Source organism: Akebia trifoliata, chromosome 5 (genome assembly GCF_017979445.1).
Source record: "Akebia trifoliata isolate Shusen 1 chromosome 5, ASM1797944v1, whole genome shotgun sequence".
Lineage (NCBI taxonomy): Eukaryota > Viridiplantae > Streptophyta > Magnoliopsida > Ranunculales > Lardizabalaceae > Akebia > Akebia trifoliata.
The window spans coordinates 24,058,915-24,131,003 of NC_141379.1; the positions used below are offsets into that span (position 1 = coordinate 24,058,915).

General features: G+C 32.5%; 4 protein-coding genes across 4 annotated transcripts; all 4 read left to right on the top strand.

Moving 5' to 3' along the window:
* The first annotated feature begins 17,710 nt into the window (after positions 1-17,710).
* On the top strand, positions 17,711-18,838 carry LOC147401707 (protein FAR1-RELATED SEQUENCE 9-like). Its single transcript, XM_086444434.1, has 2 exons — positions 17,711-18,545; positions 18,771-18,838. Exons 1-2 carry the CDS (start codon positions 17,711-17,713, stop codon positions 18,836-18,838), a joined length of 903 nt encoding a protein of 300 aa, XP_086300560.1.
* Positions 18,839-20,864: 2,026 nt separating this feature from the next.
* LOC147401708 (26S proteasome regulatory subunit 7-like) lies at positions 20,865-24,370 on the top strand. The gene is made up of 5 exons (XM_086443076.1): positions 20,865-21,501; positions 21,950-22,166; positions 22,336-22,519; positions 22,846-23,021; positions 23,953-24,370. Exons 1-5 carry the CDS (start codon positions 21,283-21,285, stop codon positions 24,108-24,110), a joined length of 954 nt encoding a protein of 317 aa, XP_086299202.1. The 5' UTR covers positions 20,865-21,282; the 3' UTR covers positions 24,111-24,370.
* A 13,246-nt stretch (positions 24,371-37,616) lies between these two features.
* LOC147401709 (WAT1-related protein At1g44800-like) lies at positions 37,617-42,447 on the top strand. The gene is given in 8 exon segments (XM_086444435.1): positions 37,617-37,828; positions 37,932-37,987; positions 39,739-39,862; positions 40,741-40,981; positions 41,350-41,508; positions 42,004-42,155; positions 42,254-42,302; positions 42,304-42,447. Coding segments are annotated over 8 exon segments (1,137 nt in total).
* Positions 42,448-55,895: 13,448 nt separating this feature from the next.
* On the top strand, positions 55,896-62,790 carry LOC147401710 (WAT1-related protein At4g08300-like). The gene is made up of 7 exons (XM_086443077.1): positions 55,896-56,151; positions 56,451-56,513; positions 58,284-58,400; positions 60,360-60,597; positions 61,269-61,427; positions 62,030-62,181; positions 62,369-62,790. The coding sequence occupies exons 1-7, from the start codon at positions 55,940-55,942 to the stop codon at positions 62,583-62,585; spliced, it is 1,158 nt and encodes a 385-aa protein (XP_086299203.1). The 5' UTR covers positions 55,896-55,939; the 3' UTR covers positions 62,586-62,790.
* Positions 62,791-72,089: the final 9,299 nt, after the last annotated feature.

Genomic DNA, 72,089 nt, shown 5'->3' on the forward strand with positions numbered 1-72,089 from the left:
ATACGGGGGTTTCAAAACTTTGACATTAGATTTCGCCTGTTTCGGGGTTAAACCATCTTTCGCCGCAGAAGGGAGAAATGACGACGGTATCGAGATCTTCAAAACCACATGGTCAGATTCAAAAATCAGTCGCTTCGAAATCCAATTTATCTCAATTTTTGCATCGATCACCTCAATTTTCGTGCAAGTATTTCAATTCCGTCGCCTAGAGATTGTAAGAAACTCTCAATTTCTATTAGTAATCGTAGATTATGACAATTACATTTAGGAATTTATTAAAAATTTGTGGTGAGTTTCAAAAAATATAGAATTCAATTAATTATTTCAAATTCACGCTAGAACTTACATGTTTTATATGTTTAACTGTATTTTATAACAAAATATACGTGGGTAGGATATCTCACTAGGTTATTTCCGTCGGTTAGGTCCTGTGCACTGCTCGGACCCCGTTTTGATCTAAAATTTGTACTTTTTTAATATTATTGATAAAATGAATTTTATAGTTGAAAAATATGATTTAATATTCAATGAACTCATATTGAGTTGATGAATATCAGAAAATAGATATTTTATTTGAGAGATTGAAAATTGTAAAAATCGAAAAAAGGGAAAAATGGTATGAAACGGTAAAATGTCAGAGTCACACCCGAGGGGTGATGTCTATATTTTACATTGTTGTGTTGTGTGTAGGTTGGTGAACGGATATCTAGGGATAATGTTACTGATTGCATGTTTATTTACTTTCTGTTAACGCGAGGCACTGTTTACTTTTTCGTTCTGTTATTTATTTTAGGCTGGGTGGCCACAGTTGCATGGTAGGAAACTGGATATCTATTCTCAATCTTGTAATGTTAATTTTTTATTTATTTTCAAAGAAAATTTCTGATTCGTTTTCAAAGAAAAGAAAATAATATATATGTAACTATTTTGTGAGCTGCTAAAGAGTCTGTGAATGCTTGAAGGGATAGTGCGTCATATCATCCGGAGTGGTGTACTATCCTAGGATGTACGGTAGGGACCACCAAGCTCATACGTGGTATGGGACGCGTATGAGAGTAAAGTCACAATAGGAATCCATGTTATTCCTCTCTTTCTTTACCATTAAACTTGTAATGTAAATATGGTTGTATACGAATGGTTTGTATATTTGGGAATCACACGCACGCCTGATAGGCATAGACGAAGATGATTAGTCAGTGATCACTAATAATCTATAATAGTCGAACGTTCTGACACAGCGAAAAGAGACCCATTGCTTACAGTTACGTCAAACGGCCAGCCTGAGCCGGATAAATGGTCAACCAAACGTGGTAAGTGCAACGACCGGCCACAAAATCAGGAACTAAAAGTCAGAGAAGAATTGTAATATCATGTCCCGATTGGGAGCGATCCAGTCGTGAATCCCAACTCTCTAATTCCAATACTCCACTATAGTTTATTATGTATCTGTTGCCTTACTTTGATGTATAAAATGAAATGTATGTTTAATGTTTCTATTTAGTCAATTAAATTTGTATATAAAGAAAATGCTATAGTGAGTATTGTTGGTTGATGTAATGTCAATTTTAAAATGTTTAGTTTGCTAATTCCTGGTTATATGTACTAGTTAATCGTAGTTTCTTCAATAAAATTTTGTATATTTTAAAATGATTCAGTATGTTTATTCGTCATGTTAGGAGGGGTTATTAGCAGAAATTATTTGTTTCTTTGCTGGGTAACCATTGTTACTCACTCGTTCCTTCCTATTTTTTTTTAGCTTTAGAGCCTACAGTTGGCGAGGCGGGCGTAGAATCAACGAGTGGGGACCATCTGGTGGGTCAGATAGATGACCAAAGTCCATTACCTGGTGAGTATTGGGATTATTACCCCTAGTGGTGTCGATTCGTCCAAGAGTAATATAGATTTTGATTTTGAGCGTTAGGAATTTTGTTAGAATGAGGAATTTTTGTATAATCGTGTATATAAACTTCTTCTTCCGCACTCTGATTTTTATACATTATTAGATGTATATAGGCTTCCGTTAGTATTCTATTTTATATGTTTATATCCATGATTGTATGTCGTTTATCAGGTGCAGGTTGAACGCCTTGGAATGCTAAATATAAACAGAGGAGACCATGCCGAAATTTCGAAGTGCTACCTAGTACCTCGAGATCTGACATGGGGATTTGTGTTAGCGTTTGGCGGGATGTCACAAGGAGGTTACCTCATCTTAGAGATTAAAAATGGATCCAATGACGAATAAAAAACAGGAAAACTCACACGAGGACGTTCTCCGCTAGCTCTGAGGGAACTAATTGTCACAATCAACCAGGTAATTTTATTTATTTATTTTTAGGTCTGTTTAGCAATGCAATTTTTTTGGAAAAAAGTAGAGACCGTTGTTTATCGGGTGAGGTTGGTGCTTAAAACCTTTTAACCCTGTAACGTGATCCCCGGACCCGTTCTTTTTGTAGATCAATGTTTTTATCTATTTAGAGTCAATATTTGGTTCCTAGACTATAATAATTATGTGGCGACTCTAAAAAAAAAAATGGATCTGCAACCCACGGATCAAGGGCGCTTTCAAATACACCCACAAAATATTTGTGTGCATGAGTACTCAAATACTAAACTCAAAATATAATAATAGAAAGAAATAATATAACACTGACAATATATGAGAAAGATCTTATTAACAATCAAATTCTACCCCTTTCACTTAAAAATAAAGCAAAAGACCCTAAAACCTAAAATGCAATTGCTCTAATATAAATAGTTCCACTCGATTCGAAGTGGACTTTGATCGTCCATATGTCCTACAAGTTGAAACACATTTAGAGATTCCTCAAGGTAGTCTTCAACTGAGGGTGGATCTACAATTGAAATAATAGGGTAAGTAATGGGAAAGTTACCCAACAGGTAAACATTAATCTCAAATTAAAAGTATCATAGGAATGAAATAATCAATCATTCTAAGGGGTTTGAAACATATACAGGGTTTTTTTTTTTTAATGTAAACAGAAGTAAAAATATATAAAATATGCTAAAAAAGTAAATTTATCATTCGAAACACATTTAAAATAATCCAATTTAAATCTTCATAACGTTTCTAACATAACCAAATACAAAAAGTCATAGTGTAGTTGATAAAAGTGTTGAGAATCACGATTGGATACCTCTTATTTTGAATCTGATTTGTTCCAACCTTCATCGATATAGAATCCCATCATTACTTCCTAATTTTGTGGCCGATCACTACACTTACCACAATTGGATGACCATTTATTTGGCTCAGGTTGGTTGTTGACTGTGACCATAAGATATAAGAACTTTCATGAACTGATAATATATTCAACTAGTCTAAACTATTAATGATCATTGATTGAACATCTTCATTTAAGCCTATCAAGCAAACATATGATTCTCACAAGACATATATATATATATCATTTTTCTTTGAAAAAAAATAAGAAATTAATATTACAGAATTGAGAATAGATATCCAGTTTCCTACCATACAATTGTGGCTCATCGGCCTAAAATAAATAATAATACAGAAAAATAAACTAACGCCTCGTGTTAACATAAAGTAAATAAAAATGCATACTACCACGTGATAACAAAAATTAAATTAACCCTGGATATTTGTTCATCAACCCACACATATCATCACAATGTAAAATACAGTTATCACCCCTCGTGTGTAATTGTGACATTTTATTGTTTCATCCCCTTTTCTACTTTTTTCAATTTTCGTAGTTTTCAATCTTTCGAACACAACATTCATTTTTCGATATTCATCAACTCAATATGAGTTCATTGAATATTAAATCATTTTTAAAATTTTAAAATTCATTTTTCTCAATTAAATTGAAAAATTATAAAACTTGGATCAAAATGGGGTCCGAACAGTACACATGACTCAACTGGCGGAACTAACCTGGTGAAATGTCCTACCCACGTATACTTTATTATAAAATACAATTCGATTACACCTAATATGTTCCACCTAACCACACGCGTAACAATGTCAATGATTTTGTCTTCGTAGATCTCTGTGGAGTAGGCAGTTGATAGACTGGGATTTGTAGGCTCTGAACCTACCTTGTTGATTCCTTTGGCCTTGTTGGCATCATTGGAGCTCCAACTGCTCTATAACTCGGCGATTGGAGAACTTTACAACTTGATAGTGGAGGAGTTCTATATTGTGGATACACTGATCTGGGGAAGATTAGCCTCGAATACATCGGCCTCTTGGCCGAATCTGATCTGGGAAGAAAATAAATCTAAGGTCAACTCATTTGCCCATTGGAGGTCTGAAACTCTATCTCTTCTCGTTTTATCCCTTAAGCTTGATTTATCGTATCTCTATAATTGGTAGTATCAATCATCGATTTCTTGGCCCTCAGGTAGGGTTATAGTCTTCTAAAAAATCTACGGGCCTTCTACAAATCTGTCAGGATAAGCTCGGGCGCATATCGTGACAACCTAGTGTACATCATATCTTAGTCTCTGTAATTGATAAATTATCCTGCACTAATCTCAAAAACTCATAGTATTTTATTGCTCGAGCAATCTGGGATATAAATCTATCGAGAAATATCCTCTCGAAGTTTACCCACTCAAACGATCAATCTCCCAATACATTCATCTCAAAATGTTACTAATGATTAGCATCCTCGTCCAACTAGAATGTAATCACCTTCACCCACTGATCTCTTGGGCACTACATGATAATCAAAATCTTTCAGGTCTTCAAAACCCATTCATTGACCTCAACCGGATTGGAAAAGTTCCCAAATCTCGATAGACGTAATCGTTGGAAATTCTACAACCATATTCTTAGATTTACTTGTCCCTTGGGTTGGGGAATTCTTTCATTCTTCAAAGGCACAACCTATGGAAGTGGTCCCTGATGTGGAATAATATTTGTCTTCTGTGAAGAAGTCCAACGCTTCCTCATTTCTTGGATTTAATGGTATGCCTTGCAATCGTGGTAAGTCTTGTACCATTTCTCATTTCTAACTACTAGTCTTGTCTGTTCGGGGTGGCACGAGTACATTATTTTCTTTATTGAAATCTGGTGGCCTTATTGTTCTCTGAATTGGCTTGTCTACATCTTTTTGAGCCACATATCCTTAATCGGTTGACGTCGACTCGAACATTACTCTCGTTTATGTCTCGATTTACTATAATCATAACATACCACAACTCTTTCTTATGATTGATTTAGTAGTATATATTGTTGTTTCTTATAAAATTATTCCATCCATTGAGTTGATATGTCTATAATCTCACTCCTCATGTATGGTTATTTTTTCCTATGAATTTACTAGTTTCATAATTGTTTATCTATTATTAGATACTAATTGCTTTCCTTCTATTTAGTTTCAAGGTAGTGGTGGTTGTATTATTCATATTTCTTCTCTGGACTTGACATGAGACTCATTCACCTATCTCATAAATAACATTAGTTGTAATACGGGGCAGATGTCTGATCCTGAACCTATCTTGTCTCTGTTGCGTTTTGGCCTCTACATTGTCCACTCTTCTCGTTTGTGTTTATCCGTAACAAGACACTTATCAGAATAAGGCCAAAACCGCTCTTACGTAACTATGAATTACTATCATAGCTTAGAACTTAGTAATGGACTCCATTTCCAATACTAAAGAACAAACTTAGAATCCTATCTTAGGCTTACAAGGCTCTATAAACTTCTAGACACGGAAGAACTCGTAATTCTAATACAGAACTACTAATGAGCTCGGATATCGAATTCCTAGTGACACTCTATGATTATCATTCTAATATCTGTGGTATCAGCCAACTACTATAAACATAGCAGATCTGTATCCCATACGGATCTAATGCTATGCTCTGATACCATCTGTGGCGCCCCGCCAAACGATAACACAAATCCCCATGTCAGATCTCGAGGTACTAGGTAGCACCTCGACATTCCGGCATAGTCTCCTCTGTTTATGTTAGCATTCCAAGGTGTTCAACCTGCACCTGATAAACGACATACAATCCTGCATATAATAAATAAAATATAATACTAGCGGAAGCCTATACACGTCTAATAATATACGATAGATCAGAGTGTGGAAGTACAAAAATTATATATAGGATTATACAGGAATTCCTCACTCTAACAAAATTCCTATCACTCGGAACAAAATCTATATTACTCTCAGACAAATCGATACCACTAGGGGGTAATAACCCAAAAACTCACCAAGTGACAAACTCTGGCTGTCTATCTGACCCACCAGATGATTCTCACTCGTGCTCTATACCTGTCTCGCCAAATTTCGGATCTGAAACTAAAAAATGGAGAAGGAAAGGGTGAGTAACAATGGTTACCCAGTAAGGAATAACACAATTTCTGCAATAACCTCTTCTAACATGAACGAATAAACATATTAAATCATTTTAAAATATACAAAATTTTATAGAAGAAACTACGATTAACTGGTACATATAGCTAGGGATGAACAACTAAACATTTTAAAACTCACATTACATCGATCAGCAGTACTCACTATAACATTCTCTTTTTATATAAATCTAATTGATCAAATGGAAACAATAAACATGGATTTCATTTTATATATTAAAATAACTAACAGATACATAATACACAATGGTGGAGTATTAGAATTAGAGAGTTGGGATTCACGACTGGATCGCTCCCAGTCGGGACATGATGTTACAATTCTTCTCTGGCTTTTAGTTCCTGATTTTGTGGTCGGTCGCTGCACTTACCACGTTTGGTTGACCATTTATCCGGCTCAGGCTGACCGTTTGACGTGACCGTAAGCAATGGGTCTCTTTTCGATGTGTCAGAATGTTTGATTACTATAGATTGTTAGTGATCACTGACTAATCATCTTCGTCTATGCCTATCAGGCGTGTATGTGATTCCCAAATATACAAACCATTCGTATAGGACCACCTTTACATTACAAGTTCACTGGTAAAGATAGAGATGAATAAACCCGGATTCCAGTTGTGACTCCACTCTCATACGCGTCCCATACCACGTATGAGCTTGGTGGTCCTTACCGTACATCCTAAGATAGTACACCACTCCGGATGATATGACGCACTATCCCTTCAGGCATTCACAAACTCTTTAACAGCTCACAAAATAGCTACATACATATATTATTTTTATTTGAAAATAAAAGAGAAATTAACAATACAAGGTTGAGAATGGATATCCAGTTTCCTACCATGCAAGTGTGGTCACCCGGCCTAACATAAACGGAAATGTAAACAGCGCCTCGCGCTAATAGAAATTTAAATAAACATGCAACCAACAATATTATCCCTAGATATCTATTCACCAACCTACACACAATATAACAACGTAAAATGCAAACATCACCCCTCGGGTGTGACTCTGACATTTTACCGTTTCATACCTTTTTTCCATTTTTTTTCGATTTTTACAGTTTTCAATCTCTTTAATAAAATATCCATTTTCTGATATTCATCAACTCAATATGAGTTCATTGAATATTAAATCACATTTTCCAACTGAAGAATTTATTTTTATCAATAATATAAAAAAATACAAATTATTTTTCAAAACGGGGTCTGAGCAGTGCACAAGACCCAATTTATGGAAATAACCCGTTAAAATATCCTACCCACGCATAATTTGTTAAAAATACAATTAAACATATCAAACATGCAATTTCTGACGTGAATTTTTGAAATAACAAAAGAATTCTATATTTCGGAAATACATCCAAAATTTTCCAATAAAATCCTAAATGCAATTTTCACAATCAACGATTACTAATTGAAATTGAGAGTTCCTTACAATGTCTAGGCAAAAGGATCGAAGTGTGTGCGTGGAAATCGAGGTGATTGGCACTGGAATCGAAACGGACCGAACTTCGAATTGGCCGATTTTTGAATCTGGCCTGGTGATTTTGAAGATCTCGATGTGCTCGTCCTTTCTCCCTTCTGCGGCGGAGGACGATTTGATCCCGAAACGGATGAAATCCGAGGTCAAAGTTACGAAATCTCCGTATATACGTACGGCTGATTTTTGACGATACGGGGTGAAAAAGACGAGAAAACGGAAGGAATTTAGGTGGGTTGTGTAGAGAATAAGGCTGTGAACGTTTCTCCCTTCTGCGTCGAAAGACGATTTGACTTAGAAACGGACGAAATCCGAGGTCAAAGTTTCAAAATTTTCGTATCCAAATACGACTGATTTTTGACGATATTGGATGAAAAAGAAATTAAAATGGAAAGAGGTTGGGTGGGTTTTGTAGAGAACGTAGCTGCGGATATTTCTCCCTTCTATGTCGGTCGTCAACGGCGAGCCGTTTGCACGAGATCTGAAGTGGAAGTTTGAAGAAAAAAACGAATTTTTCATTATATATGTCGCGGCTGTTTGGACGAGTTGGGGAAGATGAGAGAAAAAAAAAATTAAAAATATTATTTATATAAAATGTGGGACGAATTCGGTATTTTGTCAATTGTTTTGATCGACGATAACTTGACCGTCCAGACTCCAAAACTGACAAATGAATACTCTATTTCACCTAATTTTTCATTCCGGATCTAATGGTATGGTCAATTTCTATAATTTATGTCTCTATTAAAAGTTTACATTTTTGGCCTGAGGTGATCCCTAAACTTGATGTTGTTTTCGTTTTTGACGATAATTCGACTTCCTGATCTCCAAAAATGATAAATAAATAGTCCATCTTTAATAATTTTTCGTTACGAATCCAATGGTGTAATCGAATCTTAATAATTCTTACTCTAGCAAAAATTTACTATTTTAGCCTGGTCCGACTCGGTAATCGAGGATTTTGTAACTTTTATATTCAGACTCGCATTTGAGCGTGCTTACAGGCTAAACTATGTTTTTCGATCATTTTGAATCTAATGGTGAGGTCAGATTCCATTAAAAATGATCAGAAATATCCTAAAGTTTTACCCCTAAGTCCCACTTTCAAGATTTTCTTAAAATTCCACTATTTATTTTCCTCGAGATACGAATTGAAAATTCAGGATTTTACAGATACTTTGATGGATGATACATTAAAAATTTATGTTTTAGGCATTTGTTTCGTTTGATGAATGAATAATTCTTATTTGAATATATTTTTGGAGTTCAAGTTGAATTGGCATAGATATGAGTTGAGTTAAGTATTTATTTATTTATTTATTGTCATGCTCCAAATCTGAACATGAATCCCAAGGATTCTTCTGTTAGAATCTTGAGGTGTAATTAACAAACCCAACCATGATAACATAATAAATAGACAATAATTTGTTCAATAGATAAAACACAACGGAAACTTAATATAACCAACTAATTAATGAAGAGAGGGAGTTAACTAGTAATAATAACCAAGATCCATCATTAAATCTTATGACACAAACGACATAATAAATAAAATGGCACACAGTGCCCTGACATAAGTTCTTTACACAACACAAAGAGTAGCCTAAACTCTAATATATCTCAAACTGAAGGGGGTTGTTATTCATCAACACACTTTTCCCCAATGACATCTTCATAATACTCTTCTTTATATAAAGATTCATTTATAAATGAATAATTTAAAATGATGAATGGTAGGGTCAGTAACGTGGAGTTACTTACCTGAAAATCAACAGTTCTAACAATTAATCATCATGCAATGTATAATCATGTCAAACCTTTAAATAATATAGGTTTTATCGTAACATAGATATGAATAATAACTAAATAAAAGCAGTAAAACATTTGTAGTAGTCATCATTCTATCATTTCTATCATACCTTCAAAGTAAAACATCTATCTATCATCTCAAAATAAAAAAAATACATAGTGTAGTTGATAAGAGAGTTGAAGAATATGCCAAAATAATTGTCTCAACTATGACAAATCCATATCTCAAACTTAACCTTTAATATAAAATCACATCGTTTATATATGATTTTATGATCGGTTTAGCATATCATGATTGGGTGACCATTTATTCGATTCAGACCGACTGTTGACTAAGAATGCAATACCGAGTTCAATTAATGTTGAAGTCGACCATTTGATAACTACAGACTCTTAGTGATCACCAACTAGCCCATGAGCGAATTCTCCGCATTTAAGTTTATTAAGAAGCAATACATGTGAATCTCGATTCTCTCTACACTATACAAAGATCATCTTTACACACAAATGTTCCCAAGAAGATGAGAAAATTTCAGATCTCACAAGCTATACTACGCTAAGGTGTCTCATACTACCAAAAAGTATATGATATCAAGTGTTATCCTAGATTGACCTGTCATTTCTGGAAATATAACAACGCGTCACTCTTTATAGATTTTCTACGATCATTTTTCTAGTAAAAAAATAATTTTATTTTATTACTGTGGCGCCTCGCCAAACACTAACATAAATCCCAAGGTCAAATCTCAAGGTACTAGGTGGCACCTCGAAATTTCGACAGGACTCCCTCTGTTTATATTAACGTTCTACGGAACTTGAAAACCTGATAATCCAATATACAACAAAATCTTGTATATAAAGATCTAAATGTGAAAATAATAGCGGAAGACTAAATATATCTAACACATGAGCATATTAGAGTGTGGAAGTTTAAGAAATATATAGGATTACACAAATGCTTTCATTCTAACATGAACCTAATCACTCAACCCAAAAACTATGTACATCTCCTGGGACGAACAGACTCCTAGTAGATGTAGTCAATAGTCATCGGGTAATGGACTTTGATCGTCGGTATGACCCACTAGATGATCCTCGTTTGAAGGTTCTATGACTACCTCTCCGATTGCAGGCTTTGAAACAAAAAAAATGGAGGTAAAATGTGAGTAATAATGGTTACCCAGTAAGTCTACAATCAATTTCTACTAATAATCTCTCCTAAACATGATCGAGTAAGCATACTGAACATTTTAATACATGCAAAGCGTTACAAAATAGAATACGATCAACTAGTACATATAGCCAGGGATGAGCAACTAAACAGTTTAAAAGTTCACATAATATCAATTATCAATATTCATTGTACATTTTCATTTTTATACAAATATAATTAAAAACATTGAAATGACAGACATGCTTTTCAGTTTATATTTCAAGATAAAAAAACATATACATATTACATAATAGTGGAGTAATAGAATTAGAGAGTTGGGATTAAAGAGGACATTTATTTAAATATTTTTAATGAAATAAAGGGTTGAAATACACCTACAAGTGATAGGGAGTTCAAGGTACAAATATGGTGCAGTTTCTAAAAAAAATTCAAGCACGGTGGAACTGTAGCCAAGGTATGGTGGAACCATAAAAAACTTTTAGATTTTGTGAATCTACGATTTTTCATCAATGTTTTTAGGTTTTTTCGCTCATTCTTCGATCCTACTAACCTACCCATGAATCACATATTTAAATCACGATAAAATACATCAACCATGAATATTCTAGCATGAATTTGGAATAAATTTAACGACATTCTACGAATTCGAAATAGACAATAATTTTTGATAAAAACCTAAGTTCACATTTTTAAAATCTATGACTACTAATAAAAATTGAGAGTTCCTTACTAAGTTGTGATTGTTGGACACGATGAGCTAGCTTGAAAATCAAGGATCGGTGGTGCGGAACTTCAAAATTGGATGAACTTGGATGCCAACAATCAGGTTGGTCACGAAACCTTCGATGAAAGTGTCCTTCCTATTTCAACGACGACGGACTACTCTTATTCAAATTGGATGGGATTTCAAATAGATAGAATCGAACCCATATGCTATTTTTGGTGAGAGACCAGGAGAAAGAGATGAAAATGAAGGTGAAATAGGGTAAGAATGTGGAGCTCGTTGATGTCGATAACTTCTCCTTATTCGTCGACGATCAACACAGACCTGATTGCGAGGGATCTCGCCAAGAATGGGTCGAAACCCTTGGGTTGAAAAATGGGTTGGTTCTTTGTAAGTTAGAGAGAAGAAAATGAAATAAAATAAGGGCTAAGTTTTTTTATAACAAAAGCTGGAGGGTATTTTGGTATTTTTCACTCATTTCCATTTTCGACGGTAACTTAACTATTCGGACTCGAAAAATAACAAATGAGTATTCCATTTTGAATGATTTTTCATTGCGGACCTAATGGTGACATCGAATTTTTTTGATTCTCTCTCTAATGAAATTTTACTATTTTAAGTCCCACTCAACACAAAATTCAAGGATTTTATAACTTTTTATCCTAACTCGAATTCGAACGTACTTACAAACTAAAGTATATATTTCGACCTTTTTGAATCTAATGAAAAAATTAGTTTTTCTTAAAAATGAACATAGCAATATCCGAGTATTTTAGTCTAAGTCCCTTTTTCAGAATTCTTATCAAAATATCACGATTTAGTTTTTTCAAGATACGAGTTAAAAACTTAGGATATTATAATTACATAAATAGTTTATTTTAAAAAAAAATATAAAACAACGGTAGTGTCTTACAATCGTTTTCTTTTAATACATCCATCCATCAATCTATTCATCATATATCTGGGATATTTATTCATCTATTTGTCATATCTCTAGAGTCACTATTCCATTCAATCTAGAGAGAACATAAGTTCTCACTATCCATCCTTCAATCATCATCTATTTTCCTAAGCATTTATCAAAGTATATTTTCTAGAAAATATTTGAGATTTAATATATATCAACCTATTCCACACGGTGGTTTTGGTCAAGAAGAAAAATTTGAAAATCGGATAAAACATATCTTATCTAAGCATTGACATTATATATATATATATATATATATAATATTATAATTTAACCTAATTTTCAAGAGAAGCTCAAGAGTTGGTGATCTTGACACTAAGTGAACACATGGCATAAAATAATTTTGACATATGGCTCAAGAGTTGACACATGGCAAAGGAATTGACATGTGGCATATGGTGTATTTAACACATGACATAAGTTTGATATGTGGAATATGGGTTGACACATGGTATATGATGTATTTGACACATGGCATGAGGGTTGACACGTAAACGAACGTATTTGGTACATAAACGAACGTGTTTGACACATAACGAATGGTTTGCTTGGCATGTAAGCGAATATGTTTAGCACATAATGAACGATATATTTGGCATGAAAACGAATGTGTTTGGTGTGTGTAAAACGAATGTTGAGTTGACTCAAGCGGACAAGATGATTACATAGTGAATGTGTTTGACATGTAAGCGAATATGTCTAACTCATTTTTTTCACTGAAAACTCCAAAAATAACTCATTTTTTCATAAAATTTTCATAGTTTTCACTCTAAAATTTAATAAAAATATATTTTTTCAAATAAGGTGAAAATAACCTAATTAATTATATTTTGAGACATATAAATTGAATTAAAATATAAAAAATACATGAATTTCTTAATTATAAATTTAAGAATCTCAACATATAATTTTGGTAATCAATTTTCTTATAGAAAGTAGCAATTAAAAGGTAGAAAGGTAATTTTCGTACTTGATTTGTTTCTTTAAAATGAAATTTCTCTAAGAACAGCTTTCAAAAGTGTTCCTTGCTTGAAACTCTAACTTTGTTCTTCGTTCCCAACGAAATCTCTTTAGCTCAAATTGAAGATCTCAACAAGAGAAATTTTTTCTCTTCTTTGCAAAACATTGATTCTCATTTGAGGATGGTCGAATCGTTAATTGAAGGTTTAAGATTTTGGGTGACTTACATTGAAAAAGAAAGAAGAAGAAGAAAGAGAAATCTAATTCTCTCTCTTAAGTTTAGTATTTATATAATACGTGGGATGTAATAGTAATTAATGTAATTTTTTATTTTTGTTAATAACTTTACGCTTAAGACTCTATTTTTCGAAAATTTATAATCTACTTTGACTAATTTTTAGGTACACATCTAATGGTGTACTTAGAATTTTTTAAAATATCCTTTATAAAAAATTTATATTTTAATTAACCACTTATGCACGTTTATCGAGGCACTTACTAAGTTTTCTTAATCCTTATATCTAAATATTTGCATGAAATCATATTTAAATATTTATTACAAATTCCTAGAAATACACATAACATGATAATCAACCATCTCGAGTTACAAAATATATTTTAAGACTATTTTTTATTACTTATTTGCTTGATATCTATGTTTTTTCATACTATATTTGGTTGTGATTGTGATTTTATTTATTCATTTATTATTTTTACTTTCAAATATTTTATATTAGTTAACATAATTTTCCCTTTTATGTTGTTGTAGATTGATAATTTTTCTTCGATGATGATGGATTCAACATTGAACAAATAACATTTTGATTAGGGTTCTTGGTATTAATTTTAAGAATGTTTTTGATCTTCAATCACCCCTTACAAGGTAAGTGTTAAAATTAACTTTCTTACTTCATTTTCTAATTCTTTTTCATGATTTTTAATGTTTTACCAGTAAAGCTTTGCTTATGTTGAAATTTTAATTTTACTTTGAAAATTTGAAATCAATAAGTAGGAGAAGTGAACAGAATCAAGGTTGATTTAGATTGGTTCGATTTTGATTTTAGATTTGTAGAACCGATCATGTTCAAAACCGAATCATGTGCACCCCTAGTAATACTCACAAATCACGCATATCAGGTAAATCGAGAAAATCCTTATGGATGATCAACGAGAGGGTTTGAAAATTAATGTAATGTGAAATTTATTCTATAATAATTATAGATGAAAGTTAAATTGTAGTTATACAATATTTTTACTTTTATCTAAACTAGTGGGTCTTGCACGTATGATGTACGTGCGGGCCATATGATCCATATCATATTTTGAGTCATAATATTAGTAATATCTTCTAATAAATCTTAAATGAGTTATATTATAATCTATCAAATCATACAAATGATAAGAAGAAATACTTGTATAACTTATTTAACGAGAGATAATCATTAAGTAAAAAATTAAAATTGTAATTATAAATGAATCTATCCAATGTCAACTGATATATATATATATGGGAAATGTTCAGCGCAAAACATTTTGACAAACATTTTGGCAAACATTTTGGCACCGTCCGATTTAACGCAAATGAACGGATCAGATTCAATCTCTTCGATTTAACGTATAACTTATCCGTTTTCAATTAATTACAGCGCCATCCTTATACTTTCCATTAATTAGTATTACCTCCCTCTCTCATTAAACTAAAAAAAACAGAGAGTGAGACTCTCCATTCTCTCTCTCTCTCGAATGGACTCTCTCTCTCTCTCTCTCTCTCTCTATCTCACTCACTCTCTCACTCTCGTTCGAGCTCTCTCATTCTTGCAAACCCTCGCTCGAGCTCTCTTTCGCGAACTCTCTCGGTTTGATCTCGCTCTCGTTCTCACTCTCTCATCATCGCTCGCACGAACGACGAAGACTCCATCTCCCTCGCACAGGTACTCTCTCTCTCTCTCTTGGATTAATTTGAGTTTCGATTTAAGCTTTATCTCCTTGGATTAATTTGAGTTTCGATTTGATGAAGACAAAAAATCCAAAATTATTTAGGACTTTTTTTATCTTCACTTTGGTAAATTAACAATAGACTGTGAACCTGATTGAATAACAATTTTTGTATTAATTTGAGTTTCTATTCTTTGATTTGAGAATATTTCAACTGTGAAATATTTCACATAAAAAATTCTGATTAGTTGTTGTGTTTCTTGATTTTAATCGAGTGAGCAAGTGAAATTTGTTAGGTTCTCTATTGGTCCCAAGTAACCAATCAATAAGATCACAAACCCACAAACATAAATTTGAATTTAGTTTATCTACCAGACTCATAACTAAAACATATGAGAAATTCATGACATACTGATATGGAATAGCAGACGTTCACAAAAATAGTAACTATATGAAATTGGCACCCACCATGCCTAATTCCATGTTTACCATCCACACAAATCACATTAACTGTTTTCAACTTATTGAGGATATAAAAATCCCAATCGACAAGGATGAAAGGTGTTGATTGGGATGTTTGAATTGGGATGTTTGAAAGGAATTGAAATGGAGGACTTGGGAGATGGGGTTGGTGGTGATTATATATATATTTGCAGTGTTGGATGGAAGTTTAGAATCAAAGGTAAAGGGAGTGGTGGTTGTGATTTTTTAATTATAATCAGCATCAAATAATGAAATCCACTCAAATATCTTTGAGAACAAGGATTTTGAGCGATTTCTAATGGATTTTAGATATTTAATAGTCTGTCCTATGGCCTGTCTAATTGACTGATAAATATTTGGTATCATGAATTTCATTATGACAAAGAGTAATTATCACTAAGAAGAATCTACCTTTAATGCATTGATTGTGATTTAATGTATCAGTGAAAATATTTTATGGATACAATTGACGTTGACAAGTGTGGGGAAGCGACTATTGGTGAAACCATGGGATCTTCATCGAGAAATCAAGTAGATAGTGGAGAACGTGTTGATTGCGAAAGTCCTACAAAAAATGTTGAAAAGTTGAATGTTCCATATGTGGGGATGATCTTCGATTCAATTGAAGAAGTCAAGAAGTATTATGAAGATTACGGGCATCAAGAAGGATTTTCCATTCGTGTTCAAACAACTTCTAAGTGTCGATGAGGTTCAAATGAGATAACTGGAATGACATATGTTTGCACACATCAAGGAAAATATAAGGCGAAAGAAAAAGATGTTGAAGAAACAATTGTGAATGGAAGTGCTAATAAGATAAACAGAATAGGTTCTTCAATTGTTAAATGTGGTTGTAAGACAATGATGCGTGTTACACACGATAACAAATGGACCGTAAAATGAAAAGTGTCTGTTTTCGACGATTGCCATAATCACAAGGTAGTCACACCATCGAAGAGAATGAGGATGAGATCAAACTATTGTATGCTTACAGTAGCTAAGGATCTAGTGGAAACATTCAGAAGAGAAAATATTCAAATCACTAAAGTGCCAACCATTCTTGACGGAGATCTAATTGATTTTGATGGTAGGGACTGTTACAATCACTTGAGGAATGTTAGGCATAGGGAGTTGGAGGTAGGGGATGTACAGTCAGTATTGAATTATTTCTTAACAAAACAGGTTGAAAATCCACAATTCTTTTATGCAATACAATGCGATGATGAGATGAGGGCAACAAATTTCTTTTGGGTGGATGCAAGGTCTAGATTATCGTATGAATATTTTGGTGATGTGGTGACATTCGACACGACTTATCGGACAAACAAATATGATATGCCGTTCGCTCCATTTACTGGAGTAAACCACCACTTTCAGTCTATACAATTTGGGTGTGCTCTTCTACAAGATGAGACAGAGACAACTTTCTTATGATTATTTGAGACTTGGCTCAAGGCTATGGGAGGACGTCATCCAATATCGATGATCACCGATCAGGATTTGGCAATGAGGAATGCGATTGCTAAAGTTTTTCCCAAGACACGTCATCGCCTTTGCATTTGGCACATTATGAAAAAGTTTCCTGAGAAGTTGGCTTATAAATACTTTGAATCTTCTGATTTCAAAAGTAAATTGGAGAGGTGCATTTGGTCGACATACACGGGGAAGAGTTTGAAAAGAATTGGAAGAATTTGATTGTAGAGCATGGATTGGAAAGAAATGAATGGCTTGAACAATTATTTGATTTGCGGGAGTCTTGGGTGCCTGTGTATAATCGGGGTTGTTTTTTTGCTAGCATGAATACTACTGGCCGTAGTGAGAGCATTAATGCATTCTTTGATGGGTTCGTTACATGGAAGACAAATCTAAGAGAATTTGTAGTCAAGTATGAGGAAGCATTGAAAAAACTTGTTACAAATGAGACCGATGAAGATTTTAAATCAGAACACAAGTTTCGATGTGTGAAGAATGATGAGTTACTTCTCAAACATGCTGCGACAGTGTATACTAAAAATATATTTGAGAAACTCAGGGAAGAATGGCTCCAAGTGAATCGACTTAAAGTTGAAAAAATAGGAATCGATGATAGATTTCATACGTATCGAATAACAACTAAGTTTGGTAAGTCCGAGGAGTTTGTGTTGAAGTTAAATTTGGATACTTACGAGGGTGCATGTGAATGTAAGAAATTTGAGTTTGTTGGAATAATATGTCGGCATTTTATAAAGGTGTTTTTTCGTTTAGACATTGATAGTTTACCGTCAAACTTCATTCTTGGAAGATGGAGGAAATGGGCAAACAAATTTAGGGTGATGGATGCAGCAGTAATGATCGATGGGAAAGAACCGCCAATTGCATTGAGATTTGGTAATATGTGTCAACAAGCTACTACATTAGCTAGTTTTGCATCAACTTCAATGAAGAGATACGAAATCTTCACGAATACCTTAAATGAACTATCCAAAAAACTTTCTGAAATTCAATGTGATGAAATGTTAGAACATGAAGTTGTAGTTGATGCATCCCCAGCTGTAGTTGAAGCTTTACAGTTGTTACTTTTGGACCCAAATGTCTCGCAAACAAAGGGTAGGAAGAAAGATGAGAAGGGCAAAGGAAAGGTTGAATGTACAGGTAGATTAAAAAGTAGTATCGAATTGAGCCAACAAAAGAAGAAACGAAAGTGTGCATCATGTAAAGCATTTGGACACGACAAACGAATATATCCTATAAATCCATATAAAAAACATACAAGTTTTACAACCCAGGGTAAGCGAAATTATCTTTGTAAGAAAAAATATCACTTTTAAACATTTATTTTTGTTGTACATTCTTATTTATAATTTTCCTTTTTACTAGGTAATGATGATATTCAAGAATTGGGTCAGGACATGGAAAACGATCATGAGGCATCTCCATTGAGTTAGACACTTGAACAGGTACTTCATCTCTTAGTACATATACATTCTCTTGTCAACTGTTCTATTTGTTTTTTATATAATCTTATAATTGGCTACTGATTAATCTTATATATGACAAACATTGGTAGCACCTCTGAGAAACCATGTTAGTCATAATTCATAAGAGTTACTATGCAAGCATATAGAGAACATTGGATAGAGATCAAGGATAGAAAAGTAGCTTGTACTTAAAAGGTTGCTGCAGTACTTATCAAGAAAAAGGAAAAGAAAAGTATCTCTGTAATAGTTAGAACTATTAGCATATTTTGGATGAAGCAAATTACACAAAGTGGGACCCCTAGTTTGTGTATTCTTTTACAGTTTCTTATATTGTTGTTGGATAACCTTGCAAATTTAATTTGTTAAAAAACCTGAAAATCAGCATCTATTCCTTTTCGCAATTCTTGGGTTTGGCAACTTGTTTTGTCTGAACAATGTTGTTCAGCTCTTCAAAGTCTCAATGATCATCTCATCCAAACTTCAACCGTTTAGCCATTCCTCTGGTGTATCACATTAGGTAACTTTTGTAGGGTTAAGTAGGCATCCGGTAAGATGGTTCTCACATTATGAATGAATGAGCTAAACTCCCAAACAAATGTTGATGTTATCAAAGGTGTTGGCAGAATAGTATGCTGGAATATTGCAATGCTAGGTGTTGTGTACTTTATGTTGGTAGGAGAAGTGGTTTTATTAAATCAATAAATAAAGCCTTTTCCCAAATTTCTTGGTCAACAGTATTATAACCTGAAACCTTGTTGCAAGTGATTCCATGGCCATTGTAGCACATAATGAAGATGCCAACATTGCTCTGGTCGGACACACGTAATGCTCTAATTCATTCTGGCCCTAGATTTACAAACGTAAATAAATGAGTTGCGTTGCTAGTGTGACACTGGACTCTCTATGTGGCCGAATTGGATGAGTTTGAATGAATTGGCTTGGTACAATACAACTCACTAGCACAAATCTGAGTATAATATCTCTATTTATGGAGTTTAGAGCTATCTCATCAAGGCAACACTGTCGAGTGGCTTATCCTTCACAGCTTACACATATGCAGGTGAACTTCCAAGCTGTGCATTTGGATTCAATAGTAATGGCCTGGTAACATCTTTCTGTCTCTCTTTTTTACTTTTTCTTTCTTCTAGCTTACTCATTCCTGCCTGCATTTGTTTTCATTGTCTCTTGTCAGCATATGTTGCATCTCCTGCATTGGGTCGATTGAAATCCTCTTAGGTTGTTCTTGGCATGATTAAATTCAGCCTTTACGTTCAAATTTCTGCTATTGTTACCTTGAACTTTATGAATAGTACATTGTAGGTACTGATATCACTTCATCCATAGAGATTATTTGGTGTCCAAGCTGTTCCGAATTTGAATTAAAACCATACTTTAATAATTATTACAGATAATGATTCCATGATTCTCATTGTGCTGGGCTTCTTAGTTTTGTTGCATGAATCATATCCTTCCCAACAAGGATGAGATTAGTATTTTGGACTCAAGCTGACTCTCGAGAAGACATGTGTCACCCTATGAATTGTTTAAAATTACCTTAACTCCAAATTTCATAAATATCCATCCAATTAAACTATTGAGGGAACATTTAAAAAAATAAAATAAAAATACATTCTTATTATCTCCCACCCATTATGATGTCCACTCATTTTTTTTCTCTTCTTTGAAACGTCATTGTTATGCCTTTGTCAAAATCAATTGGATTGCTTTCTTGGTGGTCTTGCTTAAAAATTTCTCAAGACAATTTTTTCAAAATTTTATCTTTCATTGTCTTTTAGTGCTTGGCTTAATGGGGTGATAAGAAATGTGGGGGCTGCTTTGAATCCCGGGTAAAGCGGGTGGTCATGGGTCACATGGACTCCCGCAGATTTCGCTGCTGTGCAGCAGCTTTCTCAGCATCATTTAACTCTTCTTCTGTTTCTATCTCAATTTTTGTAATACCTGTCTCACATTATTTCTAGTCTTTTCTTTGCTCAACTAGTTCTCCATCTTGGGCTTTCTTGTTTCCTTTTTTCTCTCTGGAACTGTTATTTAAATGAATATAAACATATGTAACAAATCGGAATGCCTCCTTGACAACAGCTTAATGGGCTTGGTAAAATTGACTGCCTCTTCCTCCCCACCCCCCACTCCCTACCCGTCAAGATCTTCTTTCCCTCCAGTAATTTAATTGTGGCCGCACAGTTATGATTGATTTAGGTAGATGCTTGTAAAGTATCAGATATGGATCGTTATATTTGGTAGTGGCTATAAATACTGTGGGCATTTCTCTGTATGTATCTTTAGTATCAATACTACTATTGATCATATATTTTCTGAATTGTGATAATTATTTCAATAAGTCAAATTTGAGATAAGTAACATATGGAACAAGCTTTCTGAATCCTGTGCATATGGTTTGTTTGAAGATAAATTCTTCTTCTTCAGTGGTGTGCTCTGTTGTTTCATCATTTTGCTGGTGTTGCAGGGTTGATCGAAATAAATATCAGATCCAGATTCCCTTGCCTCCCAAAATTGATCCAAGTGTAACCATGATGACAGTAGAGGAAAAGCCTGATGTTACATACAATGATGTTAGTGGATGTAAGGAGCAGATTGAAAAGATGCGAGAGGTGAATACAATGTTTTTTTAATATTTCATAATGATATGCTACTATTGTGGGCTCTTTTGGTATAATTTTCCATTGCTAATTGTTCATATCAGACATTCCTCCCTTGATCCAAAAATATTGGATTTGCTTACTTTGACCTCTGACTTCAACAAGCTTAATATGAAATGACCAGATTGCACTGCTGTATGCACACTAGGCTGGATAGATGGTTTGAATTGTGAACTAAAGATATAGATATTTTTGTTTTTTCTTGTTAGACTCTATCAAAGAGAGAAGTCAATTAGTTATTTTCTTCCCTTTTTTTTTTTTTTTTTTTTTCTAATTTTGATTCATGGAGCACCAGTATTTAAATGGTGGGCAATTACAGATATAACTCGAGTTCATAATTTTTACGTATGGTACTCTCTATTACTCAGTCATTCAAATTTCTATAATTTTCTTTCTTCAGGTTGTTGAGCTGCCCATGCTTCATCCAGAGAAATTTGTGAAGCTTGGAATTGATCCTCCCAAGGGTGTTCTCTGTTATGGTCCACCTGGAACTGGTAAAACTCTTCTGGCTAGAGTTGTAGCCAACAGAACTGATGCTTGTTTCATTCATGTTATTGGAAGCGAGCTGGTTCAGAAATATGTTGGTGAGGGGGCTCGAATGGTTCGAGAGCTTTTTCAGGTTATAAACCTTTGCATGCTTCACAAATTTGCTCAACTTGATTTGTTTACAGTTCTCTCAATTAGATTAGATAGTCCACCAAACAAATGTACTTATCAATTTTCCAACCTTATCTGTCCCTTGATCATTATCCTATCATCATTTAAAAGAATGTTTTGATTTTTTTTAAATGGCTCGCTCAAAAAAGGCTTGCATAGTCTTTTTTGATGAAGTAGATGCAATAGGAGGTGCACGTTTTGATGATGGTGTTGGTGGAGATAATGAGGTTCAGCGTACGATGCTCGAAATTGTTAATCAGCTTGATGGGTTTGATGCAAGAGGAAACATCAAAGTTCTTATGGCGACAAACAGGTTAGTTTGTTGTCTATGTTTCTACTGCTGATGGCTATGATCTGAAATTCAATATGGTACGTGTCCTTGGGGCTATTGACCTAATTTTTAAAAGTGTCTTATGAATACCCAATACCCAAGTCTTATGGTATGGTGATATGTGCCTCTCTGATTGCAACAATAAGTTTCAGATTTGAATAATCATTAAGGCTCAAATGCATTCCCAGGTCAAATGTCCAATAGAATTTCAGATAATTTGAAATTTTCTTTTATTTATTATTATTTCTTTGGTTATGTGAACTTCTCATCGCACTAATCCACACTTTTATTTTTACCATCCTTTTCAGACCCGATACACTGGACCCAGCTTTATTACGCCCTGGTCGTCTAGATCGTAAGTTTGAGTTTGGGCTACCTGATTTGGAGAGCAGGACACAGAAATTCAAGATCCACACACGAACGATGAACTGTGAAAGAGATATTCGGTTTGAGCTTCTTGCTCGACTTTGCCCAAACTCCACTGGTTAGTTTTTCAGTGACATTTCCTGCAATTTGTCATTACTAATATTATTGGTAACGTAAAATACATCTGTAGGCTACATTGATTTCTTGAGGAATCCTTTTGGTGTTGGTCTTAGTTTAAAAATAGATACAACGATCTTAGTGACATATATGACCATCTTTTGTGAAATGAGCACATGTGCCAAAGCTTGATTATAAATAAACTGTTGCTTACCTTTAACTTTCTAATCTTTGACATAGATGTGGGATATTCCTTTCTTTTTAAGTTGTGGAATAGAATAAACTGGATAAAGCATAATTGATCATACATCTATAGTGCACTGAAAAACCTTCGAGGCATACTTATATTATGATTTTACACTACTCTTCAAACACTGGTGAACAGTTGAGGTATATTTAAAATGAATTTCTTGGAATCTTTTTTTTCTTCTTTGTTTTGTTTGTAGAAAGAGAAGTCATGATGGATGATGGTCCAATTAGATGTGTGAAAGGAGAATTCCTCCCTCGTTAACCACTTTTTCCCTTTCTAATACTAGGATTTGTTTTTCTTTCATTAATGATTTTTTTTCCTAGCTAAAGTTCTCTGATCCTATGTTTTCCCAAAATCGTTTAGAACACTCTTGGGTTAGGAGGGTCCCTAGTCGTTCGAGTTGTCTTAACCACTAACCTGATCAATCTGAAAATGATGTGGACAAAACTCAGGGGACCGACCCCATGTGGATCCCAAGCCACCTTTGGTTTTTAACTATGGTCACCAATCCTGATTGGACTTGGGCAAGCTGACTAGGGATTGATTGGCCTATCTCAGGACACCATGAATCATGGAGATTTTTTTATTTTTCTTTCATATTTTTGTGTAGTGTTAGTATGCTTCTTTTCTCACATGGTTGGGTTGCCTAGTTTTGTACTAACGGATTAAAATTCATGTTCAGGAGCGGATATAAGGAGTGTGTGCACGGAGGCTGGGATGTATGCCATTCGGGCACGAAGGAAGACGGTGACAGAGAAGGATTTCCTTGATGCAGTAAACAAAGTCATCAAGGGCTACCAGAAGTTCAGTGCAACTCCAAAGTACATGGTCTACAATTGAGCTTCAGTCCTTTCTTTCGAAGACAGACTATGTTGTACTCTAATTTGGGTTCTCTGCATCATCGTCATGCATGCGCAATGCGGCTTTCTTAATTCTTAATTGTTGAAACTTGTTGAAAAATACCCCCATTGAAAACTTATTTATGATTACTTTTCTCATGTGCTTGATTTCTATTGTCTTTCTAATTTGAGCAATTGATGATTTTTGTAACAGAGATTTTGCAGTCTCATGTTTTAGAATAAGTATATATTGTTTTTACATTTGCTGCAAACTTCACAAGTTCAAATATTGATCATCTGGTGGTGTACAATGAAACTCTCTTTTAACCATCTGGTTGAGAACTTAAAATTGCCACACTTCCCCAAAACTTCATACAATATTTAGATGATGCATATAAAATCTGTTGGTTTCATGGAATCTCACCAACTCTTGGGATCATGGATGGGTAGCAATTTGGAGTGAATTAAATTTTTTGGCTGTGAGAATACTGTCGCCATGCTTTTGAACAGACAGAAAGATAAGAAATCCATAAAAATAAAAATAAAAAGTGACCAGAATAGTTCCTATCAGATTTGGATTCATTTTCAGAAATTGGTTTAGAAGTACATGTGTAAATTATAAAATGTAACATTTTATAGACACTTGTGTATGTAGGAGAGTGCTTTGTGGGATGTTAGTGTTCTCCACAACTTTTGTTTAGTGTAAAAGAAATGGTGTTTTGATCATTGTATGGTATATGTATATGGTTCGGAATCTCCAAAAAAAGGGTTTTCTTATCTACCATTCATAGAAAAATAAAGCATCATTCTATCTTTCACAATTGAATTAACATATGTATAGGCCATAGTAACAACAAACGGCGATTTTTTGAAAAAAATGTGTTTTGCATCTCCGACAATTAAAAAAAGGTGACTTTTTCATTTATGCAAAAAAATTGCCATTTTATTCTTGATTTTTTTCACATGAAAAAACAAATTAAACACTTATATTTCCAATGTGGGTTTGATACATAATAAAATTTGGAGATTCCCAAATGTAAAAAAATGGGATTTGATGATAATAACTTGAATTTATGAATTTCATTATATATATAGGGGACGGTTCATCAGCCCTAAAGTTTGCTAAGTTTGGTGCCAAACATTTTTCAAAATATGGGTTAGAAGCTTTGGAATGAACTGATTTTTAATGAGGATGATCTCTATGATGAGGAAATCATCATCACCAAAAATCAGCATATTCCAAAACTTCTAACCCCATCAAAAGTGATTTACAAAAATTGGACGGTCCACGATTCTTTAACTTGTAAACTAGGGTTAGAAGTTTCAAAATGAGCTGATTTTTTGTGAGGATGATCTCTTCACCGTAGAGATCATCCTCACAAAAAATCAGCCTATTTCAAAACTTATAACCCCATCAAAAGTGATTTACAAAAAATGTTTGGCACAAAACTTGGCAAACTTTCCAATGCTATCTTTTCTTAATTATTTCTATCATTATATATGCATATTTCATGGTATCCTCCCCACTAGATCCACCTAAATCACAAACAATCAAAATAATTTAGATCCCCTTAAGGAACAAATTTAAATAAAAAACAAATGAGAAATAAAAACAACTCAAGAACAGATAAATAAACAAAGAAATAAGGGGTCTTTGAAACTTCTCCATTAATAATCCAACTCAAGAATAGAGGAATAAACAAAGAAAAAAAATTTATCTTCCTTCTCCATGCAGACTTGGCCACTGAACTCCACCTTCCCCCATGCAAACTAACATACTCAGTAAGCAATTTATCTTCCTTCTCCATGCAGACTTGGCCACTGAACTCCACCTTCCCCCATGCAAACTAACATACTCAGTAAGCAATTTATCTTCCTTCTCCATCCTTGTTCTGGACCTCCCAAACCTGACAACCCAACCATTATAACACTTAAAAGAGTTACTAAGAATGTTTACTAATTGTGTGACATAAGTGCATAATCCCTGATCTTTATATATATGTAATATTATCAACCCCCATCGAATCACTTTGATGTTCCTATCAAATACCTCACACTCCATCTTTACATATATGTCGTGGAAGTGTGTAGGAACCATTATATGGAGGAAAAAAGAGAAGCAGGAAAAATAATCCAACTCACCAATATGTGCAAATCAGACCAATAAAAAAATATTAAGTCAAAATCAGAAAACAAACATCAAAGAAACAAAGGGCAGTAAATAGGAATCCAATTTCAGTTAGAAAATTTCAAAAAATTGAAGTAAAAGAGACAAAGAACATGACAGACAACAACAAACATGGCATACCCACACAAACACATGTAATATCTTATTAATGAAGTATACATGAATCTCCTAGACCATAAAAATATGCCCGATGTTGCACTAAAGAACAGCAAATACCGATATATCCGATGATCATAAACCTGAAAATTAGTAACTCCACTTCAGTAAACGATGATAAAACAACAACGCAAGAAAAATAGTTATTGTCATGGACCGTGTGACTGTTGAAGGTAATGGCAAGGACAAGTACGTTAAGGGATCAAAAGTTATTGGAAACACCAAAAACCTTCATAGCACTGGAAAAAGACTTGAATATGAACTTAAGGAAGAAATATTTGGTAAATGGATAAACATATAAATGGGATGACCTTAAAGGAAGAAATATTAGGTACCAAATCAACTCGAAAAATAGGAATTTTTTCGATTTCGATTCAATTCGTTAGAAAAATATGATTTTTTTAGCTACCCAATTTTAAATAGACTTCAAATAGGATTTTTCTAGCTACCCAAATCAAAAATCAGAATTTTCTGAAATAGGTATCTAGATTTGAAACAAATGCATCTGTATTAATAAAAATCATAACATGATCATAATCATAAAATAAATAACCCAAAAATATTAAATCGAAAAAAAAAAACCTAAATAATTCCAGATTTTTTGTCTTGAATTTCTCATGTGTTTTAGTTATGAGTCTGGTAGATAAACTAAATTCAAATTTATGTTTGTGGGTTTGTGATCTTATTGGTTGGTTACTTGGGACCAGTAGAGAACCTAACAAATTTCACTTGCTCACTCGATTAAAATCAAGAAACACAACAACTAATCAAAATTTTTTATGTGAAATATTTCACAGTTGAAATATTCTCAAATCAAAGAATAGAAACTCAAATTAATACAAAAATTGTTATTCAATCAGGTTCACAGTCTATTGTTAATTTACCAAAGTGAAGATAAAAAAAAGCCCTAAATAATTTCGGATTTTTCGTCTTCATCAAATCGAAACTCAAATTAATCCAAGGAGATAAAGCTTAAATCGAAAATCAAATTAATCCAAGAGAGAGAGAGAGAGAGAGTACCTGTGCGAGGGAGATGGAGTCTTCGTCGTTCGTGCGAGCGATGATGAGAGAGTGAGAACGAGAGCGAGATCAAACCGAGAGAGTTCGCGAAAGAGAGCTCGAGCAAGGGTTTGCAAGAATGAGAGAGCTCGAACGAGAGTGAGAGAGTGAGTGAGATAGAGAGAGAGTGTGAGAGAGAAAGAGAGAGGGTTTGAGAGAGAGTCCATTCGAGAGAGAGAGAATGGAGAGTCTCACTCTTGTTTTTTTAGTTTAATGAGAGAGGGAGGTAACACTAATTAATGGAAAGTATAAGGATGGCACTGTAATTAATTGAAAACGGATAAGTTATACGTTAAATCGAAGAGATTGAATCTGATCCGTTCATTTGCGTTAAATCGGACGGTGCCAAAATGTTTTGCATTGAACATTTCCCTATATATATATATACAAAGTGATATTGTAAAATTTTCATTTCTACTTCAATGAATATCAAAATATTCTATAAATAAGCACTTTAGCACATATCTATTATATTATCAACACCGAACAAAAGTAGCGTATATTACAACACATAACAGTTTAAACTAAATCTCAAACCTCATAACATAGGTGAAGAAGGCACCACAGATGCAAACAAATCATACTTAGTATTAGTAGCATCTACACGATTTGAGTTTGCTAGAGATTTATCTTATTTCAGAAAAGACTTGCATTTTAGTGTTGTCCTCCTAGTGCAAAATTTCAAAAGAGGTAGTAGAGATCATTAATAATTAACTCTTGAAATCATTATATCTTCTGTAATTCCTTAATGGAAGCGACAAGATATCATTTGTTATAAATCTATTATTATGAGTGAAAAATTCACTTTTGCAATTTTGACATATTGAAATTTTTTTTACAAGTGAAAAATAAATTACTTTTTGAATCATTGCTTCTAATGTTTTCAAAGGAGCATGTTTATAAGCATTCAATACTTCGCGAAGACTATTCCCATTCTCCAAATAAATGTGTTCTGAATGATGATTATTTGAATTATTTTCATGTTTTGTCAAATTGATAAGGCATGATAACCTACAATTGACAAAAGAAAATCACATATGTACTCAATTCTTCTTAGTTGCTTAATATCATAATGTATCAAAATAATAATTAACGCTACTCACTTGGTACCCTTTGCAGAAAATACAAAAATACAAGATCTCACAATCTTTAATCGTTCCGTAAATACCTCTTCTCTAAGATAAATTCTAATAAATAAGTATAAATCCAAATTGTAATCTAATCCATCCATGCAAAGAGAGAGAAATAGAAGGGTTGCATGCAATAAACATTATTTTGTTGAAAAATATAATTGATAGGCAATCCCTCAAGCATATCAGTATGAAGAAGCTCCTTGAGAGTGGATGAAAACTTGGTGAAACAATCTTTTTGAATTTTTTTATTTCTACATTATTCTTTTAAGGATTTCTCTGTAAGCTTTTATCTTTTGCATTTTTTTCGTTCTTGCAAACATTTCAGATAATATAAAACCACTACTTGATATGACTATCGATGACATCTTCAATGGTTATGACTTTGATTTTAAGGCAAAAAGGATAATTTATATTTTGTAAGTTCACTCCATTAATATATTTTATACTCCATTAACATCATCAATCACAAGGAAACATGAAAAAAACACAAGCAATAACACTATACTAAACATAAATATAATTATATAATTTATAATAATAAAATTATAAGTAAGAATTAAAGTTAAAGATATTGAAACTACATTAAAAATATGATGAATTATAAGCTAACAAGTAATAGACAATTATATTTTCCCCTTAGTAACATTTATAGTTCAAAACTATAGTAATAGAAATTAAATACAAATGGTCATATTGCTATGACATATATAATCTATTTACAAATTCAAAAGATGCAAAATAAATGAGAATATAATCATTGTCAACAAATAGATAAAAGAGTGACATATTTAGAAATAATAAATCAATAATGGTGCGTTATAGTAACCAAATCAAACAAGGTGATGGTCTAAAAGATAATGTCGTATTATCTCCCTATTGAAATAATAAAATAATCATTTATCAAGATTCTTAATTATCACGTAGGTATATAATTGATTTACGTGATTTTTATTTTGGTACTGTTGAACTTTATGTCAAAAAAATAAATTTTGAATATACAAATATCTAAAATATTGTCGAATTTTAAAAGTCTTCTTCTTGAAAATAAAAATCACATATAAAAATTATAAGTTAAAATCTATATTTAATAGTAGTATTAGTAATAATAATAATAATAAATTTTAAAAATGAGAATTGTAATTGACATATTTATTATCTTTAATTTTCGAAGATAATCAACATTACATTGAATTTTTTTTATATACTATATTTCATTATGAAATAGTGTCATTTAAAATTTATCAGTATCATCAGTAATATGTATACGTAACATATACTTTTTAATACAATATAATTAAAAGTATAAATTATTATAATATAAATAATTAGTTGAGTATATTATTATTAAGTATTTAAAATTTACTTGTATATGATATTAACATTTATTTTATTGCATTTATAGTAAATATATTTTTTAGTAATTTAAATAATTTTTTTTTATTGCAAATCATGCATATAATATTTAATAGGTCTTGAGTGTTGTTCAAATCCATAATTTTTATCTTAACTTTTAACAAAGACTAAAATTAAATAAAAAAATAAATTAATAAAAAATAAAGTAATAAATAAAGGGTCAGGATCCCTTAGCTCCGAAGAATGACCCATGAAAAAAATAAATGATCCCAACCTTTTAAATGCAAAATTCAATGCTTAAGATTTATCCTTGGGATAAGTATTCCTGAGATTTATGTTATCAAGATACTCGTAAATCTCAGCCATTGTATTCTGCATTTAAAGGATTAGTCTCATATATATTTTTCATTAGTCATTCTTAGGAGTCAAGAGATCCCAACCCATAAATAAAATAAATAAACAATTAAGCTATGGTAGTATTATTTTACTTACATGTTTAACATTTTCTGAAAGTAAAATAAGTTCTTTGAATGTTACTCGTTCATTTTTTATAATTTGATGACATTTCAACAATTCAAATTTTGTTTCTCCGTCGTTGAAAAAGATTTTTTAAATCTATTTTGATTGAATAATTAAAATATTAAAAAAATGATAAGATATTTAATAATAAAATTAAAAAATTAAAAATTTTAAAAATATTTATACCATTATCTGAATTTGAGGACTTCTTTAATTGAAGTATTGATCTATAATATTGAACTTATAGTAGAGGAAAGAGAAAATTCTCTATAGAATAAAAAAGATGATGAGAGATAATATCAATTAAATATAATGATAAAAATAAAAAATTAATTAATAAATAATTCTAATTAAATATATTAAAATACGTACCTTTAAATTATTATGAGATGACTTTTAATAATTTGATTGAAATTTTCATCAAAACGTTTTGTTAAATTCTTCTATAATGTCAAATGTATTATGGATAACGAACTTAGTAAAAAAAATTAAATAAATTTTTAATAATAAATTAATTTAAGATAAATAAGTAATTAAATTTTGTGGAGAAGATATCCAATCCTTTTTTTAATAGCACTAACTAAGGTATCCACTACAATTATGATAGCTATTATATCTACAATATATAAAAAATTAATATATATATATATAATAATTTTTTTAATTTATAATAATAATAAATAAATAAATATAAAATTAATATTCTTAATTATATAATCAATTTATTACTGATAAGTAGTTGATCTAATGATGCATAATTTGACAATGAGTGTAAGATTACAAGTACTAATTGTTATATCTTCAATTTTGTTTAATCGACTTCTCTTGTCTAGTATAATTTCATACTTTATACTTATTATATTATACTTTAAAACAACTTCTTTGATTATTTCATTAGAAATGTAATAAATGGAATTACATTATAGATTTGCTTCAAAGAATTTAATTGATTCGTAGAATAGAATAATTTGTATTTAATAATCCAATCAAATCTAAGAAAAAAATATTAATATATAATTTTTAATAAAAAATAAATATATACATTAATCAATGAAAATTAATTTTATAATTAATGCCAAATTCTTTTATAGTATTATAAGAATATTCTTTCTATTTATGTGTCAGATGACTCTTTAAAATGAAATTTGTAAAATTATGATTCAAAGAAAAAACATATTGATAATTTGGTTAAATCTCTTCATATTGTTTAGTAAATTATTCCCTGTAAATAACAAATATAGTCAATAAATATTATAAAAATTAAAATTCATAAAAGTAAAATAACATGATTAAACTATGGTTACGAAGTTGATAAATATATTAATAAATTTTGTTGTATTGAGATCTTTAATTTGATTAACCAAAATTTAATCGAAATCGAATTAAAAAATATTAATGATAGAATTTCAAAATAATAGGTTTAAGGAATATAAACCTAATACTCTTGAGATCATTCCAACAATAACAAATACAAATCCTAACTAGTGAGATATGATAAAATTTTAACTTAATCTTTATCTTCTTCAAGAAGATGAAGTTAGATTTTCTTTTAATCCAACGGGATGAAAAATTTCAATCAAACAATTGATATTAGATTAGATTTTTTATTAAAACAATGGTCTTTTGATTATTTAAATGGTACATGGGTAGTTTAGATATTCAAGCCATAGACCATCAATAGAATAAATGTTGGTAACAGTTTGATCGGGTCAACGAAGGTCTAGGGGGAGTAGACCACGTCTTGTATTTCGAGCGAGGGGAGGGGGTAGCCCTAATTTTGCCTATTTCTTAGGGAGTATTATTAAAATACCCTAAAATATATCCCAAGCACTATTATTTATTAGTCAAGTAGATCAACATTTAAAAAAAAAAATAGCAAACTTTAGTCCTATTTAAATACAATTGGTCTTATTTGCGGGTTGAACTGGACTGGGCTTTGATTTCTACTATGCAAATATGAAAGAGAGAGGAATTAGTCATGGTATTGGATACTTAATGATACATTTGTTAATAATAGGAATACTTTTCATTTACTTCAAAAGTTTTCATTCAGTGTGCACTTAATTGCCGAATTTTGAAGATGCTAGAAGCCAAAAGTATTTAACAGTTAAGGGAATACATACCCAATCCTGGTTTATTCTGATTTCTACGAAAAAAAAATGGTTGAAATGAAACTTATCAAGAATTTAGAGGAAAATGTTCTATTTTAGGTTAATGACTATAATACTAAAATAATTCTAGGAATGACTACTTTATCTTATTTAAAGGGTATTATGATTATTCAAGTTCAATTTAAGAATGTAGAAAATAACTTCTCACCAAATGATATACAACTTCTATAAGCACTTCTCCAAAAAACACTTTCTTACAATAATCACAAAAAAAAAAAAAAAGGTCAGAAGAAATTTTTTTATAGAATTAATTCCACAGAATTTCTATTGAAAATATAACTATCCTAGATGAACCCTTATTGTTTTGAGATATTATTTCAAGATATTATGTTTTTAATTTTTCTACACTTGATTTTTTAATTTAAATCAACAGATTTTCTTAAGATTTATTGTAATTCATTATGTGTGCTACACATATATAGGAAAAAAATATAAAAAAAAACTTATAAAGTTTACATGTTAGTTCAATGTAAGAAATAAAAAAAAGAAAATAGATTTTTATTTGAAAAATGATTAACAAGTTATAAAATCTTTTGGACTTAATGCATCATAATGATTATCTTTGTTATTTGATGTATGTAAAAAATAAAATAAAAGGAGACTTAATAAATATTTATTGTAAGATAGAAACAAAATGAAGTAAATTATTAATAAAAATGGATTTGAAATTTATAAAATCTTTTAGAATTAATGTAGTATATTAGTTACATTTGTTGTATGATGTGTAGAAAATAAATTGAAAACTGAAACTTATTGAAAGTTACATGTTTGATTCAACGTAGGGGTTTAATTGGGCTCATTTTCCCATTTATCTAGCCCAACCCAATGAACACAAATAAATATAAATATAAAATATATTTGACAACTTATAAGATTGCTTAGAATTAATTATATGTGTTATACCTTGCGATTGAGGAAAAAAAAAAGAAACTTATTAGAGAAAAATAATAAAAAGGAAACCTTTCAAAGATTACATGTTTGGTTCAATGTATGTGAAAGTGCCTTCGATCTGTGGGGTGTGCGGATCCGCTTTTGATTTTTTGAGATTTGGGAGTCGCCACCTAGTTATTACATCTAGGAACCTAATCATGACTCCAAAAAAATAAATAATACTAATCTACGAAAAAGAAACTATGAGTCTGGGGATCACGTTACGGGGTTAGAAGGTGTTTGGTACCAATCCCGTCTGGCAAATGTCGGTCTCTATTATTTTTCAAAAAAGATTATATTGCTAAAAAACCTAAAATCAATAAAAAAAAAGAAGTATACCTAGATGATCGCAACAATTTATTCCCTCAGAACTGGCGGAGAGACTCATCATATGAGATTCCTTGCTTTGTTTCCGGCATTGGATCTGTTTCTGATTTTCAAGTTGAGGTGTCTAGATTTGAATATTTTATGTATTTTTTTGAAGGATTTTTGAATATTTTTTAAAGATTTTTGAGTAAAAACTGGGGTTTGGATGATAAGTAAGAAGTTAGGACTTCAAAATTAAGGTTTGGAGAAGGCTATGGAGATTTTTTGACCTATTTTTTTTAAATTTTTTCTTGACCTGCGAGATTGGGATGTGAAGGCTCCTATTTATAGATTTTTTGAAAGAGTTGGTGTTTAATTAGGTTTCTTTAGATAAGATGAATTAGGGTTTTGACTTAAGTCTTATTTGATTGACTAGGTTTCTTTAGATTAAGGTTTTAATTAGGGTTTTGACTTAAGTCTTATTTGATTGACTATGTTTATTTATATTAAGATTTTAATTCTTACGTATAATGAAAGAATATATTTTTGATTTTTGGAGAACCCCCCTTAATTATATTTTAATTCTTTAGGCCCCCAGATGGAGGGTCTTTTAATGAATATCAGGGGGCTTCACTAAAAGAAGTGGGCAACTATCAACAATTTTACCTGAGAGCTTGATTGATTGGTTTAAATTTTTTTAATTTTAATTAGGATTTCACTTTACATTAATTAATATTTTAATTATTAATTTCAAAATTTTAAATTGTTAAAATAAAAAAATTATCGTTTTTCCCCCGAAGAAGACTTTTGCATTGAAAAGTCATTTTTTGATGTTTTAGAATTAATTTTTCTTAAAGAATCCGATGGGATTATCGGTTTGTGTCACTCATGAATTTTTTGACATGAAATGATTGTGAACCCTTTGAGGGGCATTTTCATAATTTTGTCAAATTTGGTGAAAGTTGGCGAAATGATTTATTAGGTTTCAATTTATTATTTTATGTATTTAAAAAGATTTTTCTAAGCGTACTGTGGGTTCTAAGGATATTTTGATATTAAGGGTATTTTGGTAATTTAGGTCATTTTTTAGTGATTTTTATCGTAAAGTTTCTTTTTATCTGAAAAATGATTATTTTGTACATTGTGAGTCATATTTTCCTAACATAACGTGATTTTTAGAGTTTTGTTTGTTTGAGATACCTCATCTGAATTTCTGAAACATATCTAGTAGCAAACAAAAAACATTGGAATATTTATCCATCATTGAGAACCGTCGCAATCGGATTGACGAGTTGATTAATCAGGCGAGTGCGAAAATGGGGTGTCTACAGTATGATAAAAATAAAAAATAAATTATAAATATAAAAAGAGTTGACAAGTTGTTATATCTTTTGCAATTAATAAATTATATTTATTTTCTTAAAATTTCAAGAAGAAACTTTTCTATATAAATCCCTCCTAGGTTTGTAGCATCCATCATTGTATTCTTGGGGCCTTTGCTTGATGTGAGTCTTTTTATTTAGGAGACTTGTCAATTGTGGTAGTTCTCAAGCGGATTGTTCCCTTTCTCTTAAATGACAAGTGTCACTACCCTCTTTGGCCCACATTATGGGTTTGGCGGAGTGATGTCATGACTGTCAAAAGATTCATATATTTGGATTCGTTGATGGATTCATGATCATTGTTCTTATGATTTGAAGAATAGTCGTCAACTTTATTCTCCTTTAATCTGTAAATTTTGCAAATCAACCATTTTTTTCCATTTATGAAAATGTTTCATTTATAGAAGGAAAGTGGTAAGACACACTATATCTTCTACAGTAGGAAAGATATTCCACTAAGAGATTATATTTTTTAGAACTTCCTTAAGTGGGTGCATGATATGGCACACGTTTGTGAATGTGAAGGTGGGACATATTTGAATATGAAATTAGAGATGGTTTGTTACAAGGATTCTTTGGTTCTTCGCATGAATTGAGTATGTGGTTGAGAATCCATGTCATGATCTCATAGATATAAAGCTAATTAGATAGAATTCTCCAGTAGTAAAAAGATCTGACTTAATGAGATAGAAGTACTCTCTCTCTCTCTCTCTCTCTCTCTCTCTCTCTCTCTCTCCACTTATTATACATGACTAGCCATATTAAGTTAAGTGAATTCTATAAAAAACAATTGTTTCTTTACACCCCCCACCAACTTACCTTTTTTCTTTTCTTTTCCTTCTGGTGGCTGCAGGATAAATGCTGAGTGATTAAACAAATTCAAAAACCACCCCCACCACCAGACCCTTAGCCCTTGTTTGGCATTCATTAACTCAATTGTCTAATTAGGTGTTTGGTGTTAGTGTTCAGAAATTATTTTTCGGATAAATTTTTTTTTTCTGAACATTTTGATAGTTATATTAAAACTAATTTGACCTTCGAGTCATTGATTTAATATCTACGAAACAATATTGGCAGTATTTTATGTTTCAGCCAAAAAAGTAACTTTATTCTCATTTGAAAAATCGAAATCTTCTCTTTATGTTCCGTCAAATTCACACAAATATATAAGTAGAAAATTGGTTGGATAGTTTTTATTATTTGATAGTTCCTTTTCGACTTCTGCGTTTGGTCATAAATAAAATTGAAAAACTAAATTACTACTAACTAAGCAAAAAATTTAAAACCTGAGGGACTTTTAGAATTCAAAAGCATGGGAAGGAGTCTCCAAACACGCTCCCAAAAGCTACGTTAATGTTTGAGTCCAATAAGAGCATACAACTATTCTCACCTCCAACACGAGTGATTGTTTGCTCATAGCCCAACACTGATTTGACATGTGGCGCTGATGACTTAAGTAATAAGAGAGAAATTTATCTCTCCTACTCGCACATCCACTGTCTAGAAATCTTAATTTTTAAAATTTGAATCTTAAAAAAAATTGTACAATTCACATGGATTATCATATTGGCAATTGAACACAGCCTTCTAGATTTCATGAAAAAACTCATGGAAAAAAATGAAAAAAAAAAAAAAAACAACATTAAAATACAATGGTGAAAAATAACTTATTTTTAAACCTTTTTCTTTTTCTTTTTGAAAATCATAGAATTTCATCCTCTACAACACTGATGCATTGGATCATGTTTCTGAATGCCCCAAGGTGCTCTTATTAGGAAATTTGTATTTTCTTATTATGGTCTCAAGAGAGAAAAATTCTTCTATTATTGCTTATGTCATCAGCACCACATGTCAAAACCGTGTTGGGTGGTGAGCAAACAATCACTCCATCCACCACATGCATGCAACATCGAAAAGCTCTAAACCCACATGCATGCAACATCAAGGAAACACCACATGCATGCAACATCAAAAAGCTCTAAACCTTAATGTTAACTTGTTAAACAACTCAAACCTTCTCTTCCCACTTGACAAAAATAAAGAGCTTAACACACACTCTCTCTCTTCCCAACAACCTGTTTCTTTTATCTTTAAGTCTATCATCAAAAAAAGGATTCTTGTTGCATGGCAAATGGGTGTTTTTTTGTTTTATGGATAAAGGGATCTCTATGAAGTGATAGGTGCCATACAGAGATGTAGATGTGCTGTTTTCAAATCGCATTCTCTTTATTTTTCTTTTCTTGTGTATAAGAAGACCACCTCCTATTTTAGTTGTGTTTGTAGGGTGGTGTGCAAGAGAGAGAAGGGAAGATGGGAGACCGAGGGCTATGGAGGATTTTGGGTATTAGCTTCAAGAAGTTGAAGCCTTTCTTGGCTATGGTCTCCCTACAACTAGGTTATGCTGGGGTGTCTATCATCTCTATGCTTTGTTTGCAGCGTGGGTTGAGTCATTATGTATTAGTGGTGTATCGCAACGCAGCCGCGATGGTTGCCGTTGCCCCTTTCGCTTGGATTTTCGAGAGGTCTTTTCCCCGTTATCTCTATTTATTCTAAGTCTCTTTAATTATTTCAGATTTCCCAATATGAAATATTCACAAATTCTCTTTTCTGTGTTTTATTTTTTAGGAAAGTTAGGCCAAAGATGACAATCTCCACCTTCTTGAAGATAATGGTACTAGGTTTGATAGATTAATGCTCTTAACCATATACTTGATATTTGTTGGGATATATATGATGATACTTGTAGGACTAATATAGACTCATTGGCAATTTTTCCTCGAAGTCATGTCAAAAGAATTTTGGGTCGACCAAATGAATCTTAATCCTCCCTTATATTCTAACTTAAGTTGCATTCTCAATCTGTTAATTGATTAGTGTATCCATATTTATTCTCACTACTTAAATCTACGTTATTTTCTTGAGTGGTAATTTTTTGACTCGAAAATTTTCACTCGATATGTATGTGGCTGATGTGGCAAGGGCACCAAACCATAGATCTTTTTCTTTGAGATATCCAAGGAAAACGATCAATGATTCTTTACTCTTGCCATGTTAGCTGAGTACAAACTGAGTGAAAATTTTCTAGTCAAAAAGTCATTAGCATATTTTTTTTCTCCAACTCACTAATGTATAACCTTGAGCTTTCACATTACTTATTTGGGTTGTGTTAATTAAATACCATACCAAGGTAATATATACACACACGAAGAATTAAAAACAGTTAAAAGCAATATATCAGAAGTTGTCAGATCCTGTTGAATTTTGTTGGACTGATTTATATTTATTAAAAATTTATATCTATCTTTTTCGTCCCTATCTTACCTTCATTTATTCTCACAAAAAGATAACATATACGAGGGAAAAACAAGAGCCGTATAACTCACTAGCCAAATTGATTTTATAACAAAATTCCGTTGGACCGCTGCTTGGTCCAATTTTAAGTTCAAGGATGCATAGAAAGCCAAGAGAGTTAATGTTGGGTATATTAACCAACACCTTGTCCAAATGAGTTGTTTGTGATGGCAACGTTAAATTTGTAACCAAACCTGACTGACTCTTTTTCATTGATGCAATTGCAATTGTTTTCCAGGACTACTCGAAGATTATGATCACCCTGGGTTGATGAGCCACATACATGTAGTAGTATGGGTGATTGGGCCATCACATTACATCTATATCTATATATGAGTAGTGTTTGGCTGACAACTTTTGTTCTATGTGGCTTAAAAGTTTTTGATTGAGCTGATTTTATGTGAAAATGATGTCTATGGTGAGGAGATCATCGTCACAAAAAATCAACCCAATCTGAAATTTGTAACCAAATTAAAAATGGTTTACAAATTAACGGTAAAAAATCAACAGTTTATAATTGTAAAGCACTTTTGATAGGTTTAGAAGTTTCAGATTGAGCTGATTTTTTGTGTTGACGATCTCCTCATGATAGAGATCATCCTCACAAAATATCAGCTCAATCCAAAAATTTTAAGTCATATAGGACAAACATTGTCTCCCAATGTTGTTTGCCGAATGTTATCCTAGATATATAATCCTAACGCCTAAGACCTCATAAGAACGCTAGTATTCTCTATCACATTTTTTCTAATAATACTCATATTCATTTTTTCTTTTAGTTAAAAAAATAGGGATATTTTACATTTTATATAATAAGTACTTGTTTGCATTGATTGCCAAAATATTTATTACAAATAAGATATTATATCTAAAGATTAAATTCTCTTAAAATTTATCATGTAAAAGATAAACGTTTATTATGTAAAAAGAGTAATATAATCTTGCCTTTTTCATTAAAAAATAAAATAATCAAGTAAGGGATTATTGAAAAAAATGTGATGGAGAATGCTACCAATCCCACAAGGTCTTGGACATTAGAATTCCTCACATATATATTTAAAGTTACATCTATTTCTTTTTGTTATCAGGCCAATGATAGATCTGAACTTATACTATGTGGGGATGAGGTACACATCAGTAACCTTTGCTGCAACCATGTATAATGCCGCCCCTGCCATTACCTTCATCATGGCAATTATTTTTGGGTAAATCTTCTCCATTATACTCTCACACACACACACTCTCTCTCTACTCTCATGACTCGTGAAGAATGACTCATGAGAAAAAACATGATCTTGACCATATAAGTACAAAATCCAACAATCAAGATTTATACATATATCCATAACACACATGTCAAAGATACTTATCCCCATGATAAATCTCAATTGTTCGATTTTGTATTTAACTAGATGGGATCATGTGTTTTTTCCATGAGTCACTAGATTTTGACCCATATATATAGAGAGAGATTATCCTCACAAAAATATATAGTTCATTCATAAACTTCTAACCCAATCAAATTTAGTTTATAAGATAACAATAAAAATTTACGGTCATGATTTTTCAACATGTAAATATCACTTTAAATGGAGTTAGAAGTTTCAGAATGGTCTGATTTTCAATTTATATTCCAAAAATTTGAAGCCCCGTAAAGCAAATGGTTGTGTACAAGTTTGCAAAATAAGGTAATTGTCTCATGATCCTTACCCTAAATATATGTGGGGGTGAGAGGTGGGGGGTGGAGGGGTAAGCACAACATCTAATGGTTGGGATTTTATGCATACCCACTCCATTAACACATCTTTTTTATGTTTTATTTTTCTAAGCAAGTGAATTAGATAAATGAAAGGGTATGGTACAATGAAGTAATAACACATATCTTGATTATACTTATCTCGAGGATAATTCTCTAGGGGGTTGTCAATGCGAAACCCATTGGCCTAAACTTTAATGGGATACCCAAGCTAGGTTAGTTCAACATTTTCTATACCAAGTCCGGCTTGACCCATTGACATATCTCTCGATTTCTTTGGTTTTACATGGAATCAAACGGTGTCTAATATGATGATTGATTCATCAGGTTAGAGAGAGTAAATATTAAGAAGCTACATACCCAAGCTAAGATTGTGGGAACCATCGTGACTGTTGGTGGAGCGATGATCATGACATTGTACAAAGGCCCCATCATAGACATGGTGTGGTCAAGAGGACGAGGTCACCATAGAACCACCAGCAGCGGTGCAGCTGATCAACACTGGTTTGCAGGGACACTAATTCTTATAGCCGGTTGTTGTTGCTGGTCAGCTTTCTTCATATTGCAAGTAAGTAGTATTACAAGAGTAATTTAGATATACTCCTCCAGGTTCTAGTGAATATTTGAGATACCCCCTTGACTTTTTAAAACTCATGACATATCCCCCTTTAACAGCGGTCCACTTTTGATAGGCCAATTTGAAAATAACCAAAATACCCTTACCTTCAACCTCTTGCCCAAAACCTTTATTCTTTCTCCATGAGTCCATTGTTTTCCATCTCTTCAATCTCGATGGTTAAAACATTCATTAATTTATTTGGTAAGCATTCGCTTTTTTTTTTTTTTTTCACTAAAAGGCGACAATGCATCATATCTCTAATACTCCTAAGTTCACATAATTAATGAAGGAAGCTTATACGATGGTTTCAACCACAGTCATTCACGCTAAAGACATACCCGGCTGAGCTCTCTCTAACGTCGTTGATATGCTTCATGGGAATGGTGGAAGGCTTTGCCGTTGCACTTGTGATGGAACACAATTTCAACGAATGGGCCTTGGGTTGGGATTCCAGGCTTCCATCTCCTATTTATTCGGTAAGTGAAAATTTTCCTCTAGGCGAGTCGGTGTCAGCTAACTTAGTTGGTAAAGTCTATTGGTGGTCATCATATAATAAACTTATATTCAAAACCCGACCTCACCAGAGTTACTGATCTCAATAAAAACTGGCTTACATGGTGGCTACACTAAAATTTTAAAGGTCATAGACCCTACATACCCCAAACTTTGAGGCTGTAGATTTAAATCCAGCTTACCTATCGAGTGGTTGAATTGACGCCTACTGTTGATAATTTTTTTTATTACATTTAATGGCTTTCTTAAGGATTGGTTTCTATAGGGAAACAGTTGGGAATATCTTCCCATCTAAGCTGGGGTTGTTCCTCTCTCTTTGGAGAATTACACTCAAATGTTACCAATAACTCTATTTGAGTAGAGATTTTACCCCAAGCAAAATGCCTCCCAACACTCAAGCATGGGCTTTTCATGATTTAAATGCTATTCAAAACACATTTACCCTTGTTTGGATGTAGGGAGTAATTGGCTCTGGATTCGCTTACTATGTTCAAGGAGTGGTTCTAAAGGAAAGAGGCCCCGTGTTCGTGGCTGCGTTCAACCCTCTTTTCATGATCTTCGTTGCAGTTTTGGGATCCTTGGTTCTTGCTGAGAAAATTCACCTAGGAAGGTATGTGTGACATCACTCTCAAAATGTGTCTCCCTTCACTAGTGTGTCAATGTGGCCAATCCCGAGTTGATTTGCCTCGTTTCTTGCATGTAATTCAGTTTTATTGGAGCGATCATCATCGTTATCAGCCTTTATTCTATTGTGTGGGGGTAAAAGCAAGGATCACTTGATCTCGTCACAAGTTACTAGTGATCAGAAAGGTGCGATCCATGACTTGCCAATTGCAATTGCCGATGGAACTAAAAACAATGTTTTGATTGGCATTGAGGATGATAGCAATCCCATCGGTTGAATAATGATTCCCATGTCACAGAAGTAGAAAGTAGTTTTGTTTAAGGGTTTTAAACCTTTATGTAAAGATTTCCTAGGGCCTAACAAAAAAAAAATGTAAAGATTTTCTATGGAAGTTTTATGATCCGAATATGTAGGTTTGAATGGCAATGTGTGTTGTGTCATTACGTAGATCGAAGCATTCTAAGAATCAAATCTATTGGATTTGGGACCCACATAATAAGTGTAATTTCTTATGATCATTCATTTCCTTAGAGTGGAAGGACAGATAATCAACACCAATATACTAATATGGTGAATCTGCTTTATGCATGCAATATTGTCTCAAAAGCTTACCGACAGATATGTCGATTTTGACAGTACCATGCATTTCTCCAGCCTTCCTGAGATAAGCCGTGGCTGCAGCCCTGAGAATATCTCCACACATTTAGAATAAGGAACAGTACTAGAATAGAGGAGGATGATTGTGTAAAAGAGAGAAATACAAGAGTGTTACTTCTAGAACTAAGGTTGAGTAAATCCTCATAGGCACAATCACGTTTAACACATGCAAGATAGAAAATTTTCTAACTCGTGCTTCATCAAACATGTACACATAAGGGCTCAGACCCATAGCTCAGTTGGTTTGACACATTGCAAAGCAACTTCGAGGCCATGGGTTCAAGTCCAGCTTACCCATAAAAAAAACATGTACACATATAGGATTTTTTAAAGGTCAAAATTTTGGTCCCTCCAGCAAGTGGAACAAGGGTGGAAGTCTAGAGAAGTTCATCCAAACGTTATAAAAAGGCATCATGAGAACCATATGAACATGCATTGATATTTTAGGAAATGATCAATTAAAGCATTAAAACAATCATTTCGACCACAAAAGACAAGCATAAAAATAAACGCACAACTCATTGTACACAATAATAAACAATCATTGGGAATACGATAAGCAAGGCCAACAACAAAATAGTGCAGGGTAGCACTCATGGATGGAAGTCTCTAGTAGGTTCACATCTGTTTGGAAAGCCCAACTTACTTCTGCAAGGCAGTTAAGCATACCACCTCCTGTCATGAAATGGTCAAAAATCATTCCATAAGAAGATTTGATGCATATGTGGTTTATATTGTAAAATTTTAAAGAAAAATTCAAAATAAACATAAAAGTTGGAAGCTGAGAAAGTTATTTCTTGATTTTGTCAAGAAATTAAAATTTCAGCACAAAGCTAGGCCCATTCTCACCTCTCAAAAGGAAGTTGTTGTCCACCATCCATGATCAGAATATCTCCAAGAGATATAGAAGTTTGTTTGGGTGAAATGGGATCCCTGCATAGCCCACAGTGCAAGCAATATGTCCCCGATTTGGATCTCTTCCATATACTGCAGCCTAAGATAACGTTTCAAAACAAAGTGAAAATTAGAATAACTGAAACAATATGCTGACTGCACTGAAAATATGGTAATGAAGCTCGTACCTTGGCAAGTGAAGAAGATGCCACTGAGCATGCAATTTTTGCTGCCTCGGCCTCATTGTTAGCACCTGTTACTGTGACCTACACATAAATTGTTACTTAATTAGACATTAAATATTCTCTAGCCAACATATATGAAAAACCTGATAACGTCATCAGGTCAACATCTTTATTTTATTACTTCAAATATTCTCTAGTTCATTTCTTTGTATACAGTTTGGTGTTAGTGTAATTGTAGTTTGTTTCCAAAGCCAAGTCAACATCTTTATTTTTTTACTTCTTTATTACATTGTTCTCTAGCTACTAATTGCTTTCAAAATTAGTTGACAGAAAACCAAACAACAAAACAAAGCAACCAGAAATACAAACAAGCCAAAATTAAAATTATTCATGATATGAACTTACGGTTATGCACACTTAAACTATTCCATCTATGTAATTGTAATGAGTCCATATCAGTTTGACAAAGTTAAAACTGAACGCAACTTTTGTACTCACTTTCTCAACGAATGGACCTCAAATCACTTCTCTTCAATAAGATGCTCGAAGAGGCAAACCAATATAAGAAATTAAAAACAAATTAACCTCACATCCAAGGGCCATATTCAATTTGTCATATTTTTGGGAAATAGTTATTAAATTATAGACTAAAAACAACATAATGTACCTCTAAAAATCTCCATGATTGATATATAAAACAAAAATAGGATCAAACAAAATAATAATCAAGAAAAAGAGAAAGAGACCCATCAAAGTAATTGGAATTTTATGGCATTAAGACCCGAACCTGTGAGTCTCAAAAAGAGAGGCCAAGATTGAATTTCTAGCTAATTTTTATATAACCCAAGCTTGAGCTTGTAAACTCAGGTAAGTCCGAATTAGGTAGTTTTGGGTAGGTTGGGTGGTTGAGCTCATTGAACAAGCCTAATTTTGTTTTAATTAACAATATATATATCTTAAACAAAAAACAATTTAAAAATAAATAAAAATACGTACTTTATATAAAATACTTATATAATTTTATATAGCCTCGGGTATGGGTTGTGTTGGGTTTGAACCCTCAAATCGAGCTCAACCTAATCTAAGTTAAGTTGAGTTATTCTAACCTAGGCTCAACTCATGTTTTACATAACACAGTCAGGCTCCAAAACATAATTAATTGTGATACTAGCTCACATACTTGAGAGGCATTTTCTGATGTTGCTGTTTTGGGTTATCGAGTTAGTTTTGTTTTAGAAATCTCATCAGTAAATATAGGTACATCCATAACTGTAATGTCTTCAAGAACACCAACCCCTTAGGCTATACAACCAAATGACAACTCATTTGGTTACAAAAATTTGCCTCTAGGGCACAACCCAAACAAGAAAGGAACCTTGGCATTGGTTCATCAAATACCTTATTGCCAACTTTGATATAGGACTTTTCTAAAACAAAAATTAGCCAGAGTTAATATATAGCCTTCACAAAACCAAATGGAATATCGAGAATTCGAGATCGAGCATTGTTGTGCCAAAAGACCATCAAATGTCCTCACCAATATTATCCAACTTAGAGTGTGTCTTGCTCTTAGATTGAAAGAATACACTTCTCTTACATTTCATTCATAACCTTAGGGTTTTATGTAGCATTGTGAATGCCATTAACAGAAAGAAGATACAACAAATACAAGTGACATCATAAGCAAAATCATGTAAGAAAATCCATTTGGAGTCAAAGTGAAACAAGATCTGACAAAATAAATAAGCTTCCCATTACATATATTAGGACTTCTCTAATCTCAAATCACCTTGTTGAACCACCCTTCAAATATGTTGATTTTATTTGAACCAAACTTGGCTTTACTACGAAACACAATCGAAGCTAGTTAGACCCAACAATTTGGGTTAGGCTTTTAATCACTGTGATGAACAAATGCATAGCCATCTGTCTCTGTCATTGTAAATGTTTGTATTCTATTAGTGGTATTATATTGGAAGAAAGGATTATACATTACGGAGAAATTTCGTGACTATTTACCCTATGGTCATTTCATCTTTGTACAATTTACATATTCATTTATAGCAAACTTGATTAAGATTTCTATGATGCAATTTATGTTCTTTGGAGAGGAGGAGAGATTGAGTGATTGTAACCCGAATTTTCAAAGTAAAAGTGAAATGACATAATCTTCATCAATGGCGTAGGCAATCTTGTAAAACCATATAAATTTTGTGCCATTCTCTCATTATTTTCTAATTTCAATCCCTTTTGTTCTTCATAGTTGTCAGTGTTTCACACACAATTTCCTACGTAAAATACATATTATAATGCAGCAATTGAAGCCATAAATAAAAATTAAACCTCCCAAACTAATTAAGAGTATGTCACCATAACTCCCTAAGCTTAAGCTAGACATAAAGTCCTTTTAAAGGGCCTATAGTTGCTTGACCTAAGTGTTGAGTGATGATGATGACTCCAGTGTCACTTTCTCTATGCCCCAACCAAAGTTAAAAAATAAAAATAAATAAATAACTTCAATGCCATTATTTAGTTATAATAACTCTCTCTGTTCCCCTCTATAAAACACATTTCCCCTATTGTTACTAGTTTAGTTGTTACTAGTATTTCTCAATTGCTCCAAATTCTCCTTCTTTTCTCTTAGCTCCCCTTGAAGAGCATCTCTTATCGTTAATAATTTTTCTTTGCTTTTGGTTTGTTAAATGGAACCACTGGATCAAAGTGTCATTGATCCACCCAGAGATGACATGGTTAGATTAGAGTTTTTCTAGTATAAATTGATTTCTTCCTACTAGATTAGTTGTAAAACTTTTAAAATTTCTACAGATCAAAACAAGATCTCAAATTTTATAAATTTGGAGTAAAGAAACCAATAATAAATTATGCAATCTAATTCCCAATCATGTTTTTTCAAATTATGCTATGTCTCATTCTTAGAATTTTGAAATTCAATTGAATAGGATCTTATCTATTCAGGATTTATGTTCTTAATTTTAGAGTCTACAATGTATCAAATTTGCAATTGCCCATCCAAGCCAACCAAACAACATTTTCTTCATCTTCCATATGATAGAATCAAACATGGAGATATTTTTTTGAGGAATTTCATCTCAAACAAATATAGAACATGTTTATTGTTGTAAACATCAATACACTTCACTTAATAGAAGTCATGGCTCTAGAAAAAAATTGAAATAGAGAAAGAGCCAAATTTCTCAAATTACAATTTTATTTCATTTTTTATGTTTTAGGTTAATAAAAAATTAATTTTCAACTAACCTTATATATATTGAAAACAATCAATTTGACACAAATCAATAGAGAATAATAACTAAATCCTAAAAACAATGTCTTGGATTCTTACAAAAAAACCAATCAGGGAAAAAATTGTCAATTCTGACAACCAAAAGAGATCTAAAGCCCAAAGAGTCCTTAATTCTTACAAAAAATCTCATAAAAAAATTAGAATTAAATAAAAGACACAAAGTCCAATAGACTTACGTAAAGATGAATTTGTAGATAATCTGAAGGATATTTGATTAAAAAATTAGACGTTTGAGATTTCGAATCCAATAGAGATGCGAGTTTCTTCGGCCCAGCGAATGATTAAGGAACAAAAAAGTCTTGTAAGGGCTTCAATCTGGGTTGGTCCGTACCAACCAATAGACGAGTTTCTACGAGCTTGAGCTTAGACTTGAGCTTTGAGGGTTTAATAGAGAGAGATAAGGGCGAGTGAAGAGAGGTAGGCACCAAAATTTTGAGGCCTTTACAAATTTTACAAATAAAAAAAAAAAAAAATCCCTAATGTAATAAATGGGCCTCACATCCAAATTGAGTCCATTAACTAAGAACATGTCTCCTACAAGCCTGGGTTTTGAGTTTTTGCAGATGAACCCTATGATCTAACAAATCTAAGTGATCAGGATTAAATATTGGGCCCATACACCCAACAAAAGGGTTAGCTCAAGGTTAAGTCCAAAATCTACTAAAATGGGTTGGATCAATAACCAAATATCATTTAAACTAATTATGTAAAATTCAATTACATAAGGGGTATATTGGGAAATATCATTTTATCTTAAGTCTATAAATACCAAAGCCTCTTTTACTGAGAGGTGATCTGGATCACTTTCTCTTAGAAGACATAAGCTCTCCCTCTAGAGAAAAAGAAGCCCTTAAGCCATCTTCTAAAGACAAAGCAAAGTTCTTCAAAGATCTAGATTTCGATTAAAGAGAAAATCAAGCATCAAGCCCTTCTCTAGAAGTCAAGAAGTCATTCTCAATCGATAAAGTGCGAAGCTTAGAGAGAAAAAAATCTATAAAAACCTCTACAGAAGATCAATCACAAATAAAGCCACCATTCAAACAATTTTTTCTGTCGATAAAACGCGAAGTCTGGAGAGAAGAAAAGTTACGTAAATCATCTTTTTGTACTTGACTATTAATCAGAGAAAAATACTGATATCTATATTTCTTTTTTATCAAAATCAATAAAATCCTTTGCAATGTTATTTCATGAATCTCAAGTTAGATTTGTAAAATTTGTTGTCGATAAATTTTTGACCCATCCAATGGGATTATTTTAGCCTCTCATCTTCCAGTCAACTATAAAAGCATCAACCAAAGTATCAATGACATCTTGTAGTGTCAACGCTATTACATTTACCATTACTGAGAAAGGTAAGAAAATCATTTCCTCCAATTTTGAATCTGATCAAGTTATCAGTCGTGATTATCATATAACGCGAACAATGACGAAAACTAATGGTTCCAACTAGTGGAGCCTCTCTAGCATCATTCAAAGAAGCATGTCACAAAAATGACACTCACAATGAAGACTTTGTGGAAGATGACTTGTCGGATTTTAGATCCGATTCAAAGTCAAACAAGGGGATCGTCTAGATCTCTATCAATCACTTCTCCGTCGCAAACTAACACCTTTATTAAAGTAGTGATGACAGCTGAGGCACTAATGATAAAAGAACAAGTTGCCCAAATGGTAGACACCATTAACGAGCTGACAAAGACAGTAGAAAAAAAAAAGATTCAAATTACAACCCTTTTAGAACAGAAGGATAAAGAAACTGAATCGAATATTGAACCCTTACATCTTCTAAGATTCATTCCCAAAATGTACACGGTTTCATACGAAAAATAGCAACAAATAGACTATTTTGATTCACAAAATGCTATACGAGACTTCTATTGCCTCCTTTTCTATTCAACAATAGCAAATAATGATTACTGACACCATTCGCGCTCAATATGGAGGCATGCCACAGTTCTCATTGGTCTACTCTAAATCCTACACTGAATGTATTGAACAAATGCATCTTCCAGTGGGATATCAACCACCAAAATTTCAATAATTCGAGGAAAAAAATAATCTAAAACAATATATTGCCTACTTTATTGAAACTTATAACAATACCGATACATTTGACGACTTTATGGTGAAACAATTTGTTTGTTCCTTCCGCAAAAATATGTTTGATTGGTACATCAATTTGGAACCCAACTCAATAAGCAGTTAGGATCAACTCGAAAGAGTATTCCTTGGCGTTTCTACAGCATTAGAAGAACAGTAAGTATGGTAAAGCTCGTTGCCATCAAACAAAAAAAGGATAAACTGGTTATCGAATACATCGAACATTGGAGAAATCTTTTCCTCAAATGCATCGATCGTCTTTCTCAATTTTTTACTATCGAGACGTGTATTCAAAGGATGTATTAGCAACTCCTCTATATCCTAAAATGAAATAAGCCACATACTTTCAAAGAGCTAGCTACTCGAGCACACGACATGAAATAGAGTATAGTTGTGTATCAGACCCCATGACCAAGTTAGCATCGAAAACAAGATAAAAAGAATGGCAAGCCCTTCAAAACTAAGGAAGTTTTGTTTACTACTACTAGTAAACCTAACAATATTACAAGAGAAGAGAAGATCAGCTAAGAATTGATTTGACACAAGAAAAAAAAAAGCTTGAAAAACTCTCAAAAATCTTTGAGGCGAAAGAGTACTTTTTTCCTGATGCCGACATCTCATGCATGTTCGAAGAGTTGTTGAAATTGAAACTCATTGAACTTCTAATGCCCAAATGACCCAAGAAAACAAGTCGTGACAATAATCCAAAGTATTGTTGTTATTATAAGATGAGTCATCTAAGTGAAAAATATTTTGTCTTCAAGGAGAAAATCATAAATTTGGCACATCAAGAAAAAATTGAACTTGATTGTGTCGAAAATGTTGCCACTTCTAACATAAACTCTGTCACATTTCGATATTTTAGTTCAATACTCTTATCAAATCCGTATGCAACACACACTTCATTTTCTCAAATCACAAAAGTTTTATTTCAACCACCACAACCCATGTCCATATGTTTTGATGTTGAGAAAGTCCATCCCATACTAGGGACATAGCCAAGTCAAGGTAAGATCATCATACTTCCCATTTTACCTCAACAATGACAACAATTTCATTTGGTTTCAAATTCAAAGTCGAGTTTCTCGTAGTCCATTTCAGTTGATGATGAAGGGTGGACAATTGTCACTCGTCGAAAAAGATATTCTGTGTATATAACAACTCTTCTGACTCCAAAGAAAAAGAGAAAAAGAAGAAAGTCAAAATTAAGTATGGGGTTAAAGAAATAAAAGAGGGTGATAAAGAAGAAAACTTTTCGAGTTCCGCCTGTAGATACCAAAAATGTCCTTTAGTAACCTCCCCGTGTGTCAATTACTCTTTTAGAATTCTTATCCAAATAACTTTTAAAGGAAGTTTGCACAGTTTCATGTTACCAAGTGGAAATAGAAGTGCTAAAAGGTGATTTTGATGATAAGTCCGAGGAGCATCCTACTACATCTAGTGATGGAGATAAAAAACTTGAAGAAAACAATATCACCTCGAAAATAAAAGATTCACAGGTCGACTTTAGGTTTTTCCAATGAATTCCAGAATGTTTAGCATACTTTAGACGAAAATCTAACTAAATCAAAATAGTAAGTTCAACCTAACATAGATCCACAATAAGGCAGTATATGCATATTATAGTTACCTTCACTGATAAAGATCTCTAATTGAGATCTTGACCTCACAATAGGTCTCTTTACATCACAGGTTATGTGAAGGAAAATAAAGTTCAAAGAATCCTTGTTGATTGTGGTTCTACAGTCAACATCATGCAAATTCATACCATGAAATAAGTTGGCATTCCATTGGATCAACTTATTCATAGTAAGTTGATGATTCAAGACTTCAACTTTAATGGTCAAAAAACTATCGGCATGATAAAAGTCAAGTTCTCTATTGCAAATTTAGAATCAACGATGCTATTCCACGTGATTGATTGTAAGATTTCATAGTACTTACTTTTCAATTGACCGTGGCTGTATGAAATTGGAATAATACCATCCACATTACACCAGTGCTTTAAGTATTATCAATACGGTGTGCAAAAGCGTGTAGTAGCCGAATATTAACCATTCGACAGGAAGGACGTGCATTTTACCGATGTAAAAGTTTATTTGGGAGGTGACATCATTTAAGAAGTACTCCCAATTTCGATACCTTCTTCTAGTAAGCAAAAAATTTGACAAAGGAAAGCACACCTTGAATTATGCTCAAAAGATTTCTCCTATGCTCAACTTCAAAAGAACATGTAAATGACCATAAGCTAATTACGATGCTACACAAATGAATTATAAATTTTATAATGTGAGTCAACCAAAGTTGGACACGCCATACACAGTTTTGAAAAAATTGTGTGTAATTAGCTAAGATATCTTAGCTAATTATACACATATCTTAGTTTCTAGCTTATAGTCATTTACATATTCTTTTTGAAGTTGAATAATAACGATGCTACAGAAATGAATTATAAATTTTATAAAAAAAAAAACTATTTCACATATCTTAGCTAATTACACACATTGACTTGTGTGAAAAAACGCGTCATCTAATATTTGTGATTATTTTCAAAATTTTACTAAAATTATAACAACAAAAATTCGAAACAAAAATATGTTACATCCATTGAATTTTGTGTGTAATTAGCTTAGATAAAAAAAAAAACTTTTAAACTTGAATAATAATGATGATACACAAATGAATTATAAATTTTATAAATATAAAAAAAAAACTATTTCACATATCTTAGCTAATTACACACATTGACCTGTGTGAAAAAACACGTCATCTAATATTTGTGATTATTTTCAAAATTTTACTAAAATTATAACAACAAAAATTTGGAACAAAAATATGTTACATCCATTGAATTTTGTGTGCAATTAGTTCAAATTAAAAAAAATTTAAACTTGAATAATAACCATGCTATACAAATGAATTATAAATTTTATAAATATATATAAAAAATAAAAATAAAAAAACTATTTCACATATCTGAGCTAATTACACACAAAATTCAATGGATGTAACATATTTTTGTTCCGAATTTTTGTTGTTATAATTTTAGTAAAATTTTGAGAATAATTACAAATATTAGATGTATTATTCCAATCATTTTCTTATAGTTATATCTCACTATGTGTATTATAAAAAATATTTATTGGATTTTTATAACGAATCACGTGTTATAACATATAATAGGTGGAATCACATCGATGTGGTGTGTCTAATGATAATGTAATGGGTGATAAATCAAATAATACATAATATTCATCAATTCGTTTTTATTTAATATGTGATATTTTTATAGTACTAATAATTTCTCTAATATTTTCAAAAACATTATTTATACATTGAATACCATCTTGTATTATTAAATTTAAAATATGTGTTGCACAACGAACATGTAATAAATCTTTTAAAATTGGTTTATCAAATACAATATCTTTAAGGTAAATTATGACACCATTATTACTACTAACATTATCTAATGTAATTCTAAATATTTTATTAGTAATTTCATAATCTAAAAATATTACAAATAAAATAATTTGCAAAACTTCAAAAATTACTAAGTTGGTATGTTTTACATTTAATAAAGAAAAAAAAGATAATTCTTTTATATAAATTCTAATTTTAATTTATAAAATGTGTCGTAACACACATATGTGGTATATCTTGAATTGAAGTTCATAAATCAAAAGTTAGACATATTTTGCTAGGTGTATTTTATAATAAATTATTAATTTCTATTTTTTTTAATTTCTAAATATTTTCATTAAATTATTTACAAAATTAGGAAAATATGTTTTTTAATAAATATTTTATAATATATTTTTTTTAAGTAGTAGAAATGACATTTCTTCCATAATAAAAAATTTAATGATTTCTTGTCTCGCTCTTTCGACATCATATGATAATGTGCCTATTTCACCAATGGTTGACCAACTAAGTAAATTTTGAATAATATCGGGTTATTCTCTTTTTTGAAATGTATTTTTTATGTGTTTATTCATTGTGTTCATTCTAGTAAATGTATTAGAATAAGCTAAAATTTTACCACAATAATTACATTTTACTTTTGTCCAGATTTACAACATCTATTAATATAAAATATTGTGATGGTCCAGATCGAAATCTTTTCGATTTGTTGGGGAGATTAGGATTATGATTAGAAGGTTCTGGCTCATTATTAGTCCCTGTAAGTAAATGAATTAAAATCAATATTAAAATTTTGAGGATCTATTATATAAAAATTAATAATAAAATAAAAATTAATAGAGGTTGAGTAGACTTCACTTTGAAGTAGAGAAAAAATATAAAAGAGGAGGAAAAGCTATTACTAATGGTATGAAAAAAAAAAATTAGAATCATTACACCTTAATGTCGAAAATTTTGATTTTTATTAGTTGATTGTGCCACATGTTGATTTGATCGATTGATCTTGCCACTAGAAAAAATTCTTAATCACTTGATGATGACTTTGATTTTGATCACTTGATGATGACTTGATCTTTATCACTTGATGGTGATTTGATCACTTTGATGATGACTTAATCTTGATCACTTGATGATTAAATTAATTAAGAAATTTTTTTAATTTAATAGAGATCTTAGAGAATTTACTATAAAATTATAAAAATAAATTAGAGAGATTGAGAGATTCATGACAGAATTTGGGGTAGTAAATTACGAGAATGGTTTGGAGTATTTATAAATAAATACAAATTCAAAATTTCCTTTCACACTCCCCTCCCAATGGATTTAAAACGGTCATAAATCCGTTGAGGAGTGGGTAAAAAAATTTTAAAATTTTTTAGTTCTTTTTACTATATATATATATATATATATATATATATTTTTGAATTCTTTTGGTCCGAGTTCGGTCCAGGGTAATGGTCCTATAACCGGGTTCGATTTGGTCAGCGGGTAGAACTAGACTTGAATCACTTTTTATTGGGTTCGGTTTGGTCCTCATTTTCGGTCCAGTTTTTGGTCCGTGCATCTGGTTCCGGGTAAAATGTACGTTCTTACCTCAACCTCTAGAATTCATGGCTTAGATCTGATTTACAATCAATTTATTTATAATAAAAAAAAAAAAAATTAGCTTGATTCAAGGCTTTGGAAATGATGGACACCAATCACCCAAACTTGAAATTAAAGATAATAAAGCTCATTTTTTTATAAAAAAAATTTCTTTTAATTTTGTAAGTTATTAAAATTATGTGGTCTACACCCCCGTGGCTTGGGATCCTCATCCTTGGACCTTTCCTTACAAAGTTAGTGAGTAAAAGTGTCTTTCATGATTTTTTAGTTTTTTTCAGTAAGTACGTTTGTCCTGATTTTTTTTTGGTGACAATGAACCAAAATAGTGTTCAAAAAAAGAAAAAAAAAAGTAGGAGTTGGATAACTATCACTACCACTCGATGGAGTATAGATCTTTCTAAATGAGATAGAGTTGATAGGAAAACTCTCTCTCTGTCTCTCTCTCTTCACTTATTGCATGGCTAGTCACTTTGAATTTGATTGGTATACACGTAAGCCATGAAAACTTCAGTATTTTAAATCTCAACCACAACAATCTCAATCCATAAAACAATTGTTCTTTCAATCCCACCGAATTACCTTTTTCCTTCCTGGTGCCATTTCTTGTGCTTGCTGGGTGAGTTTTGAGTGATTCAACAATTTCAAAACACACTCTTATCTTAGGCCTTGTTTGGCAACTGAATTGTCTAATTTAAGGTTTGGTGATACTGTTTAAAAAAATTGTTTTCTTGAGAAATAATATTTTTCTGAGTATTTTGATAATTATATTAAAAATGGTGAATTACCATTTCATAAGCTGAATTTGACAAACCTGCAAAATTGTCACTTTAAAACCTCCGAATTCATTGCCCTTCATGTTTTGGTAATTAAAATGAACAGTGAGCAGTTATTGTAAAGTCGCCAAAAGTTGATCATATTTTTGTAAATATTCCTATTAAAATTTTTGGATCTTAATGTCCATTTTTGCTGTTGGTTCATTTTCAACTTCAGATATTTATGAGAAATGAAAAGTCGAGCTGTTAACTATACCAAAATTTTAAAATATGTAACATCTTTACATGCCAAAAGCATGCATGGGAAGTAGCCTCCAAACTCTCACAAACACTTCCTTAACGTTGGAATCCTAATACAAGCGCACCCACCTTGTTTGATTGTCTCTCCTCCACCACCTTCAGACCACCTAACACAACCCTGCATGGAAGGCACAAAACACTACATACGTCATCAAAAACCACTAAACTCTAATCTCATTAGCTGGTCAAACAATACACCTTTCTCCTCCACTTAATAAAAATAAAGAACCCATTCTTTTCCTTTCTTTCTCTTTCTCTCAGACCCATAGACTCATTTCTTTCGAGTCTATCTTCAAAGAAAGGATTCTTGTTGCTTGTCAAATGGGTGTTTTCAGTTAATGGATAAGGGAATCTATGACGTGTAAGTGCCTTGGACATGTAGAAGTGCTTTTTTCAAATGGGTTTCTCTTTATGTTGCTGTTCATCACTCTTTGCTTGTATATAAGAAGCCCAGTTCACATTTGAATTTTGTGTGCAGTTTGTGTTTAAGAAAGACAACTGAGGATGGGAGAACAAGGGCTATCTAAGGTTTTGGGGAATTGGTTCAATAAGGTGAAGCCTTACTTGGCTATGGTCTCCCTACAATTTGGTTATGCTGGGATGTACATAGTCACCATGCTTTGCTTAAAGCGTGGGTTGAGTCATTATGTATTAGTAGTGTATCGCCATGCTGCCGCGTTGGTTGCTGTCACTCCTTTCGCTTTGATTTTTGAGAGGTCTCTCTCTATCAGTTCTAAAACTTTTTGTTCTAATAAGATTTTTTTAATGACCAAGGATCAATACGGTGTCCCATTCCTATAATAAAGGAAGGTGTGTGCATGGCACAAAAAAGGAGTTTGAAACACGTAGGGCTCTTAACCAATGTCATGCATGCAGCCCGATGTGTTTGAACTCCAACAAAAATGTGCCACGTAGACATCTAATGTTGTTATAGGAGCGGGACTCCCTTTTAGATCTGAGTATTCTTTTCTAATATGTGGTAATCATCATATCCTTGTTTCGTGCTATTTTACAGGAAAATTAGGCCGAAGATGACAGTCTCCACCTTCTTGAAGATAATGGCGCTAGGTTTGCTAGAGTAATGCTCTTATTGAAATAGTTGATGATTTAATATATAGAGGACTAATATAATATGAAAATGAGATTAATCATCTTTAAATGGATCAAACAACCTTAACTTTGTGCATGTTCTAACAATTCATCAATCAAAAGATTAAACATGTACAGTTCCTTAGCCAATTATTAATTTCTCATTGATATCATGTAAACAAATTTAGGGTCGGCTGAACAAATCTTCTTGTTGTTATATTCAAGACTAATGATAAATCAACGAGGCAAAACATACCTGGCCTGTATGTAGCTGACGTGACAAGGGCACAGAACCGTTAATCTTTTTCCTTGTGTACCCTAAAGAAAAAAGATCTATTGTTTTGTGCCCTTGCCACATCAACTAGGTACAGATCACATAGATTTTGCTACGTCCATTTATCATGGCTCTACATTTAATTATGAAAAATGCTAAACTAACTTCCTACAACACCACCCCTAGTATTGTGCTTACGTGGTGATGTGCATAGAATAATAAATGATTTTTCCTCGATATGAGAGTGTTGTACACTTGAAGAAAATTGATGGTTCTTGCACAAATCGTGCTCCTCTAGAAAGTGCTATAGGATGTTAGTGTAGAATGGCTCTTAATTTATTTATATCTTTATTCATATATAAATTGTTATCACACACCTTTCGGAATGCACTCATTTTTAGAACCTTTAGCTTTCATATTACTTATAAAGGGTAAGATGAGTCGTGATAATATGACTCGTCAGGTCATACTCAAATGACTCCATGACGTGACAAGTTCGGATACCATAGATCTAAATGCTTTGGGATACATGTTTGCACTTCCTCATAAAAAGTGTATCCCGAGGGAGTTGTGTATCTCGAGGCCTACAGATCTACGATTCCCAAATTTGTACACGTCATGGAGTCTTTTGAGTATGCCACCCGGCAAGTCATATTTTCAGGACTCTACTAAAATATTTAAAAAAGATTCACGATAAATTAACACATGTTATAACTGATGTGGTGATGACATGGTTGACATGGCATGTGAGCAAAACCCTAGATCTTTTTCTTTGGGATACAGAATGAAAAAGATAAGTGATTTAGTGCACATGCCATGTCCATCATGTTGCCACTGCATCCGTATAATATTAGTCATAAAAAATGAAAAAAATAATAATAATTTCTAAAAGCAATAATTTAATAGCCAAACTGCTGATTGGATAAAAAACTTGTCAAAAATTGCCATTCTACAGTCACTTGATTCCATTTGGTTAGACCAATTTATATTTATTAAAAATTTTTGGAAAACTCTTACACTTTTTTCTCCTAAATTGCCTTATTTATTTTTATATAAAAGATAAAGTTCACGAAAAAAAATAATTACCATGGTACACTAGCCAAACTAATCTTATTACAAAATCCAATCGAACCACTTGGCTTGTTTGATTTCTCTATTGTTTTTTTTCTCCCCTTAAATAATAGTTGAAACTTGAGAGATTATACAAAGGCAACAATGAGCTGGTATTGGATATTTTTACCGACATCTGGTCCAAATGGGTAGTTTGGAGGTGGCCCAGAACAAGATTAATTTTGCAACCAAACTGACTCTTTTTCATCCATGCATATATAACTGTTTGCGTAGGACAACTGAAAAGGTTTTGTGATCCCATAAAGATTGGTAATTAGTTGGTGGGCCACATAAAAGTACTATTGGTGAAAGGTCTGATGGACCAAATTCACATAACATAAATTATTTATATAAATATATTTTTGTTATCTGCAGGCCAGTAATCGATCAAAACTTATACTACGTGGGGATGAGGTACACATCAGCAACCTTTGCGTCAGCCATTGTCAATATCCTCCCTGCTATTACCTTCATCATGGCAATTATATTTGGGTAATAAATCTCATCCACTATATATATATATATATATTATAGTATATATCTTGTGTACTCCCATCTTACCAACTAATAAATGTTTGAATATTAATTCCTCCCACTTAATCAAATGGTCCGCCACCAGATTTATCACCAGCCAAAAAGCAATCACATATCTACTTTTGATCTTTGTGGTGGGGTCCATAATTAAGTGACATGTCTCTTAGTGATGGTAGATACCCACTTTTATAATAGAATGGATTCAATGCAACATTCCTACTTTTAGTCTTACCCACGTAATCAATAAAGCTGTGGGACCCACTCTGAAGTTGGACATAACTCTGTAATGTAAGAATGCCCATGAGAGAACACTTGGTCGAAACCTTTTAAACATGAAATTCAAAGATTGTGATCAATAGGTAGATATATACATCTCAGGAATACTTATCTAGTTGATAAATCTTGATTATTGGATTTTGTATTTACATGATCGGTATCGTGTGCTTTTCATACCACCCACCAGATCGTGACCTTCTATACAATAAAATACAATTGTAGAAGTTTCATGTTAAAAGTTTCATTTAATTATAGTTTTGTGGGATTCACCTACTTATTTATTGTTTTTTTCTTTTCACCTTTTCAAATTTTATTATCTTTCATTTTCCCTTCATTTTATCAATCATATTTATCAAATTATACTATTTTTCCTCTTTTATTCCTTTTTCAATGGTATCCCTCTTATTTTACTATCTTTCATCTTTTACTTTTTTATCCTATTTTATTATCTTTCCTCATATCTCTCCAACTTAATTATACTAATCTTCCAATTTTATTATATTTTTTATTTTTATCTCCCTTAACTTTAAAAAGGATATTTATGCAATAAGCACGGATGAATTCTAGTATATATATATAATTTTTTATTGTTGGATTTTGAATTTGCATGGTCAAGATCATATGTTATTGCTTATTAATTTTTTTCTTTAAAAAAATATTAAAATTGATTGTTGTTTAGCGATGATAATCTATTAGATTCGTTGAAAATTATTGTGTCAAGATCTAGTGACTCGTGAAAAATAACATAATTTTTTATCATTAAAACACAAAATCCAATGATTGGATTTATCGAGATATGTATAAATCCCAATCTTTGGATATCATGTTTTAACGATGGATCCTATTTTTCTATGAGTCACCCTGAAGTACAAGTATTATTTATAAATTCTCCTCTTAAGTTAAGAAATATCCAATAAAACAAATTTTAATAAATATCATTAAAATTTTCTATTTGAGAGGGACTGATAAATTTAAGTTGTTTATGTTCAAAGAATATAGAGCCTTTTTCTTTAATTGAATGGGAGACAAAGAGGGATAATTATGTAGTTTGAAGTTAAGTGTGTTCGTGGGTCCCTCTAATGTATCTAACTAAAGATTTTGAAGTCATGGCATCATGGGAGACCAAAAAACTTCAGAAGGAGAATATTTGAGTAGGGTACTCTATTCTCCACAAATGTGTTTTACTAGGAAGAAAGTAAGTATAAGATATTGTTATATTGTTAAATTTTACTTTTTTTTAAATAAAAGAAAAGAAAAAAAAAAAAAAATTGTTGATATTTACAAAAGGGCGTTTAAAAAAAACCTTCATCTTATTGCATTAAATGTAAAATATTTTTTAATATTTATTATATATATATATATATATTAAAAGAAAAAACATAATTGTGGAAGATATAAACTAACATCCAAATAGAGGAAGAGCGAACTTGCTTCCCCACCAACCACTTGACATACACTTTTGCGCCGAGAACATTTCCATGGACCTTAACACCAAAAATCAATCTGATTGATGATCTAGAAATAATCAATCAGATTCGTTCAAAATTATCAAAAGCCAGGCCTGGGCCTGACCCGTTGACACCCATAGTTTCTTGTATTTTATGGAATCAATGGTGTCTAATGTGAAGATTGATTCATCAGGTTAGAGAGAGTAAAGCTTAAGAAGAGACACAGCCAAGCTAAGATTGTGGGAACAATTGTGACCGTCAGTGGAGCGATGATCATGACTTTGTATAAAGGCCCCATCATAGACATGGTGTGGTCGAGTGGACGAAGTCACCATGCAGCCAGCAGCGATGCAGCCAATCAACACTGGTTCGCAGGAACACTAATGATGATAGGCAGTTGTTTTGGCTGGTCAGCTTTCTTTATATTGCAAGTAAGTCGTCGTTACTCATTACATGGGTAATTTAGAATTTAGATATACTCCTCCAGGTTTTGGTGTATATTTGAGGTACCTCCCTTGCCTTTTCAAAATAATGACATACCTCAGTTGACCTTGGTCTTCTTTTGATAGAATTTGGAAATAACCAAAATACCCTCATCTTCGATCTCTTGTCCCAAAACCCTTGATTATTTCTTCCAAGGTCCATTGTCTTCAATCTTTTGAATAAAACCTTGATTTATATAGTAACCCTTTATTTATTTGGTGAAGTCATGCAAAAGATAATTATTTTTTATTTTCTTCCCATTGAGTTAGAAGACAAAATAGTAGAGAAAATCGAGTAATTCATCAAATCATGCGGAGAACAATTGGTAATCTTATAAATAAATAAATAAAAACCAAGGTTAAAGACGAAGATTTTGTAGGGGAATGTCAAGGGATTTCGCCAAGAGGGTAAAACAAGGGTATTTTGATCATTTTCATTTCGTCTTTATAGAAATCAATGGTTAAAAAATAGGTCATTTATTTGAAAATAAAAAAATCCATTTTCCAAAATTGAAGATTTATGCCTACAATTACATTTATTTCGATGATCATAGCTCTAATACATAATTAAATGTGGATGCTTAAAGAAGAGAGTTCTTATGATGATTTAACTCATGCAGTCGTTCACCCTAAAGCAATACCCTGCCGAGCTCTCTCTAACGTCATGGATATGCTTCATGGGAATGGTGGAAGGCTCGGCTGTTGCACTCGTGATGGAACGCGATTTCAGTGCATGGGCCTTGGGTTGGGACTCTAGGCTTATGGCTCCTATTTATTCGGTAAGTGATTTATATCATCAATGGGTAAAGATGTCAACCAACTTCATCGCTAAACTTTGATACCAAGAATCTTAATTGGTTCAAAATTTTCCCTTACCCAAGTTATTGATTTCATAAAAACAAGCTTACACGGTGGCAACACAAAATTTTTGAAAGGCTTAGACCCATGGCTCAATTGGTTGACAAATTGCAATGCAACTTTGAGGTGGTAGGTTCAGGTCCAACTCACTTATCAAATATTTATACATATAAGTGGGTAATTAATTTAGATCATGGATCATGCTCTTTGGGAGTTGGGTTGCAATCTAATTCTTGATCTTTGTTGGCTTTTTTACATGATACACTCATTTAGGCCCATTAGAATGTCCAATCCAACTCCAATAATTTGTACAAAATTGATCGAATTGATGATTTCTAATTAGTAGATTGGAGAATTTTAATTGTAGACTTTATAAATGTATGAATTCGTGAAAATATAGAACCACGCCATAAAAGGATTCTTCCCCTCTCAGGTGGTGGTGTCTTCATTGGACACTAAAGTTTTCCTTAAAAATTATGCAATTTGAAGATTAAAATCAAAAATTACGCTTGTTTGGATGTAGGGAGTAGTCTGCTCGGCAATCGCTTACTATCTTCAAGGAGTAACCATAAAGGAAAGAGGCCCTGTCTTCGTTACTGCATTCAACCCTTTGTGCATGATCATCGTCGCAGTTTTGGGGTCCTTGGTTCTAGCTGAGAAAATTCACCTAGGAAGGTACAGTGAAATATTTCTCGAATTGTGTTCCCTTTCATTTTGATTATTTTTAAAAGGCCCAATACAAGCAGGCCAAGCCCATTCGTTCAATTTAAATTCAATGCTGCGAACTGAGCTTGGCCAGGCATTGGCACCAATTAAGAAGTATTTGTTTCATTGATGGTTTGCCTCCTTGCTTATGATTCAGTATTATCGGAGCGATTGTCATCGTCATCGGCCTTTATTCTGTTGTGTGGGGTAAAAGCAAGGATTACTTGACATCATCACCATTGACTAGTGAGAAGAGTGGGACCCTTGAATTACCAATTGCGATCATCGACGAAACTAAAACGAATGTTTCGGTTGGTATTGAAGGCAATAGCAAACCTAATGGTGGAATTATGATTCCCATGTCACAGAAATAGCCCATTTCAGCACAACCAGTTTGAAAAAAGTTAGTTTATTTTAAGAGATTTAAAGCCTTTCATGCATGAGGAAGGATTTGAATGTAATGTAAAGGTTTCTATGGAGGGAGGGAGGAGGAGGGGGTGTTCTATATATCCAAATGTCAATGTATGTTGAATTTTCATTCTGGTATATATAATTTTATGACTATTATCTTTCATGTTATCAAGGGTTGTCAATGGATTCGATTCAATAAAATCTAAAATCCAATCTGATCCAATAAGTTCAAGTATTTTGGATTCAACCAGGATCCAATTTATTTATATGTTTATAGAATGGGGTTTGCTCCAATCCAATTGTTATGGATCTGATTTGGAATCAAAAGTTGAGATTCATCAATAAGTTTTGATCCTATCGCTGTCCAATAAGCTATTGTATTGGTTTAGGCTGTAATTTAATTAAATATCCTATGATCATTCACATGCCATTCTACATGCATGGCATTTTAATTAACTATAACTCATGAATACCAACATAATGGCCGAGTACAATGCGGAAAGCCATTAAAACTTTTTATCTATATTCCTTAGGATCGATGAATCCAATGCAACTCAAAAGATTATATTAATAATCATTAAACAATAGTAAAGATTACAGCGCACATTTTGCCATAGAATCCAACAACTTGATCAAGAACATAACTTGTAAATAAATCGCCTCTTTGGTGAACCTTGATCTAGATTCACCTTCTTCACTTTCTCTTCTTGAATGGGATGGCTAGGTTTCTTTGAGTGATGGTCAAAACTTGTTAACATATATAAAAGGAGCTATCTCTCTTATAAATAAGACAAAAGGGCCTCTATTTGAAGATTTTCAATATCATCTAGGTTACTTTCTACTTCCTTTTAAGAGAATTCTCATGACACTACTGAAAAAGGGGTAAATTTGATGCCAAAATCCATCGAATTTGGCCAAATCCAAGCAAATTCAATAGACCTTAGCATCGAGTTTAAAAATTCTGTTGATATTGGATTTCCAAATTACCTGATAAACAAGTTTCAATAAATCTCATTCTCAAGCAATGTCTCAGTCATGGAAAAATTAAATACTAAGACCCACATCAGTGATTACACTAGTAGGAATAAAGCCTTTAACATCGGTTTATAACCGACATTATTGTCTTTTAATGTTGTCTCTAAAGTTGGTTAGAAAATCGACGTTAAATTGACTGACGTTTTAAATGCAGAGTTATAAAGTCGATTTATAACTGACTGTAGACATGAAATGTTCACAATGAACTTCAATACTACATTGTTTGGAGTCGCCACCATTCTTTTTTGAAATGGGTGTGAATGGGCACCCGGATTGATTCTTTTGAAAACCATTTTTTTCATAGCATTGTAGTGACTCTCATATGTTGGAAAGGGCAAGGTCTACCTAAGATCTAGGTAAGGAGGTCCGATTAGAGGATGGGGAAGGTGTTAGGCACCCCATCCTCTCCACCAAAGGTGGTTACCTTGCTTGGCCATTTTATTTTGTAAAAAATTCAAGAAAACAAATATTAAAATGCATGAGAATGTATGGTAAGAGTGGTGTGTGCATTAAGTGGAATATTCCCTTAACAAAGGGTTTTTTATTTTTAACATGACATTAGGGGCATTCTATGGAAAAGAATGACCCATGTAGCCACATTAAATTTATGAATATGAATGTAGGTTTGAACTTTTAGAGAGACTCCATGATGGAGTTCCCTTAAGGCCACAACCATGATGCATGTATGCATGGCTAGAAACTTAGTGTTTCACCCCATCAAGAGGGTGACACATTTCTTCATCATTGCCATGCATAGGTGAGTGTGTGCATTGTGTACAATATGATGCATGAGATTGAGGTGAAAAGGGCTTCAACCCCCATCCTTTCGATCGAACCTTAGTCCAATCTACCGGGGATGGGAGAGGGTATACATTACATCCTAAAGCTTTCTAAAAATAAAATAAAGAGAGGGTTAGAAGAAGAGAATGCAAACTTTGAAATAAGTAAACTACATCTTAAACCCTACCTTGTCCCTTGATGGTGAACTTGGACCTTGAAGAGTAGGCTTGAGAGATGAATGAGATGGTTAAGGGTTGAGTTGAAGTTTAGAAGATGAGAGAATGAGTAGGAATTTTTGTAGAGTTTTGGGTTGAGAGATGGGGGCTTGAGAGCATGAGTTATTCATGGAAATTGAGGGTATTTATAGAGTTTTTGGAGAACTTTTGGGGATAAAGTGGTCCAACCCTAAAAATAATGAAAATGGACATGAGGTTTAGGTTGTTTCTTTTTGGATTTTTCATTTGTATGGGGGTAAAGATGACATTTGTGAAGAAACCCTAAAAGCATGCTTTGATCCTTGGTTTTTTGGTAAATAGAGGTGAGAGAACAAAAGTACTTTTGGGAGGGTGAATGGGGGAGTGACATGTGTAAAGGTGGAGTGGTAGGTAAAAAGTAGATCTTGGTTCATTTGTAAATAACAAATAAAGCAAGGGTGGAAGTGTAGTTTTGAAATGGACCAATGGGAAAACAAAAGCACATTTGGGAGGGTGAATAGGAGGATGACATGTGTAAAGGTGAAGTGGTAGGTGAAAAGTAGACTTTGGTTCATTTGTAAATAACAAATAAAGTAAGGGTGGAAGTATAATTTTGAAATGGACCAATGAGAGAACTCCATGTATGTACTTGAAGATTCTCACCTTTTGAAGGCATAAAGGGAAGTTCCCTCACCTTTATGGATTATTATCAAAGACCAAATAACCTTTTTGGTTTGACTAAGCTCTTTGAGAAGGGCATTCTTGAGTTTTCACAAGAGAGAAGTTGACCCTCCAATTAGATGATGCATTGGGTGTTGGAGGCTTATGAGGTATCAACATGTGTCATCTTATGAAGGGGTGAGAGGATGGACTTGGGTTTGGGTTTGGGATATGGACTTGGGTTTGGGCTTAGGATGGACTTGGTTTTGGGTTAGGGATATAGACTTGGGTTTGGGCTTAGGATTGCCTTGGTTTTGGGTTAGGGATATAGACTTGGGTTTGGACTTAGGATAGACTTGGTTTTGGATTAGGACATGGATTTGGATTTAGGTTTGGGATATGGGTGATGAGCATAGGTTTAAGTGGATTAGGGACAAGGTATGGGCATGCAATGATATGAGATGATGCATGTATGCATGAAAATGATACAAAATAGCAATGTGGGTCCGTCGAAAATCTTGAGTTCTAAATCGGAATTAATTCGAGAAAATTTGGATCTTCCTAACGGGTTCGTGCAAATTGGGGTGTCTACACTGACGTTATATTTTTTTAAATAACGTCGATTTTTTATGTTTCGTCGTCAAAAGTAAGTCAGTAATAATAAATATTGTAAATAGTAATTATAGTATAACGTCAGTTTACACAACCAACTTTTTAATATTTTTATTTTTATTTTGTACAAGGCACTTTTTCTCTAGGCAGTGCCTTGTACAAAATAAAAACAACCTCCAAAGACAGAATCATGCATGCAACCTGTAAAAACAAAAACATGCATATATGCCACACTGCCACCACTACCACCACAAACAGATATGCAATAAATAAAAAATTATAAAATTATATATATATATATATAGATATATTGGTTTCAAAATATTACTTTCTAGCATTCAAATGTTCTTATAGCTCTAAGTCAAGTTATTTATAGGTTCATAAACATGCACATATATTCGATAGAAACTAATTAATAAAAAATAAAGAAAAACTAACATATTTAAAGTAAGAAACACAAACAAGAGACATCGAAATTTTAGCGTAGAAAACCCTCCAATGAGGAGGGAAAAAATCACGGAGCAAACCGATAACAAGTCATTATATCAAAATAAAGAGTATAAAAAGGGTTACTCATGCCTTAACTTGAGTACAAAAAGGGTTATCCATATTCTAACTTGAGTTTTTTATAAAAAAAAAAATTGTTAGGTTACTTAGCTCATAAGGCTTTACACATGTCCAATATGAATATTAAAATCTCTTGTAGTCCATCTAACCAATCATGGCCAATCATGACAAACCACCCCCACCACCATGTGTTGTTTATTTTTACGCACGCAAGTATTCATATCGGAACAAGTAATAAAATGATAAGAAAGTATCGTTCCCACGGAGACTAAATACTAATCAATTGCTAATTATCAATTTATCTTACTCTAATTTTATCTTGACAATAGTAAAAATAGGATTTAAAACTAAACAAGATAATTAACATAGATAATAAAGTTAAAGATTAAAATCAATGAGAGATGAAACCTAGGTTTATTATTTTCCCTAAATAATCCACTTGATTAAATTCTCCTTCCTTCTATGATAAAGTAATTAACTATGATTGTCACTCAAGAGCACTAAATTCTCTACAAGCCTCTGTCGATGGTCATGTAAAAATACTCTCTTAGACTAACTCCCTATATGTCTATGAGAATTAAATCAAGAAGAATTTATTAAGAATAAGCTTTCATAAAATATACACACAAATGTGAGTATATGTCTATTTTAAATTAGCATATGTTATTCTATCTAGGTCATGAACACAAAACAACTATGTCGATATTATTAAGGTTCACCAATTCAATTCAATCAATGGCTAGTTAATTAAATCGCAAAAAACAAATGATAGAATAAACAATCACATGTAAAAATAATCATAGAAGAAAGAAAGAAAATAAATCAAGCATCATGAACAGGTTCCATTATAACCCTAGAATGAAAATTAGTTCATCATTAAAAATAAAACGTAATCACAAAAGTATTCAGTCATTCTTAAAGATTACAAAGATCAAGAGAAGAGATAAAGTTCAAAAAACTCTAGAATCGATCTCCAAATCTCGTTCTCCTTCTCAATCTTGTGCTTTCAAGAAAAACTAAAAATTATGAACTCTTGATCAGGGTCTAGAAAGTCATTTTTAAAGCCTTAATTATATAGACTTTATTGATAAATTATACACTAAATCCTCTAATTGTATATAATTCATTGTTAGTCCATAATAATTCGTATTTTCCATTTAATTATATAATTCGAAACTAATTACTGTTATTTACGTGTAACAGGAATTATTCGTGAAGTTTCAAAACGAATTAGGAAAATCCGAAGTTACCACTATGATCTAGGATCCAAAAGAAGATCGTGGATCAAAAGTTATCAATTGACCAAAACTTTACGGTGACGCCATGGTCAACTACGACGGTGCGATCAACTAAGAAAGTCAAACCTCGAGATTTGTACTGAAACTGGGCGGTTGGATACCATTTGCAATAGGTTATTTTTAATATTTTTTGTAAATACGGAATGTCTCCGAAATTCTAATTTCTATAGTAAACCCTAATTTGGTCTCTTTATAAATAGAAGACCAGACCAAGAGTTGAGGAGGCTGGATTTTAGAGAATTAGTTTAAGTTTTTATTTTATTTTCTTTCTGAGTTTTGTTAAAGTTGTAAGGAGGCTCTGTTAGTTTCAAGTCAAGTAATAAAAATAACTTCTTTCTTTCATCTCTCTTTTCTCTCCATGTTTTCTTTATTTTATTTTTGCTTTATTGTTCTTGCGATGACTATTGACTAAATCTCCGGTAGATCGGTTGAAGAAGCCTGAGCAAGATTTGTTAGTATTTTACTGTTTTCATAATGATTTAATAGTCTTATTGTGATAGTGTTGGTATTTATTATTATGTTGAATATTAATTGTTTTCAAAGTTTTTATGGTCTCTTTCTTTGATAAGTTTAAGAAAAACCATGCTCTAAAGAGAATAGTTAATGTTTACCTAATAATCTCGACCTAAACTATTTCATACTATTAATTTTGTTTATATTATAACTGTTTGATTTTTCGATCCACAAACATTAATTTTGTTTAGTGGATCGAGATAAGTAGAGAATCAGAATTCACTGATAAAACTTGTGAAAGTGGATTCAATTAATCTACACTTCTCTCTCATATTCTTAAGTTTCTTTTATGTTAGCAGTTTATTTTAGATAAATCATCTCTTGCAAACTGTTTTTAAACCACTTGTTAAAATTGAATTGGATTAGAAGTAAAAAAATATTTTGGATTAATGTTGTCTCTATGGTTCAACCATTGTTTGCCAAGGTTTTCTTTCGTTCATTATTTTTATCATCATCAACAGCTCGAACAAATTGGCACCGCTGCCGGGGACAACGGTGTAATCCAATATTTTTTTATCCGAAAATTTGATTTGGTTTTCTGTCAATCAAAATTTTTATTTCAAAAAAATAAAAAATAAAAATACTAAAAGTTGAGTCAATTTCATCAAAAATTTTCTGCGCCGCCTAGGTCAACTGTGGCACCGTAATCAAACCTTGAGATCCGCACTTCAAAATTTTGTAGAATCTTTCTTCAAACTTTTGGATTTCAATGAACATATAAATTTTTTGAAATTCTAATTTTGATTTGTCTTCTGTTTTCAGCCGAAAGATTCGACGAGGAGCAATGTGGTTGGAAAATTTTATTCCACACCGGGATCCGATTCTTTGACGAAGAACAAGAATTTATTTATTTTTATTTTAAGTAGAACTACAATAGGATTTTTTTTAGAAGTTTTAATTTATTTTAATTTAATTTTAATTATTCCGAGAAGGCTTGGATTGTAATAGAATTAAGAGAGGACGATAGTAAGACGTAACTGTCTCGGTTCGTCAGGTTCATACATCGAGTTTGATGTCGGTGGCCCAAGTTGACTCAACTCGATCAATGCCCGTCTAGAATGGGAAGTAAAACTCTAAACCTCCATGCATATCTTGCAAGTGGGTTTCTGTATTGAATTTGAGTGAGTTAACTACACACTTCCGATTGTACCATAATGAAATGGGAATCCTTACGAGGATGACACAAACAACATAAGAATTGGATTTCATCACCGTATTCTTGCCCTATTAGGAAATTAATTCACACAAGTTCAATTTAATTAAAATCTAATTAGACTTAACCATAGGTCCTATCGAGCTCAATAGGCAAAGCTAGCCTGAGTTGCACCAATTGCACTTATTAATCAAAGTCAGTGTCTAAGCGAAATCCTGTCCAGTTGTACCCTATTGTACGAGGGGGATAAACTACGTCTATTCTAGATCCAGAGGTGATTTAAGAGTGGCCTTGCTCAGCATCGTGTGCCACCTCTCATCTGGGGATTAAACTAGCTGATTTCGATTTTAGAGAACTGGGTTGGAGGCTCAAGCTATCCCTTTGAAACAGTTAGGAGCTGTCTAGTCTCATAGGAATCCATCAAGCACATGTGAAGTTCCTCCCTACTATCTGTGTTCATCATTAGTTCATGTTAGGTAGGAGATCTCAAAAGATTCCACTTGAACAATTCGATCCCGAAATCACAAGATCTCATATAATTCAAAGGATTAGAAGAGAGTTCAATTCCTCACCTATCTCTAAGCCATCCGAGATGGCTCAACCGATTGCCCCACCTCAAATGATCTAAGAAGATCAACGAACTCTAAACGAGTTATTCGCACCCACTATAGCCACTCTCCCTTCATGTATTTTCTTGCCAACAACTAATGTGGCACAATTCGAAATTAGGGCAGTCACTATTAATATGATCCCTAAGTTTCATGGGTTTGAGAGTGAACAACCCTATAACCATTTGAATAAATTTCTGACCATATGTCAAACATTTTGAAATGATCACCTCGATGTTGAAATGTCAAGTTAAGGTTGTTCCCTCTATTTCTAGAAGATCATGCAGCAGCATGGTTGAACTCGATGCCCTTTAACTCAATCACTACTTGGAATGAGTTATCCCATAAATTCATGGCTAAGTTTTTTCCAATGGTAAAAATAAAACAGATCAAAAATGCCATTAGAAATTGAAAGCATCCTCGATCCGCGGGGTGTGTGGATCCACTTTTGATTTTTGAAATTTGGGAGTCGCCACCTAGTTATTACGGTCTAGGAACCGAGCATTGACTCAAAATGGATAAAACCACTAATCTACAAAAGATACTATGTCCGGGAATCACGTTACGGGGATGGAAGGTGTTAGGCACCAACCCCGCCTAGCAAACATCAGTCTCTACTAATTTCCAAGGAGACTACATTGCTAAAAGACCTAAACAAATAAAAAATAAAGTGAAAAGGAAATATACCTATACAATGATTGCAACGATTCGTTCCCTCAAATTTGGCGGAGAGACTCCTCGTATAAGATTCCTCACTTTGTTCTGTCACCGGATCTGCTTCGGATCTCCAAAACGAAATACCGCCTTCTTATATCTGAGTTTTCCTAGTTTTGTGATGGATTTTTGGGTGTTTTCTGAAAAGTTTCTGGGTATTTTTCAATAAAAGAAAGGATTTGTATCATAGGTAGGGGTTTAGGACTTCAAAATCAGGGTTTTGAGAAGGCTAGGGAAGCTTTTTGACCTACTTTTTTCTAGGGTATTCTTTGACCTGCGAAATTAGGTTATAGAGGCTTTCTATTTATAGATTTTTTTGGGTAGAGTTTGTGTTTGATTAGGTTTCCTTCAGGATTTTAATTAGGCTTTTGACTTTAGTCTTATGAGATTGGCCTAGTTTTTTTAGATTAGAGTTTTGACTTTAGTCTTATAAGATTGACTTGGTTTCTTTAGATTAGGATTTTAATTAAGATTTTGACTTTAGTCTTATGAGATTGACTTGGTTAGGGTTTTAATTAGGATTTTGACTTTAGTCTTATGAGATTGACTTGGTTAGAATTTTAATTAGGATTTTACTTTACGTTAATTAATATTTTATTTATTAATTTCGAAATTAAAAATTTTAAAAATTAAAAAATTACCGTTTTGCCCCCCCCTCCCGAAGAGAACTTTTGCATTTCAAGTTGGTTTTCGATGTTCCAGGATGTTTTGGAATCGATTTTTCGTAAGGAATTCAATAGGATTATTGGCTTGTATTGTTTATGAATTTTTTTGGTGTGAAATGATCGCGAACCCTATGAGAGGTATTTTTGTAATTTTGTCGAATTTGGTGAAAATTGGCAAAATAGTTTATTTGGTTTCAATTTATTTTTTTATGTATTCGAAAGGATTTTCCTAAGCATAAGGGGGCTCTAAGGATGTTTTGATGTTAGGGGTATTTTGGTAATTTGATAAATTTTTAGTGATTTTTATCGTAATGTTTCTTTTGTCTACAAGATGATAATTTCTATGTTTTTAGGATTATATTTTCCTAGTGTAGTGTGATTTCTACAGTTTTGTTAGTTTGAGATACCTTATCTGAATTTTTAAAACATATCTAGTAACAAATAAAGCATTGGAGTAATCATCCATCATTGGGAATCGTCGCGATCGGGTTGACGAGTTGATTAATCAGACAAATACAAAAATGAGATTTCTACAGATGTCCCTCTTTGACAGAGGGTTGAAGCAAACTAGATAGTAAATCTATATTAGTAGATAGTGCGATATCCGAATGCCAAAGCTAGTGATAATTCATTTTGCAGCTTGATTTAACAATTCGTCGAGGTATTCG

Bases quoted from the DNA above. Each gene is read 5' to 3' on its own strand.
- LOC147401707 (XM_086444434.1), top strand. From the start codon at position 17,711: ATGAATACTACTGGCCGTAGTGAGAGCATTAATGCATTCTTTGATGGG. The intron at 18,546-18,770 runs GTAGATTAAAAA...CCTTTTTACTAG, and splicing joins AGGAAAGGTTGAATGTACAG to GTAATGATGATATTCAAGAA.
- LOC147401708 (XM_086443076.1), top strand. From the start codon at position 21,283: ATGGTTTGTTTGAAGATAAATTCTTCTTCTTCAGTGGTGTGCTCTGTT. The intron at 21,502-21,949 runs GTGAATACAATG...TTCTTTCTTCAG, and splicing joins AGATTGAAAAGATGCGAGAG to GTTGTTGAGCTGCCCATGCT. The intron at 22,167-22,335 runs AGGTTATAAACC...TTGATTTTTTTT, and splicing joins AATGGTTCGAGAGCTTTTTC to AAATGGCTCGCTCAAAAAAG.
- LOC147401710 (XM_086443077.1), top strand. From the start codon at position 55,940: ATGGGAGAACAAGGGCTATCTAAGGTTTTGGGGAATTGGTTCAATAAG. The intron at 56,514-58,283 runs GTAATGCTCTTA...TGTTATCTGCAG, and splicing joins ATGGCGCTAGGTTTGCTAGA to GCCAGTAATCGATCAAAACT. The intron at 61,428-62,029 runs GTAAGTGATTTA...GTTTGGATGTAG, and splicing joins TTATGGCTCCTATTTATTCG to GGAGTAGTCTGCTCGGCAAT.